Below are 65,000 nucleotides of genomic sequence, written 5' to 3'. Positions count from 1 at the left end.
TGGGAAACCTACCAACATCAACACCTGGGATAAGACCAGCCTCCTCTGGGACACCTACCAACATCAACACCTGGGATAAGACCAGCCTCCACTGGGACACCTACCAACATCAACACCTGGGATAAGACCAGCCTCCACTGGGACATCTACCAACATCAACACCTGGGATAAGACCAGCCTCCACTGGGACACCTACCAACATCAACACCTGGGATAAGACCAGCCTCCGCTGGGACACCTACCAACATCAACACCTGGGATAAGACCAGCCTCCACTGGGACACCTACCAACATCAACACCTGGGATAAGACCAGCCTGCGCTGGGACACCTACCAACATCAACACATGGGATAAGACCAGCCTCCGCTGGGACACCTACCAATATCAACACCTGGGATAAGACCAGCCTCCGCTGGGACACCTACCAACATCAACACCTGGGATAAGACCAGCGTCCACTGGGACACCTACCAACATCAACACCTGGGATAAGACCAGCCTCCACTGGGACACCTACCAACATCAACACCTGGGATAAGACCAGCCTCCACTGGGAAACCTACCAACATCAACACCTGGGATAAGACCAGCCTCCACTGGGACACCTACCAACATCAACACCTGGGATAAGACCAGCCTCCACTGGGACACCTACCAACATCAACACCTGGGATAAGACCAGCCTCCACTGGGACACCTACCAACATCAACACCTGGGATAAGACCAGCCTCCACTGGGACACCTACCAACATCAACACCTGGGATAAGACCAGCCTCCACTGGGACACCTACCAACATCAACACCTGGGATAAGACCAGCCTCCACTGGGACACCTACCAACATCAACACCTGGGATAAGACCAGCCTCCACTGGGACACCTACCAACATCAACACCTGGGATAAGACCAGCCTCCACCGGGACACCTACCAACATCAACACCTGGGATAAGACCAGCCTCCACTGGGACACCTACCAACATCAACACCTGGGATAAGACCCGCCTCCGCTGGGACACCTACCAACATCAACACCTGGGATAAGACCAGCCTCCGCTGGGACACCTACCAACATCAACACCTGGGATAAGACCAGCCTCCACTGGGACACCTACCAACATCAACACCTGGGATAAGACCAGCCTCCGCTGGGACACCTACCAACATCAATAACCTGGGTGGTCTCTGTGCACAGTGGGATGTGCTGTGTGTATCAATTGATTTCTTTGAAAATGGAAGTAGTCCGGATGTTGATTTGTTGGTATATGATTGCGATTTTGGTCAGTGCGTTGTCGTTCGCTGGGTGTGCGTCAATATGCGTTACTCGTTCGTCGAGCGCTCTAGACCAATGCAACGCATTCGTTGTCATTCGCTGTGTGCGTTGGGACTTTTTGAGCATGCACAAAAATGTGCTTCTACAAAACCGCGGTCACATAACGACGCACTGATCTTTATTTTCCATTTTTTACATTTAGTCAAGTTTTGACTAAATGTTTTAACGTAGAGGGGGGAATCGAGACGAGGGTCGTGGTGTATGTGCGTGCGTGTGTGTGTGTGTGTGTGTGTGTCTGTCTGTGTGTGTGTGTAGAGCGATTCAGACTAAACTACTGGACCGATCTTTATGAAATTTGACATGAGAGTTCCTGGGTATGAAATCCCCGAACGTTTTTTTCATTTTTTGATAAATGTCTTTGATGACGTCATATCCGGCTTTTCGTGAAAGTTGAGGCGGCACTGTCACGCCCTCATTTTTCAACCAAATTGGTTGAAATTTTGGTCAAGTAATCTTCGACAAAGCCCGGACTTCGGTATTGCATTTCAGCTTGGTGGCTTACAAATTAATTAATGACTTTGGTCATTAAAAATCTAAAAATTGTAAAAAAAAACATTTATAAAACGATCCAAATTTACGTTCATCTTATTCTCCATCATTTTCTGATTCCAAAAACATATAAATATGTTATATTTGGATTAAAAACAAGCTCTCAAAATTAAATATATATATAAAAATTATTATCAAAATTAAATTGTCGAAATCAATTTAAAAACACTTTCATCTTATTCCTTGTCGGTTCCTGATTCCAAAAACATATAGATATGATATGTTTGGATTAAAAACACGCTCAGAAAGTTAAAACAAAGAGATGTACAGAAAAGCGTACTATCCTTCTTAGCGCAACTACTACCCCGCTCTTCTTGTCAATTTCACTGCCTTTACCATGAGCGGTGGACTGACGATGCTACGAGTATACGGTCTTGCTGAAAAATGGCATTGCGTTCAGTTTCATTCTGTGAGTTCGACAGCTACTTGACTAAATGTTGTATTTTCGCCTTACGCGACTTGTGATTCATTTTCAGTGCGCTGGCCGTGCGTTGTCTTGGTGTGACTCCGCCATAAGAGAAAGCCTGTTTTCAAGATTACACTATACATTCGTTTATTTTTCAGTTAATGGCTATCCTTCTGTCACATGGCCATACTAAATCATGTACTTAAGCGGTACTTTGAGCCGACGTCTGTCGCAGTATATTCAAAACGGGGAAAGTTCTAATGGAAATGGAACAGTAGTCACAATAAAGGTGAATGAACAGTTCTAAGACGTGTTCAGCGACTTGATTTATTGCATTTTCTATTTTGTCGTCTTTTGTTTTTATATTTTACTGATTAAATCTCTTTTGATTGTTTATGCTCTTCTTCTTCTTTCGAGTCATTTTCATATTACCTTTCTATTGTTGTGCATCCGTTTTTCCTGTTTTAACCCTTTATCAATGTCCGAAACTGAAATCTAACATTTTCATTTTGTCATATGTTTTGAGCTAGTTGTTCAGCTACCTTTTGAAAAGTGATAATCAAACACGATTACAGTTGGCTACACGTGATCAGGAATCTTATTTGAAGGACACATTATACCATTGGTTGTTACAATTGAGTAAGAAATCAAGAAAAGATAAATTCAAGTGGAAACGTCATCTGAATCTTTAACACGTGTCACTGAAGAATGTTACTTTCTGTCTTAACACATCACACAACATAGATGGACTCCTTAGAATACAAAACACTGGCATGGTAAGATGGGAGTCTTGCCTACATCACGATCGGTCACTTTCTGAAGTCTACATTTAAAACTCATTTTTACTTTTCACCTTAGCGTTGTCTCTTTTCAAAATTCTCCCTCTGTCATGTTTTTTTGTATATTGCTAGATATGGTATAGGCTACATTGTGATTATTACCTCAAACCTCCAGTAGAGCTTAGAGGATATAAACAGTCTTAACTGAAACCTTGAAGACACAAGTGAGCAGTCTGATATTTCATAGTTAACACATCCAAACATCCGAACAAAGGTGTTTTGCAAACATTCATTTGTAAACGCACGTTTTTATTGAGGGGTTTTGTCTAATCCATTTGTTTCAATTTATCCATTCCAAGCATTCATGCCTGCTTATTTGAGATATCAATCCAAATCATTTAGCAACAATGAAGTAAAGTTTGGAAACCTGTTCCCTCATACATTAGAAGCTGCACGTTCTCTTCCTGTGGATAGTATAGTAATCAACGAATTTATGATAATGGGTTGTATCGTACCCTGAACGTTGTACGATCGGCAGAACATCGTTCGTGTTTCGTCAGATGGGAATGTACTATGCAGAGGTTTAAACGGAAAACAAGAGGCGAAGCCATCAAGGCTCACGTAAGAAATCGACAAACAGAAACACAAACTCAATCACTCCGTCACACACACACACACACACACACACACACACACACACACACACACACACACACACACACACACACACACACACACACAGAAAGAGCATAGGTGAAACTGTGCAAGAAAGCGAGACACTAGATCTAGATCTGTCTGTCTGCATGTAGCCTACTTACAAGGACACGACTGCCAACTAGTCTCGGCGCGCTCAAAACTATTAATGACCGAGACTTTCCTTCGCGTGACCCTCTTGCGTCATAATGTGACGTCAATGTAATGTGACGTCTTCAAATGTTAGAGTTTCTACCACAGACATACACACGCACAGACGCACGCACGCACGCACGCACAGACAGACAAAGTTACGATCGCATAGGCTACACTTACGTGAGCCAACCAGTGAAGGTCATGAAACCGGACTCATTCCAGGAGAGCGGTTACGATGAATTTGCTTTTGTACTCCTGTTCTTTTTGTGTCTTAATGATTGTATTTTGGTTTTGTACATGTGTATAATAATGTCATTGTAAAGCGCTTGGAGCTTTTAGGTAAGCGCTCTATAAATTTCCATTATTATTATTATTATCATTATTATTATTATTATTATTATTATTATTATTATGCAAGCGCCGATCGATTGAAGTATCCTACTCCTTTCTTCTTCCTGAAGTATTACTACTATTACTCACTACAAGGAATATAACCATGGAAGCTCCATTTCCACACTTCGTGTTGTCTCAGCTTGATGTAATGTTGACACAGCGCCCGTTCTTGAGCGGTGAGTTGGTGAGCGGTGGATTCGAGTTTGTTACTTGAAGTGAAAACTTCATGATGTGTGTTTGTGCCTGATCTTCATACTTTCGGGATTGGGGTGCAAAAAACGATGTAGATAGCTTGAAACGGAGCGAGTCGACAGTGCGAGCCTACATGGTTAGATTCCCTGTATAGTGAATAATTATTAGTCGTAATACTACAGTCAGGATAAAGGAGTAGGATACTTCAGTCGACCGGCGCTTTGATACAAGCTCCTGTGGTTTATGTTTGAAACATTGTTTTGCACTTGGCTAAGTCCCGTGTGTTTGTTGGCAACAAATAAACAAGAGCACGTGGAAGCGTTAACCTTCTGCTGTTTTACTTTGTTTGTTTTTTGTAAGCTTAACAAATTACGCATGTAACTTGTTTGATCACCCTTGCTTCCACTTCACTTAAAGCGTGGCTTACATAAAATTTTTAAAAAAAGCAACAACAACAAAACTTAAATACATAATATATTGCTCATGACGCCAATTTGGAGACGTTTTCTCACGAATTTGACCTTAAGAAGTCGAAAGGACATTCGCTGTACTAAAACTGATGTACATGTGCAATGGTTTATCCCCAAAATGCTCCGCAGCTGTGCTAGTTAATTAATTGAATGGGAACGTAAGCTCAGTTATCATGTTCACCACCACAATTCTGTCCAATGTTGTTGTTGTTGTTGTTGTTGTTGTTGTTGTTGCTGTTGCTGTTGTTGTTGGTGGTGGTGGTGATGGTGGTGGTGGTTTTTTTTTTTTTTTTTTACCTGGGATAAGATCGACCTTTCTCTTTGCCACACACCAAAAGCCGGGCTGTTTACAGTGGATAGTAGGAATGTTTTGCTGAATGAATATTGTAAATGACACCTCTGTCTATCTGCAAAATTAGTTTCTCAAAAAGGCCCTAACTCTGAATAGGAAGCGGCCAGACTGTTAATACTTAGTATGCGTGCAAGTGCAGGGGAGACTTTATCCTATGTAAAAAGCCTGGCTAGATCAGTGGTAGTGCACCGAATAGTTCACACGGGAAGGAATATAGCTTTAAAAGTAGTTCATATTATTTTAGAAAAAACAGTTGTTCAAAATGCTGAAGTATTTCTATCCCGTAATAAAGACTGCAAATGACTATCCGCGACTCCACAAACACCCATTAGAGCTTGAGCACGATGGGAAAACAATGCAGAATCCTACTTAGCGCAGCTTTGTGCCGATCCCTGGTACTAAAAGTAATAAGAAGTCATCTGTTGTTAAACTAAATACAGCTGCTATTTGCAGTCGTTTTGCTCTCGCTAGTCTGAAGACAATACAGAGTCCTTGAGAGCAGGTTAGTATTTGAGTACACTGTGCTTTGCTCTTTTTCTTTAACAATAGTGTATGGCTTTGAATTCAGTACTGCGAACACAAAATGTGTTTAAATCTCTTTCAGTTCGCCGGCAGCCATTAAACTGTCACAGAATACAATTTCCATTTCTGTACTCGTTCTTTAGTCTCCGGTGAGTACATTTGTATTGTTATCTTATTCTCAAAGGATGGTGCGCTGACGTGAAAAAAAGACTGATTCATGTAGATTTTAAATCCCCGTAGAATCGTTTTGTTTAGTACATACTTGCATCGCTCGGCTCGGATTTATACTCACGTGTCGATGTGTACACGTGTTGTTCGTCGATATTTGTCAGTACTTCACACTGAAGAAATAAGGGACGTAACCAAATAGCCATTTTACAGAACGAAATTTGAAGCGGGCGAACTTGACACAGTGGCTTGAAAGGTAAGAAAAACTTGACTAAATGTAAAAAACCAAAGTTTGGTCCCTAAATAACACCGAACTGGTCGCAATAATGCAGATTTGAATTTGTCAGATCTGCATTTCCCAACACTGGTACACAAGGGACTTCTCTCTGGAAATGGTTTGAATGCCACTAAAGAATGGTAACTTCCTGTTTATAAGGATAGCAGAAAAAAATTCAAGGCACTCGGTCCCTTGAATTTAGGCAGACTGTGTCAAATTCGCCCACTTCAAATTTCGTTTTATAAAATATCATTACCTTTTTGTGTACGTCGTGTATTCTTTCAGTATCAAGCTGAAAGCCAGCTTGCTGCTACTGCTGCTGCTGAAGATGATGAAGATGATGAGGATGACGAAGATGATGATGATGATGAGGAGGAGGAGGAGGAGGGGGAGGTTGAATTTGATTTCTTCATCAAGATGGTCATTATTTGAATGTCCGTCATACACAATGACCATTAGCGCAACATACTCGTGAATGTTCCGGTTTTTCTATTATTAAACGTTTTACAAACTAAAGTTGTATTTGTGTTTTTTGATTTGGAATGTTTGCAGACTATCTGTTTCCGAATTCAGCCTGTCAACTTTTTCTGGAAATGTCATTATTTATCTGTGGGATATCTTGTTCTTCCCCTTTAAAGTTCGATCGGTGGAGGTTCTGGTGAATGTTTCGATTATCTATTACTAGACGCTCCATGAAGTAGCCTTTCTTCTGTGTGTATTTTATTTGTTTACTCTTCACTTTAAATTGTGTTTCGTATCGCATACAACATGTGTTTAATGATTCAGCGTTCGATACACTAACTAACCTTTCTTGTCTTTTTGATTCTAAACTCTTATACTAATTGTGTGGGTTTTTTTGTCAAAAGATCTAAAGGTTTCTGCCTCTAAAATAAAACGGCACTCTGGGGAGAAGCGAATCTGAGCGTCTTGGCTGTTCTTTTGTCGTGTTTTGGAGAAGACTCTGAAAACCTTGCGAGCAAGTTGTTACGACTTTTGCTTCCCCGACCCCCCCCCCCCCACACACACACACACACACACACACCTCCACCCCCCCACCCCCCTCCCCGTCTCTCGCTGATTTGCTCCACGGAGAATTGAGGGATCGATTGATTGTGGGGAAGTGGCTGTGACGAGGGAAACTGTGTGAGTTTGGTGTTTTTATGTTGCGTGTCCGAAAGTACGATTGTGGTCAGGGAGGCAGCGAGGGAGCGGACTGTCCACTTTGGAGCGTGTTTAAAAAGCTGTCTGTTTCTTTATAAAAAAAAAATATAAAAAAATTCAGAATCAAAAAACAAGAAAGGTAGGTTGTTGGAACGTTTATTATTGACAAAACAATACATTCACAGATATTTCGACCCAACGGTCTTTTGTGTGAATATTTGTTTGTCTGTTCACTTACAAGACCGTTGAGTCGAAATATCTGTGAATGTACTGTTTTGTCAATAACAAACGTTCCAACAACCTACCTTTCTTGTTTTTTGATTCTGAATTTTGGAACGTTGGCAGTCTCTTTGTTTTTGGATTTTCTCTGTTTCTTTGTTTTTGTCTATCTGTCTGACGCATGCTGGCTGAGAGAGAGAGAGAGAGAGAGAGAGTTTGTGTGTGTGTGCGTGTGTGTGTCTGTGTGTCTGTATGTCTGTGTGTCTGTGTGTATTTGTTTGTGTGTGTGCGTGGGGGGGGGGGGGGAAGGGGGAGTCAGAGAGAGAGAGAGAGAGAGAGAGAGAGAGCGACAGAGAGAGAAAACCAGACAGACTGACAGACATACAGACATAGGCATAGACAGAGATTTGATAGGCGTGCAACGGTACCTTCGCCTACAATGGCACTCATTTCTCCTATCAGATTTATGAGAAGGTTGTCATTCGCACGCAATATCTAACAAGGATCCGCAAAAACAAGCAACAAAGCAAAATAGAAACAATAACATTGTCTCAATTTGCCCAAGCTCACATATCACTTTTGCACTTTTCTTGTACGAAAACAAAAAAAACATAATCAAACTATCGACATCTCAGTTCTAAGCAGTTTATTTCTTTCGTATATCGATGTCTGTCTGTCTGTCTGTCTGTCTGTCTGTCTGTCTGTCTGTCTCTCTCTCTCTCTCTATATATATATATATATACTAGAGGAATACCCGGCTTCGCCGGGGTGAATCGCGAGACAGAGACAGACAGCGTGGCGGTTCATCACAATCACCTCTGCAGGCGAAGTCCTGTCAAACGGAATTGAGAATTTTAGAGCTTATTTCTTAGCCCTATATTATCTGTTGTGGCTTCTCAAATGCCAGAACATACAGACAAACAAAAGCCGCTAGACCCCATCACAAACAGAACTCTACAATCCACAGGTTTTTGCCCACACACACACACACAAACACACACACAGAGAAGCCGTATATATAAATATGTATATCTATATCTATAAATATATAGAGATAGGTGAGAGTGTATTTTTCGCGTGGCTATAAATTGATTCGACCTTTTCACTTTGACAGTAAGAACACTTACGGGTGCAAGGGAAGCGTTCTGGACAGCGCAGTGACATTCTAAAAATAGAACCTCAGAAACGGGAATTTGGGGTGAACAGCGCGAGACAGAGACAGACAGCGTGGCGGTTCACCACAATCACCTTTGAAGGCGAAGTCCTGTCAAACGGGATTGAGAATTTTAGAGCTTATTTCTTAGCCCTATATTATCTGCTGTGGCTTCTCACATGCCAGAACATACAGACAGACAAAAGCCGCTAGACCACATCACAAACAGAACTCTACAATACACAGGTTTTTGCCCACACACACACACAAACACACACACACACAGAGAAGCCGTATATATATATGCATATCTGTATCTATAAATATATAGAGATAGGTGAGAGTGTATTTTTCGCGTGGCTATAAATTGATTCGACCTTTTCACTTTGACAGTAAGAACAACTTACGGGTGCAAGGGAAGCGTTGTGGACAGCGCAGTGGACAGCGCAGTGACATTCTAAAAATAGTAATAGTAACTTACAACTGAACGGGAAAGCCACACGAAGGAAGGGAGATAAACGCCAAACACTGGAGAAGATAAGGAAGAGTTACTTATAATGGTGAAATGAACACAAAAACCAAAATCAGTTCAGCGCTGCGCGCTGAGAGCACGTGTTGAAATATCTCATCGATGATATTGTGTCCGGGGTGTAGCTGAATACGGTGTCCAAATTTGAAAAAGATCCACCGAGAACTTTGGCGTTGTGATGTGGTGTAGCGGCTATGGTGTGTCGGTATGGGGGCCCGGGTAGCTGAGGTGGAACCAAAATAGCTGAGGTGGAACCAAAATCGGTTCAGCGCTGCGCGCTGAGAGCACGTGTTGAAATATCTCATCGATGAGGTTGTGTCCGGGGTCTCTCTGAATAAGCCCACCAAATTTGAAGCAGATCCATCGAGAACTTTGGCCGTGCATGGCGAATACACAAATACACAGATACACAGACACACAGACACACACACAGACAGACACAAGTCGTATATATATATAATATAGATAAAAATAAAGTTCCATCATCATCATCTCTCTCTCTCTCTCTCTCTCTCTCTCTCTCTCTCTCTCTCTCTCTCTCTCTCTCTCTCTCTCTCTCTCTCCCTCTCTCTCTCTCTCTCTCTCAGTTTTGTGTTTTAAAAAATATTACACATAATTTAGACATCCGGGCCCTCTGTTATCTGTAAGTAAGTGAAGTCTTCCATTATCTGGTGTGCTTAAAACAATCTGGTACTCGTGGTCTAGGTAATCTTGATGGGAACATTTTGAAGTTGTCTTCCTCTTTTATTGCAGAATCTCTGACAGAATATTATGTTTACAATTTGTGCCTGGACAAATCTTACTTTCCCGCCAAATTAAAGGAGGCAAAAGTAATTCCGCTATTTATTAAATCAGGTAATCCTTCTGACCCCGCAAATTACAGACCAATCTCGATTCTTCCACACACACACACACACACACACACACACAAGACAAATCACACACAGCTTCAAGGTCAGGTGGATGTGTGTGTGTCTGGGTCACTGTGTGTAGTTAGCCCCTCATTGTCCCCTGCCAGGCCGAGTGACAATGGGAATCATTTGCAAGCTGTCTTTGTGTACGATGTATATAGCTACACGCACCATACACTTTTATATTGCCCGGCCTTGTGTTCGAGATAATTATTATAGTGAAGACGCCACTTATGGATCAGTATCTGGTGAATCTGACCTGTGATGCGTTTTATTGTTTTCAAGGGTGAAAAAGTAGTAAGAAGCGTAAACACAGACGGAGTCCATGGAAACTTCCAAAAGACTACTCAATATTGTATTAAAGGTTCGACTATTTGAACATTCAAACTCAGTTTTTTGTTTGTACGATGACATTATTCGAAACCCCAAACCAAACTGTGCAGCGCGTGGGCGGTTCAGGAAAGTTTCTTTTTTTCTTTTTTTCTTTTTTCTTCTTTTTTTCTTCTTTTGAGTGGAGTTGGGGTATCTCTTTAACGACACAAGTTATCTTGAGATTGAAGAAGCAATAGTCTTTTGCTATTTTTAGATTGAAGAAAAACGCGTGACTGAGAACTCAAAGTCCTCATTTTCTGTTAATGTTCTCATAATTATGTGTCTGTCCGTCCTCTCAAAATACCACTAGGTCGACTATTCTGTGAATGGTTCGTTTTGTCGATAACCATCCTTCTGTTTTCATTCTTAGTTTTGTCAATGATTAAATGTTCAATACAGTAACCATCCTTGTATTTTCATTCGTGGTTTTGTTCAACAGTAACAATCCAGTGGTAGAGCACTGGACTTGTGATCCTAAGGTCGCAGGTTCGAATCCGCGCCGGGACGGCCACCGGTCAACTTGACTTTATGTGCAGACCCAGAGACGGTAACCATGTCACCACAGTGGCACGTAAAAGACCTCGGTCATTCTGCCATCAGTGCAGATGGCTGATACCACCTAAACACGCATACACTTGTGTATCTCATCAAAAGCCGTGAGGGCGTAAAAGTCGAATGATCATAGAACCCATATCTAGTCATAGAGAGGCGCACTGTTTAGCCTGTTGGACATGAAGCATTCTTTTTTTCCATCCTTGTTTTTATAGTCGTGGTTTTCTTCATGATTAGATGTTCCATACATAAACTATCCTTGTGGTTTTATTCTTGGTTTTGTCAATGATGAAATGTTCCATACGTTAACCATCGTTGAGTTTTCATTCGTGGTTTTAAAACGCCAGCAGTCTATCTGTTTACGATTTCTTTAAGATCTGAAGTGCTGTTCACATGTTCGATTTTCAACCGACTTTCCCGAGAATACTGGCTTTTATTGTCAGTACAAAATGGTCACTGTGTGAATATTATCACGGATTATTAAGAGAATCCATCTGTGCAACGCCAGATAGATTCGTTAATATGTTCCAGAAAGAATAGGAATAAATAACATACGATCGCCATGGTCTTTTGCTTTAAAGGCACTCTACTTCCCGTGGGAACCGCTCGGCTCACCGTCTCTACTTCCCGTGGAAACCGCTCGGCTCACCGTCTCAGATCTTGCCAGTTGTTTTACATGGAATAAGACCCATCCTTCCACTTTATCATATTGTACGTATACAAAACAAAAAGCACCCTGACTAAACATGCTGTGGTCAGTTGAAGTGTTTTGATGAATTAATTTTGTTTTAAACTCTCGTGGCTTTTACGAAATTAATTAAAGCACAAATGTCTAATGTGAACTGGGAGTTCCCAGACTGTTTATTGTTGGTATGTGACCAAATGGAGGGATGGTCTTATTCCATGTAAAAGCCGATCGATATCTTAGACGGTGAGCCGAACTGTTTAAAGATGAAGGGGTGTACCTTTAAAAGATCTCCGGCAGTGACATGTATCTCAGTGGGCGCACGGTGCAATAGCTGAATTAGGTCAACAGTCACGTCACCCGCAGCATAAATACTGCATTAGCAGAACAGCAAGTACTGTTTGAGTTTTTTCAATTAATCATGGAAGTGGTGACAAAAAGTTGTCATGCAGTAGAAACACAGTTCACCCTTGGGGCTCGCCCACTTTTTGAAGGCCTTGCAACCCCCAAGAGAATCACCTGGATATAACTACTGAAAGGACGCAAGTCATGTCTCACGCTTGCCTGCTTTTACTATCTCCCGCTTACATCACTTACGCTATAAGCACTTGTGTCTGTTTCATGGAAGAGATACAAGCAACTGCTTACGAAATAAAAAGGAGAAAAGATTTTGCGAACTAGAATAAAGCGGTCACAGAAACTGTCACGAAATCTGCACGTGTGTGTTTGTGTGTGCGTGCGTGCGTGCGTGCGTGCGTGCGTGCGTGAGTGCGTGCGTGCGTGTGTGCGTGCGTGTGTGAGTGTGTGTGTGTGTAAATGAGTGCGTGTTTGTGTGTTTGCGCGTGCGCACGCATGTGTATGTTTTACATAATCTCTAAAAAGAAATAAAAAGGAAAAAATTTAATAGGTTCGTCGCCATCACTGAGTGCATGCATGCATTATCTCCCGATCTTAATTTGTTGTGGAAGATTAGACAGCCTGCACTTAGAGAATGGTGTATGTCAAAGAACAGGACCTTCGGCGCGACCGCTTTGCGTGTTTGTCCTTTTGATGTCGTTCTCCAACAAATGAAGTTGCCGTGTCACTTTGATTGTTTGCTCTATGCTCAGTTGTTCGTTAACCAGGTGAAAATGGACCACATGCGTTCGGTATCATTATGGGATCTCTTTGAAAGGAAGTTGCCAAAAATAGTCTTAAACGAGGTGGGGGTGGGGGTAGAACTAGGGTAATCTACAGGTAACACTAGGGTTGTTGTTTTTTTATTAATTTTTTTTTATATAAAACACGACTTGGTTCTTTAAAGGCTATAATGGGTGCGCTTGCGCAGTCGCGAAAGTAACCCTGTGGCAATCTTGTCTGGCGTGGGTTTTTGTTACCCCGATTAACTAACTTTTGTGTGAGTGCGTGTCTGTGTCTGTGTTCGTGCGTGCGTGCGTGCGTGCGTGCGTGCGTGCGTGCGTGTGCGTGTGTCTGTGTTTGTGTGTATTTGATTTTTCATTTTTATGTTTGGATGTTTCTTTCGCCTGTTGCCAGTATTGCGAAGTCTGACTTGCTTGGTTGCCACTGAGAAAAAAAGTGCTTTGTTAGGGAAAACTGGAATCAATGTCACTGAAAAATCAGGTACGAGCTGCGTAGGTCTGACCATGTCAAGGATGAACAAACAACAAAGGGTAGTTAATGGAACATTTAATCTTTGACAAAATGAAACATTCCCGACATTCTACACAACAAAATCAGTCTCCGAGCTGAGAAAGTTGTACGTTAGCGGTTTGTCAAGTCTGTGAGACGAGCGCGTGTGTGTTTACCTCACTTGAAAAAGGACTTCCTGTCAGTCATATTGAAGACAAAAAAGAAACCACAAAAAGATGAACTTTTTCGCTCTTCCGCGTTGTTAGTTGTTGTAGTTTTGTTTTTTTATCGACAAGCGAAAAACCTCAAACTTGACGTTGTACTATGTGTTGAGCACGAATGCCGCTGTGTTGGGCGGCCGCGAGAGGACGGAAGTGTGCAGGCGCAATAAACCTGTCCCAAGAAATATCGTCTCCTCTCGTCAGAGACAAATGCCAACCGCATCAAAGCAAAAACTTAAATTTTTCGAGTTATTAACCCCATATCTAGGTCACAATAGTAATATAAACGCTATCGTATTTTCAGCGTGCCATGTGCGTCTAGATTCAAGGTACAGTAGATTCCCCAGATTCTTCGGATTCGTCAAATTCGCCTGAAACTCCGTGTGTTGAAATGGTGAATTTTGGTATTTAAGTTACTGGAACCGTCTACGTTGTGTTTGTATGTGATTTTTTTATTAGTGTTGGTGGGTTGTTGTTGTTTTTTCTTTTTTCCCCCTTTCTTTCTTTCTTTCTTTCTTTCTTTCTGTTTATCTTTTCTGGGTGTGTGATTTTTTTTTCCTTTTCGAGAAACAGAGGCGGAGTGAGGGAGTGGGACTATTCTTGCATATCTCTGCAATCGTTTCAGAGGGTCAGCAGGTACGCATATCAATTGTGTTTAGCTGATCTAATTGATTCAAAATAACTAGTATTTTTCTTTTGTATCATCCTCAATTAAATCCTGAAAGCAAAGAATGTTTTTTGCTATTCCTGGCATAGGAGGGAAACCGGATGCTTTGTTTGCGAGGGGGGAGTTGGTGTTTTGCGTGTTGGTGGTGGTGGTGGGGGGGGGGGCTGTGTTTGTCTGTATAATTATGTGTATGCATGTGAGTGTAACTTCTGTGTGGATGATTGTGTCTGTGTGCTATCGGGTGCATGCGTGCGTACGTGTGGGCGTGTGTGTGAGCGCGTGCTTGCTTACTTGCGACCGTTAAGGATTGCGGAAAACAACAACAGCAAACCTTTATTGGACACGTCCCACCTCTGTGGCATGACGCAAGTGCGAGTTACCCAATAAAATCCCACACACCCCAAGGGAACAGCCCACCCACCTACTGTCCCGGCATCTTTGTTGAGGAGCTTTAGCTGATTGCAGCTTTCTTTCTCTGACGCCGATTGTTGGTCGATTTTTATTTCTTACACCTGCCAGTCTCAGGGCGACAAACCCAGATAAACAGCTCGTCCGACAATCACTGAAACACATTATTTGGAAAGGTTAGTTGCTTGTTGCAAGTCACTTTGTGGAGAAGTAGTTTGCATGCCCTAGCGTGGTCAATATCAACAAATGCTGATGGAATTGAGCAAGGCTAGTTTTGCATCCTTTTCGATCCCTTCATCCCCTTTGTTACCTTAGCATATTGGAATATTTGAACTGTTCAAACAATAAACTAAAATGTCTGAACAATTTCTGCTGTTAAAATGTTGGGCCACGTTTCATATTACACCCGGGAATTCAGCCTTCCTTGTCCTTGAATCACTTCCGGACATTTCGTTTATTGTTGTTTGTTTTCATGTCCTTTCAGTAATGTAAAAAAGTAACATTACCCAAATGCATAATTTCACAGATGGCATTATGAATATCGTTTTGATCTGTTATTCATCCTACGAAAGGTAACTGTTGAGAATACTACCATAGATCAGACACTTGTCATTGGCTTGCACCCATTGTTCTCTTCTAATACATCAATGAGTGTGTGTGTGTCTGTGTGTGAGTGTGTGTGTGTGTGTGTGTGTGTATGTGTGTGTGTGTGTGTGCGTGCGTGCGTGCGTGCGTGTGTGCGTGCATGCGTGCGTGCATGCGTACGTGCGTGCGTGTGTGTGTGTGTGTGTGACACAAATTCGATTAGTCTCTGTGTGAAGAAATTCCCCACAATCTGACGTTCGAACAAACAAGCTTACATGAAAGAACATATTTAGACTTCTTTAATTAAAACAGGAAACGATTCTATTTCGGTTCTTACGGCTGAACAGCTGGATGTGGCTGAATAAAACCAGAGAACCCGAATAAAAACATTCAGTTTTTACACACATGATTTCAAAACTGAATCTCTGTTTACGACAATCACAATCAATGTGTGTGTGTGTGTGTGTGTGTGTGTGTGTGTGTGTGTGTGTGTGTGTGTGTGTGTGTGTGTGTGTGTGTGTGTGTGCGTGCGTGCGTGCGTGCGTGCGTGCGTGCGTGCGTGTGTGTGTGTGTGTGTGTAAATCTGCGTGAGTGCGTGCGTGTGTCCTAGTATATGCCCACCAGATCGTCTAACAGCATTTCATTACAGCTCAAAAGTTTGAGAAAAAAAAAGAAAAACTTGTTCTTGCACAACAAATGCTTGACGTGGAAAGCGCAAAGTGTTTCTTTCCCCTAAGGTTATTACTATGAATTTAAAAGAACATCGCGTTACAGCGCTAATGGCTTTGTCGTGAAGGCGTACGCGTTATACTCGGTTTTCACACTTTTCGCCCTCTCACAAATGGCAGATCATATAAGCGCGACCACGTCAGTCGCAGCAGATCTCCTCAAGCTTTGACTTTAATACACTCATCGACTTGAACACATAGGAAAAGTGAACAGTCTTGCTGATTCCACTGATTCCACCGGCAGAGAGGGAATTTGTGCTCAAAATGAGTGTGACAGGTTGCCACTGGTGGAACTGTCCCCGCTCTGCACACAAAGCAGCCTGCTGGTGATTGTTGGTGTGTGTTTAAGTTGAAGGTTGCTCCTACCTTGTGTTCACACCTAGAACAATCTGTGCTGGTAAATATGATCGTGAAAACGAGCAGGAATAAACTTTTTATTTACTTTGTAAACGTTAAAAAAACGCATTTTAAGACAACGCTGCTCATAGTGTGAGTGACTACGCACCTGACTAGGGCATCAAGCCAGCCAGGACTCGGTCGTCGGGCATCAAGCCAGCCAAGACTCGGTCGTCGGGCATCAAGCCAGCCAAGACTCGGTCGTCGGGCATCAAGCCAGCCAAGACTCGGTCGTCGGGCATCAAGCCAGCCAAGACTCGGTCGTCGGGCATCAAGCCAGCCAAGACTCGGTCGTCGGGCATCAAGCCAGCCAAGACTCGGTCGTCGGGCATTAAGCCAGCCAAGACTCGGTCGTCGGGCATTAAGCCAGCCAAGACTCGGTCGTCGGGCATCAAGCCAGCCAAGACTCGGTCGTCGGGCATCAAGCCAGCCAAGACTCGGTCTCTGCGAACTGTTTATGTCGTTTTAGACTGATTGAATCACTGAATGTTTTAATCACGCTTTCGCCGACATGATTAGTATTTCCCCCAAAAAAGATGTTTTATACTTCTATCTTTGACTAAACCAACAAACCAACAAAGTCTTCGACTTTTTTCCCCCTGATTAAGTTTATATTTTTGGATGAAACTCGTTACTTTGAAATAGGGTCTTGCCCTCAAGTTCGTTCCTGGGAGATAAAAACAGCTTCAGTGAAAAGTGTCCACGGTGGTTTTGAATGGACAGTGAAAAGAAGAGAGGCGTAAAGATAGGATGGACTAATACGTTTGTACTTAGGAGATCAATGGTTTAGTGACGGCTTTGTTCGCCCTTGTGATGTCTGTTGCGTAGTTAGCAAACTGTTACCCTGTGTGAGGTGGGGAGGGGGAGATGGTAGAGGGCATTGGGGAGGGAACAGAAGGTCGAGTGGTGGTGGTGGTGGGGGCTATAAATGGGCTGGTGATGGTGGTGGTCGTGGTGGTCGTGGTGATAGTGTGCGCGCGTTTGTGCGTAAGTGTGTGTGTGTGTGTGTGTGTGTGTGTGTGTGTGTGTGTGTGTGTGTGTGTGTGTGTGTGTGCGTGCGCGCGCGTGTGTATATGTTTGTGTGTGTGGGGGGAGAGGACCTGGTAAACTGTTGTAGTCAGAATGTGTGAATGTGCTGCTGGGTGTGGCTGGTTAAACGTATGGGTCTGAGTATGCGAAGAAAGAGACAGACAGACAGACAGACAGACAGACAGACAAGACTGATAGAACAAGCATTGACCTTAACGGAGGTCAAGATAGCCGATTTGTGGCCGTGGTGACACGGGGGTGGAACATCGATACCGTCTCTGGGACTGCACAAACAGTTGACCCGTGACCTACCCGGGCCGGATTCTAATCCGCGACCTTAAGTCACGCAAAACTGTTTCAAACCATACTGAGAGAGAGAGAGAGAGAGAGAGAGAGAGAGAGAGAGAGAGAGAGAGAGAGGGAGAGAGAAAAAAAGAGAGAGAGAGAGCGTGGTGACACGGGGGTGGGACATGGATACCGTTTCTGGGTCTGCACAAACAGTTGACCCGTGTCCAACCCGGGCCGGCTTCCAATCACGCAAAACTGTTTTAAACCATACTGAGAGAGAGAGAGAGAGAGAGAGAGAGAGAGAGAGAGAGAGAGAGAGAGAGAGAGAGAGAGAGAGAGAGGTAGGTCAGCAACAGAGAGAGGAAGATAACAGAAATAAAAATAAAGTTCTGTTTCAGTCTGTTTTGCGTATGCGTATGTGTGTCTGTGTGTGTGTGTGTGTGTGTGTGTGTGTGTGTGTGTGTGTGTGTGTGTGTGTGTGTGTGTGTTCAGACTTGTGCAACAGGAACACCAACACAAGGAAATCAGTGATGCAAATCAAACATTTAGTTAGCAAAAGATCACTTGTATGAACCATGCATCACTTTATCAAAGTAGTGGTACTAATACACATTTGCCTTAGAAGAACAAATTTTACAGAAAGGAATGCACATTTAACTTTATATATTTTCTATTTATACAGCAGAATAAAAAATAACTCTCCACGATCACTTTGATCTCAATGTCAAGTCTTTCTGAAACAAAAACAAAAACACACAAGTTATTAAAAACAACAATTAAAAAAAACCAAAAAAACAATTAAATTAAAAAAATATATAAAAAAAATTATTAAAAAAATTAACAGAATTTTAAACAAAAGTAAAAAAGAAAATGTAAATGTAAACATTTTTTTTTAAACAAATTAAATTAAAATAAAATGAAAGAGAGAGCGAGAACGGAGTGCAGAAGAAAAAAGTGAAAGCTGCATGCTCGGATGAAAATAATAAACTAAAAAATGTTCGAGCCATGCGTAGTTTTAAACTCGGCACCTACGCCTTCCCACATGAGCGCCCTAAGCAATTGAGCTATCGTGAGCTCGTCGAAATCTAGCCTCTCTTAGAGTATATAAAAAGGGCTTAAAATTAATTTACCAACAGAATAGATGAATCTGGCAACAGAGAGGCTTACCTCATCAACAGATTTTCCACCACGAAAAAGGATTCTTTGAGCACGAAAAAAGATGATTTCAGCCACAGATAAGATGATTCAAGCACGTAAAGAGATAAAACTAGCAACAAACTACTCACCAACAAATCGGATGATACTAGCAATGAAACGGATACTTCCTACAACATTAACTAAAAATAATCTACTAAACTGATACATTCTGTTTGTTAGATTTTATATTTTGTTGTTGAATTAGCCTTTTCATTTTCAAGAACATAACACGATAGAGAAAGACAGAAATTGTACCCAGAGCTTTAGAAAGATCATTCTGATAGTGACAGATTTAATCGAAATAGCTTAACTTGTACATATTCTTGTTCACTGACACATACACTGTGCATGTACAGTACTAAGATTAAAGGTTTAAAAGTTCATCAAATTAAACCTGGAAAGTCACTGACGGACAAGCGCTGCTTTTGCCAACTTTGGACGCCCGCGTTTCCGCTTTTGGCCGATGGGTATCATCTTCGCTTGAGATGGAGCTTCAGATACTTTGAGTCTGATTTCACATCTCAAAGAGTGCTTGCAAATGTTGCCCTTGAGAAATCCTGGGCAGTTGCACCTGAACTGGTCAGAGTCTGGGTCAATTGTGACCTTCCAGATGGCATGTCTACAGGCAGCAAAGTCATCGAAATCTGCCCATGAGGCAGATTGGTTCTTTTCTTCAACATCCCTGATGGCTGTAGCTAACTCCTTGTCTAAGGTTGAGGATGCGACGTAGATCAAATTGCCTGCCTTCAGCGACTCCCTAGGCGATGAGGCCCACTGATAAGCCTCCGTCCACAATTTGAGATCACGCTTGGGGACATCCTGCACAGGGATTTTGGGCTCATCTCCATCTCTACCTGGGGTTCTCTCGGCAGACCAGTTCTTCACAATGTCTTGCTCAACAACAGCGAGGAATCTGGACAACTCCAATATTTCACGAATGGTATTCTGCCTCTTGATTTGCATGTTGGTGGATCCCAGGGCATTGTTGGTTGAGGGGTGATCAATGGCATATCCCTCGTACCAGGTGATGTTCTGATCGAGCCATGAGCTCTCAAAATATCCGATGAAGGAAGCCACTCCTTCTTCCTCTGATGCCTTCCACTTCCTAAGGAACAGAGCTGCGGCTTGGAAGAACGAATCATCATCAGGACACGTTTGGAGAATGCATATGTCTGCCCTGACCTGAGCTCGCAGCTCCTTGTTTTTTATTTTGACAAGCTGCTTGTCGGTATTCATTATTACATGAGCCCAGCACATAACTACTTTCTCAGCATCTTGCCCAAAAGCCAGTGTGAAGCCGTTCCTGACAGCTCCCGCAGCATCAGCAATGAGGGTAGAGGGTTGGAAATGGAATACACTGTTTGTTGCCAGACTGACACCTGAAATCACTCCATTCTTTGTAGCTATTTTTTGTTGAAAACATCTAATTTGTTGCTCAAAGTGGCTAATCAATTGCTGAGCGTATTTTTTGTTGCTGAAGTGTATTAATTGTTGGTGAATCATCCATTCAGTTGCTGGTTTATTTGTATTGTTGCAGATTCAGCTTTTCTGTTGGTAATTAAAATTTCTGTTGCTGGAAGCATCCTATTTATGTGGTGAAAGCGGCTAATTATGTGATTTGTCTGTCTAATTTGAAGGACCATTATAAATACAAGCCATATAAAAACCCTTGCACACATGCAGACGCCGCGGAACGATGTTTCAACCCCAGACCTGCGCGTTGACGTACACATTCACTTTCAGTTGAAAACGTCTTTGTCAACAACTGAAACGAATTAAAAAATATGTTATCTGGCTAGTGTACACGCCCATGCTTTGTAAAAGCTTCCATGCTTCGTGTATAAAGGTTTTAGGTCTCACTTAGCACATTTCTTCGACATCAAGTGTTAGGTTGAAACGCGCGTCCTCATGCGAGATCTTTAATCAGCCGCTTTACAGGTTGTTGTTTTCCTGGCCAGGTGCCAAAAGCGTGTAAAGCTTATATCTTCCGTTTGCCTATCGTTAGGAACGTAATTGTTTGCACACACCCTTGGGCCCACAATTCCAAGCTACTCGCCATATTTGAGCTCAATTGACCCCAGAGTACCAGAGATACAGTCGAAACTCTTGAAGATACAAATAAACAAACAACCAGAGCGAATCCTAAATAGCCTATTTATGCTTTGCATAAAGGCGGCTATAAAAACACAAACATCTAGACAAAAACTGTAATTGTCTTTGGCCACAGCTCCGTACAATATTGTTACGATTACCAAATAATGTGCACAATGACAGAGACAAAGACAGAAAGATGCAGAGCCAGGCATACAAACAGACAGACAAACAGACGGACCGACAAAATAACAGAGGCATACAGATCTGTTTTCTAAACCCACTCTTCGGCTTAACTATATCTTTCAGATAGAAGTAGAACAGAAGACTCAGTAGCAGAGTTAATTACTTGCTCTTTATTGCAGGAAAACAAAGCCGGCCATGAGATGTGAACCTCTTTATCTTCCAGTGTTTTGTGTCTGTCATTCGAGGTGAAAGTGTAAACAGACGTGTTGGATTCGTTTTTTTATTATCAGAAACCGTACGCTAACCAAATCAATAACGCTAGAAATGGAGTAATAAGGTTTCTTTTTCCTCCTTTCAGATGTTTGTTGAAACACAAAAACGAATTTGAATTTTGAAACATGATTATGAACACTCCCACGGGAATTCAGAAACAAAGTTGATTACCTCATGTCAAAGACCCAAGGCAGTCTCGGGTATTCTCCCAAATTGCCGAAATTACGTCGCACTGCCAGATTTTCAAGTTGATTTGCTTTAAACAAAATCAAAACAGGTGGACTGTTAAGGCTCCAATATCAAGAATTAAGAATAAACATTCTTGATTTGCATAAGCTGCTATGATAATGCTTTAATATATACATCTGCGACAGAGTGAGAGCTATGCAGCCGATTAATACCATCTGGGATGTCCCCCACCCCACTACTCTGAAATCGTTCGCCACCGTTTGTACACCCTTTTCCTCCCCTCGCTTCTCCCTGTGAAAGTGTCAATATTAATTATGTGCGTGCCTGTGTTAATAAAAGTGGGGTGTTTTGTGTCTAGGTGGTTGGGAAAGGATAGGAACCATATTCCTACGCCTTTCCACTAACCCTCCCCTTAGCCCCATCTCCTATCTCCATCCCCTTAGCCCCCCTCTCCTATCTCCATCCCTGAGCCCCCCTCTCCTATCTCCATCCCCTTAGCCCCCTCTCCTATCTCCATCCCCTTAGCCCCCCTCTCCTATCTCCATCCCCTTAGCCCCCCTCTCCTATCTACATCCCCTTAGGCTCCCTCTCCCCTCCCTCTCCCATCTCCATCTCCTTAGCCCCCCTCTCCCATCTCCATCCCCTTAGCCGCCCTCTCCCCTCCTTCTCCCATCTCCATCTCCTTTGCCTCCATCTCCCATCTCCATCCCCTTAGCCGCCCTCTCCCCTCCTTCTCCCATCTCCATCTCCTTTGCCTCCATCTCCCATCTTCATCCCCTTAACCCCCCTCTCCATCGCCTCCCTCTCCCATCTCCATCTCCGTAGCCCCCCGCTCCCATCTCCACCCCCTTAGCCTCCCTCTCACCTCCTTCTCCCATCTCCATCTCCTTAGCCTCCCTCTCCCATCTCCATCCCCTTGGCCGCCCTCTCCCCTCCCTCTCCCATCTCCATCTCCTTAGCCCCCCTCTCCTATCTCCATCCGCTTAGCCTCCCTCTCCCCTCCTTCTCCCATCTCCATCTCCTTAGCCTCCCTCTCCCATCTCCATCCCCTTAGCCTCCCTCTCCCATCTCCATCCCCTTAGCATCCCTCTCCCATATCCATCCCCTTAGCCTCCCTCTCCCACCTCCATCCCCTTAGCCTCCCTCTCCCATCTCCATCCCCTTAGCATCCCTCTCCCATCTCCATCCCCTTAGCATCCCTCTCCCATATCCATCCCCTTAGCATCCCTATCCCATCTCCATCCCCTTAGCATCCCTCTCCCATCTCCATCCCCTTAGCATCCCTCTCCCATCTCCATCCCCTTAGCATCCCTCTCCCATCTCCATCCCCTTAGCATCCCTCTCCCATCTCCATCCTCTTAGCCCCCCTCTCCCATCTCCTTAGCCTCCCTCTCCCATCTCTATCCCCTTAGCCTCCCTCTCCTATCTCCATCCTATTAGCCTCCCTCTCCCCTCCTTCTCCTATCTCCATCCTCTTAGCCCCCCTCTCCCATATCCATCTCCTTAGCCTCCCTCTCCCATCTCTTTCCCCTTAGCCTCCCTCTCCCCTCCTTCTTCCATCTCCATCCTCTTAGCCCCCCTCTCCCATCTCCATCTCCTTAGCCTCCCTCTCCCATCTCCATCCCCTTAGCCGCCCTCTCCAATCTCCATCCTCTTAGCCCCCCTCTCCCATCTCCATCCCCTTAGCCCCCCTCTCCCATCTCCATCCCATTAGCCCCCCTCTCCCCTCCTTCTCCCATCTCCATCTCCTTAGCCCTCTCTCCCCTCCTTCTCCCATTTCCATCTCCTTAGCCTCCTTCTCCCATCTCCATCCCCTTATCCCCCTCTCCCCTTCTTTTCCCATCTCCATATCCTTAGCCCCCCTCTCCCATCTCCATCTCCTTAGTCCCCCTCTCCCATCTCCATCCCCTTAGCCTCCCTCTCCCATCTCCATCCCCTTAGCCCCCTCTCCCCTCCTTCTCCCATCTTTATCTCCTTAGCCCCCCTCTCCCCTCCTTCTCCCATCTCCATCTCCTCAGCCCCCCCCTCTCCCATCTCCATCCCCTTAGCCCCCTCTCCCTTCCTTCTCCTATCTCCATCTCCTTAGCCCCCCTCTCCCATCTCCATCCCGTTAGCCTCCCTCTCCCATCTCCATCCCCTTAGCCCCCTCTTCCCTCCTTCTCCTATCTTTATCTCCTTAGCCCCCTCTCCCCTCCTTCTCCCATCTCCATCTCTGTTGCAGTTCCACTTTTTACCTTGTGTTTTAGATACAATATCTAAGAACACACCAAAGTTATATTCAATACTTTACAACAGTCATGCTTCAAATCAATCTCGTAAAACACTGATGATTTAGATTAATGAATAAATTTATTGGTTGGTAATATTTCCGGATTCTTTAACAAACTATTTCTATTTTAGATCTAACGAATTTGCGTTCATAGTTAATTGTTCTTGCATTGACAGCTAGTTTAATGTCGAACTGGACTTATCTTAAATGGGCTGGTTAGTTACAAAGTCCGAATGTCCTGATGGAAGCCTGGATTCACATGATGACCGTAGCAGTGACGAACTTGATGAAGATCACTGGATGATGATGATAATTAGTAGACAAACTCCTTTTGCTCCTCGCTGGTGGATCACACTGGTGGCGTAGCTTGATTAGTTCACCCTTATCCCAGCGGATCCTAGACGCTCGAACCCCTGGATCAAAGGTAATACTTGTTATTAACAACGGTATCCTAGGATCAAGGTTAATTTTGATTTCTTGCCCTATCTTCATGTCGGGCAGTTCGCAGACAAACCAAGCATGGTTACTGAATAAAATACTAGATCTATATGCCGAACTAACTTGCAGCATGTACGTTTATGATTAACTTCATTAAACATTCTAAAACAAATATCATATGCGAATAGATGTGAGTGTATAATAGCTGTTCCTTGATGGACGCTCGATATTACAACGACACCTTACCTCTTGATGCTCCTTTCCGGACACTACTATACGAGTCTGTGCGGCTGCGGGTTACATCTCAGGCCTTGGGATGGTAGGTTAGGTGCCGGCGGCTTTTCATCGGTGGTTACACAGGATTCTTGTTCCCCACTTGTAGCCTCTCAGTACCCGGCAAATAGAGTGACCGTAATGGTTAGCGGTTCACGTTTCCTTCCTCCAAATAACTGTTTTCATCCCACGATGCAACTCCATGAGTTACGTAAATTCGCATATTAATGACGCAGTAATGACGTTGATCCAACATGTAGATTCTCATACTAGTGACGTCATTACTTCGTCTCCAAGGTCTCGTAGACTCTTACCCTAATGGTGCAACAAAATATTTCAGTCTCGGCTAAACAAGAGTTGTTTGGAGTTGAGTCGTAACATAACCCCGGGGGGTGGACAAGCGAAATCTTATTTCGTTTCCGTTTATACGACTCAATATACAATACAATACCATACAATATACAATATGCATATACAATTGTTTCCACTTTTTGGAGTAGATCTGCATGAGCCTGTCGCGGCCAGTTTGGCCTCACTACTCCAACGGGGTGGACAAATTTTCCTTCTGGACTCTGAAACTCAGTTGATGCGACTCAAATAGTCGGCACCTAGGTTGTCCTTTCCTGGGATGTAGTTGATTGTGAAGGAGTATGGTTGCAATTGTAGCGACCATCGTAACAGACGAGGGTTTGTTGGATTCCTCTGTAGGCATTTCAAGGGTTGGTGGTCTGTCTCCAACACAAAGTGTCGTCCGTACAGGTATCTTTCAAACTTCTGTACTCCCCAGACTGTTGCTAGACATTCCTTTTCCACAGTCGCGTATCGGGACTCAGCCCCGAGTAGCTTCTTCGACTGGTACGCTACGGGGTGTAGCTTCTCTCCATGTAGTTGCATCAGTACCGCACCGATTCCTCGGTCTGATGCGTCAGTGCGGAGAACGAAGTCCTTGCCGAAATCAGGCATTTTCAGGACTGGTTTCTCACTGACCATTCGTTTGAGTCTTGCGAAGCTCTTCTTTGCCTCGTCACTCCATTTGAGTTTGTCTGGCAAGCTCTTCTTTGTCATGTCGGTGAGCGGCACGACCACAGTCGAGTAGTTTTCCAGGTATTCTCGGTAAAACCCCGTGAGACCCAAAAATGCGCGTAGCTGTTTCTTTGTAGCTGGCTCTTTGGCGTTCACGATCTTCACGATTTTATCGTCTTCTGGCCACCTCTCTCCATGCCCGATTTCATGGCCAAGATACGGCAATTGGTCGAATCCGATGTAGCATTTCGACGGTTTTGCTGCAAGGTTGGCTTCTTTGAGCCGCTGAAGGACTGCCTTCAGGGCTTCCATGTGTTGCTCCCACGTCTCAGTGGCTATCAAGATGTCATCCATAAAATGGTACACATCGTCTCGGTTGAGGGGACCTAGCAACTTCCTCATCATCCTGTTGAAGATGCCAGTGGCGGTCTTCAACCCGAAGGGCATGTTCACCCATCGGAACTGGCCTCGTGACGTCACAAACGCGGTTTTGTCTCTGTCTTCCTCGACAATGGGTATTCCCCAGTAGCCACGCGTGAGATCTAGCTTGGAGAAGTACTTGGCTTTTCCTAAGCTTTGGAATAAATGTTGAACGTCGGTGATGGGTTCCCCATCGAACACCGTGACATCATTCAACCCACGGAGGTCCGCGCAAAAGCGGTACTTCCCTTCTTCTTTCTTTTTGACGAGAACAATGGGTGAATTGTAAGCTGAGTTGGCGGGTTCGATGACTCCTAGCTTCAACATCTCTTCGACTTCATTCTCCACCATCTTCACATACGCATGTGGAATGGGGCGTGGTCTTATATAGACCGGTTTCTTGTCTGTGACCTCGATTCGACACGTAGTCAGATTCGTGGTGAGTGGTACGTCGGTCAGATTATCTAGTCTGTCCGCGCAGATCTGTCTCGCTTCAGTTCGCTGTGTCTGAGTGAGTTTCTCTGAAAAGTGCACGTGGTCTAAACCTTCTGTGCGCTTTGTCTCAAATGTTGGGATAGTCCTCTGACTGTCCAACCTGAAGATGTCGTCGTTAGTGGTTTCGTCCTCCTCTACCACTACTGAGACGATCACTTCTTCCTCTTCTTCTTCTACTACTGCAACCGGAATTGTTCCATCGGTGACAGGTTGCTCACGTTCGACGTAAGACTTGAGGAGGTTGACATGGAATACTTTTTCCTTCCTCCTTACTTGGACTTTGTAGTCGAAATCATTCAACTTCTCTAACACTTCAAATGGACCTTGCCAAGTGAGTTCCAGTTTGTTTGTTTTCAATGGCTTGAGAATCAGGACTTTCTCTCCTGGTTTTAGCGACCTTGGTTTGGCTTTACGATCGTAATATTGAGCAGATCGCACTGATGCTTTTTTCAGGTTCTCTCGAGCAAGCAAACAGGTCTCTTCGATCCTCTCACGAAGGTTCACTACATATTCTGCAGTGGTTTTGACCTCATCTGAGACGCTCTCATCTGTCCAAATCTGTCTCAAGAGTTGCATTGGTCCTCTGACAGTACGCCCGAACAACAGTTCGAATGGCGAGAAACCTAAACTCTCTTGAGGAGTCTCGCGGTATGCGAACAGTAATGCAGAGATGAACGTGTCCCATGCTTTGGGCTGTTCTATGCACATCTTTTTGAGCATGTTCTTTAACGTGCCATTCATTCTCTCGCACAAACCATTCCCAGCTGGATGAAATACCGCAGATGTTTTCCTTTTGATGCGGAGGAGTTCAGTGACTTCCTGCATCAGAGTGCCTGTGAACTGGCTCCCGTTATCAGTCAATATTTCACTTGGGATACCGAGTCTAGTCCAAAAATCCCACAAAGCATCGGCTACTGTCTCGGCGTGAATGTCCTTCAACGCGACAGCTTCAGGGTAGCGGGTGGCAAAGTCAACCATGACGAGGATGTACCGTTTTTTGTTCTCGGACATAGGAAGAATAGGCCCGATGATATCGACTGCTACTCTTCTGAAAGCAGTCTCAAACACTGGCATCTTGCCCAATGGGACCTTCTTCGTAAGGTGTTTTGGCGCGGATCGCTGGCAAGCGTCACATGACAAGCAGTAGCGGCGGATCTCAACACCACAGCATGGCCACCAAAATTCGCGTCTAATCCTTTCGGCGGTACGACGCTGACCTTGGTGTCCTGCCATTGGATGATCATGGCCGAATGCGAGCACCTTACTACGGAACGATTTGGGAAGAATAACCTTCAAAGACTCCTCTCCTTTCCGATTGAACGTCGACTGGTACAAGATACCATTCTTTTCCACGACCCTCATGTGGCCTCTCTCTTCTCCGGTAGCAGCTTGTTTCCTGATGCTGTCTAACGAAGGATCTGTCTTCTGAGCCTCGCGTAAGTCCTTTGGAGTAAACATATCCGATGTTGGCTCCCGGCTACTTGGCTTACTCGCAGATTTGTCTCTATCATTGTCCAATTTGGACTGTGCTCTGGTATCTACGGCCCCAGCGACTGTCTCAGTGCTGTCGTGATACCAGGTAGGTTCTCTGACAGGGAAAATCGGTGTTTTCCTCCTGTCGTTCTGAGTTCCATGGAACTCTCCTATGAGCACCGGCATTATGGGATCCGCCATGACCACGACTTCTGTCTCTCCGCAGAAGAAGGGCGAATCTACATGAATGATCGCGGTCTCACAGTACCGGACTTTACTTTTGTCCGCTAACGTGGTCCTCTTTCTCTGACCAGTCATTTTGTCGGCCGGCACAAGATGTGCGGCCACCACAATCGAGCTACAGCCCGAGTCTCTCAGGGCGGTCACTCGTTTGCCGTTGACTTTGACGTCAACTAGATCCGAAAACTTTTTTGTGGTGCAGTCTCGACACAATTTATCTAACGGGGATTTTCTTCCCTGTGTTTCGCGTCGGACATCTTCAACCGTCACAGCTCCGGCGGTGTTGCCTTTTTTCCGTAAGGGACAATCGCTCGAACGGTGTAGACCTACGCGACAATAGAAGCATAGTCCTGCTTCTCGGAGTTTTTCGCGTTCCGCCGGTGTCAAAGAAGATCTTTTACCTTGTTGAGGTGATGGTTTATGATCCTTCTCAAAACGTTTCGTTCCGTCCTGAGGAGTTCGCGTTGGTGTCGGTCTCAATCTATTTTGGCTTCTGTTCAGCTCATAATCGGACGCGAGTTTTCCCATCTCCTTGGCATTGATCGGGTTCCGGTCTTTGACATGCACGGCGAGATCAGAAGGCATTGACTGCAAGGACTGCTCTCGCAGGATCAAATCGGTTAATCCTTTGACAGTTTTCTCGCACGGATCAAGCTCGATCCACTTGGTTAGGTACCGATCGAGTCTAGTGATGTGTTCTTTGTAAGTTTCCGCGGGATTACGTCTAGTATTGCGGAATTTCATGCGATATTGCTCAGCGGTGAGCTGGAATCCTTCAAATAACGCGCTCTTCACCTTTTCATAGTCGTCAACATCCTCATCGTCCATTTTGGACACGATGGTACGGGCCTTACCTTTCAAGAAGTATATCAGCCGGGAGGCTTTCTTTGATTCGTCCAAATTCATATCTCTGGCATAGTGTTCAAACTGTTTGAGCCAGGATTCAACGTCATCCTTGTCATCAAGGTAAGGGATTTTGGGAATGAAACGGGGATCATGGTCATGTGAGGGTTGGGAAGGATGAGCTGCGTTTCCATTCGTGTTCATCTGAACCTCGCTCTGAATGCGCAGCTCTTCTATCCTAAAGAGTCTGTTTCTCTCATTCTCTTGGCGCTCATCTTTACGCTCTTCTAGTGCTAGCCTACTGGCTTCTCGCTCATGTTCACGCTCTTTATCCCTCTCCCCTTGGACGAATGACTGTAGTTCCTTTCCCTCCAAACCCAACTCTTTCCCCATGGTGATCAATTCCTTGATCGAACTGACGCTGGGACTTGATGGAACGGTCTGCTCGACCTGTCCGTTCACAGGCTGAGCGGCGTGGCCGTCATCACCTAGATCGGTGATATCAATCAGATTTGCTCCTTCTGTATATTCTGGGTCTATGCCCACGGTTGACGAGAATCTGGTGTAGTGCTGATGATGTCTGGTATCAGCCATTTTAGGTAATCCCTCAAAATGCAAAACTTTGGTACATCCACTCTTGGTGGTACTCTAATATGGAAGACTCTTACCCGCAGGTATTGTTCAACCTTTCAACACTGGTACAAACAATGTTACACGCGCACGTGATTTTTCCTACACCTGTCCTTCGTCTCTATCTTGAACCGAAACGACTAACTAGGACTTAGTGGTGTGTCGCTGAGTAAGTTGCCTTACAAAGCCTTATGTGATGACGACCTTCAGTCTGTCAACACACCCACAGAAGTTTTCCCCACTATTAACTATCAACCCGCGGGTTATAGATAACTAATAATGTGAAGCACAACTTAAATAAGCAACACGTTTTAAATGTTACTCCGACTAGAGTTATAATTTAATCTGAACTTAAACTAAGGTCCTAGTACTATCGAGCGTCCATCCTGGTTGGAATTATAACACACTCACCGTTTTGATCAGAACTTGAGAGTATAATTCGAACCGACAGTTCGTTAGTAAACTGCCAATTTCCCGTGAAGTTGTCGAACATCAATTCTATGTCTTACCTTATGACTATGATACTGTTCGACGAACTAGATGGAAATCCTTCCACGAATTAATTTAGCAAAAACGCTGTTCGTGAACAACAGCGATCGCGAAGATTCTTTGGGCAGAATGTACCCAAATCAAACACGGAGTTATTTAAAATTTCTTCTTACAGAAATGATTTAAATATTCTACTTACCACCGTCTGGTCTGTATATGAGTGAATCCGACATGAAGCAGGAAATGATTTTGAATTTTGAAGAAAGAAAAAATGAAGAAAGATTTTTCCAGAAAATATTCTAATTTCCGTCGCTTCACGGATAATTTGACTAACTAATTTATGGGGTAAACCAGTTGTCAATGCAAGTTTTTCTTTGGTACGAACACGAGTTCAGTATAGATCTCCGGACAGAGCCCCCATTGTTGCAGTTCCACTTTTTACCTTGTGTTTTAGATACAATATCTAAGAACACACCAAAGTTATATTCAATACTTTACAACAGTCATGCTTCAAATCAATCTCGTAAAACACTGATGATTTAGATTAATGAATAAATTTATTGGTTGGTAATATTTCCGGATTCTTTAACAAACTATTTCTATTTTAGATCTAACGAATTTGCGTTCATAGTTAATTGTTCTTGCATTGACAGCTAGTTTAATGTCGAACTGGACTTATCTTAAATGGGCTGGTTAGTTACAAAGTCCGAATGTCCTGATGGAAGCCTGGATTCACATGATGACCGTAGCAGTGACGAACTTGATGAAGATCACTGGATGATGATGATAATTAGTAGACAAACTCCTTTTGCTCCTCGCTGGTGGATCACACTGGTGGCGTAGCTTGATTAGTTCACCCTTATCCCAGCGGATCCTAGACGCTCGAACCCCTGGATCAAAGGTAATACTTGTTATTAACAACGGTATCCTAGGATCAAGGTTAATTTTGATTTCTTGCCCTATCTTCATGTCGGGCAGTTCGCAGACAAACCAAGCATGGTTACTGAATAAAATACTAGATCTATATGCCGAACTAACTTGCAGCATGTACGTTTATGATTAACTTCATTAAACACTCTAAAACAAATATCATATGCGAATAGATGTGAGTGTATAATAGCTGTTCCTTGATGGACGCTCGATATTACAACGACACCTTACCTCTTGATGCTCCTTTCCGGACACTACTATACGAGTCTGTGCGGCTGCGGGTTACATCTCAGGCCTTGGGATGGTAGGTTAGGTGCCGGCGGCTTTTCATCGGTGGTTACACAGGATTCTTGTTCCCCACTTGTAGCCTCTCAGTACCCGGCAAATAGAGTGACCGTAATGGTTAGCGGTTCACGTTTCCTTCCTCCAAATAACTGTTTTCATCCCACGATGCAACTCCATGAGTTACGTAAATTCGCATATTAATGACGCAGTAATGACGTTGATCCAACATGTAGATTCTCATACTAGTGACGTCATTACTTCGTCTCCAAGGTCTCGTAGACTCTTACCCTAATGGTGCAACAAAATATTTCAGTCTCGGCTAAACAAGAGTTGTTTGGAGTTGAGTCGTAACAATCTCCTCAGCCCCCCTCTCCCATCTCCAACTCCTTAGCCTCCCTCTCCCATCTCCATCCCCTTAGCCGCCCTCTCCCATCTCCATCTCCTTAGCCTCCCTCTCCCATCTCTATCTCCTTAGCCCCCCTCTCCCATCTCCATCTCCTTAGCCTCCCTCTCCCATCTCCATCTCCTTAGCCCCCCTCTCCCATCTCCATCCCCTTAGCCCCCCTCTCCCATCTCCATCCCCTTAGCCCCCCTCTCCCATCTCCATCTACTTAGCCTCCCTCTCCCATCTCCATCTCCTTAGCCCCCCTCGCCTATCTCCATCCTATTAGCCTCCCTCTCCCCTCCTTCTGCCATCTCCATCTCCTTAGTCTCCCTCTCCCATCTCCAGCCCCTTAGCCGCCCTCTCCCCTCCTTCTCCCATCTCCATCTCCTTAGCCTCCTCTCCCATCTCCATCCCCTTGGCCGCCCTCTCCCCTCCTTCTCCCATCTCCATCTCCTTTGCCTCCATCTCCCATCTCCATCCCCTTGGCCGCCCTCTCCCCTCCTTCTCCCATCTCCATCCCCTTGGCCGCCTTCTCCCATCTCCATCCCCTTAGCCTCCCTCTCCCATCTCCATCCCCTTAGCCTCTCTCTCCCCTTCTTCTCCCATCTCCATCTCCTTAGCCTCCCTCTCCCATCTCCATCCCCTTAGCCCCCTCTCCCCTCTTTCTCCCATCTCCATCTCCTTAGCCCCCCTCGCCCATCTCCATCGCTTTAGTCTCCCTCTCCCATCTCCATCCCCTTAGCCGCCCTCTCCCATCTCCATCTCCTTAGCCTCCCTCTCCCATCTCCATCTCCTTAGCCCCCCTCTCTCATCTCCATCCGCTTAGCCTCCCTCTCCCCTCCTTCTCCCATCTCCATCTCCTTAGCCTCCCTCTCCCATCTCCATCCCCTTAGCCGTCCTTTCCCATCTCCATCCCCTTTGCCTCCCTATCCCATCTCCATCCCCTTAGCCGTCCTTTCCCATCTCCATCTCCTTTGCCTCCCTATCCCATCTCCATCCCCTTAGCCTCCCTCTCCCATCTCCATCCCCTTAGCCGTCCTTTCCCATCTCCATCCCCTTTGCCTCCCTATCCCATCTCCATCCCCTTAGCCGTCCTTTCCCATCTCCATCCCCTTTGCCTCCCTATCCCATCTCCATCCCCTTAGCCGTCCTTTCCCATCTCCATCTCCTTAGCCTCCCTCTCCCATCTCCATCCCCTTAGCCGTCCTTTCCCATCTCCATCCCCTTTGCCTCCCTATCCCATCTCCATCTCCTTTGCCTCCCTATCCCATCTCCATCCCCTTAGCCTCCCTCTCCCATCTCCATCCCCTTAGCCTCCCTCTCCCCTCCTTCTGCCATCTCCATCTCCTTAGTCTCTCTCTCCCATCTCCATCCCCTTAGCCGCCCTCTCCCGTTTCCATCTCCTTAGCCCCCCCTCCCCCATCTCCATCCCCTTAGCCTGGTTACAGCGAACTCTTGAAGGGGTACTATGTAAGAAAAAAAATGCCCTCAGATTGCTCCAAAGTTATACCAGAAGATTCTGCTGTGCAAATAATACTACCCAGGAGGACTGCCTTTTCTTTGCAAAAGTAAGTATATTGAAAGCTTCATCAAATTTCGTAAAATAGACTTAGAAAGGGCACTCTTTGTGAGGGTTGGCGTTGGTGTACGAGTTGCTGATACTGGTACTGCCATGCCCTCGGGGGCGCCACCCGTCTAGTCGGCAGGGGTGGCCCCTGGAATCTGTTTCTGGCACCGTAGAGAAGCAGCGCCTATGAGCTCATTGACTCACTTTGATTTAATTAACTACCATAGTTTTGGTGCGTTTGCAAGCAAATCGAGCCGTGTGCGTTGAGATTACGATACAGTGGATTCCCCAGATTCTTCAAAATAGTCTAAATTCGCCAGAAACTTCTCCAAAACGGTCAGATCAATAGTATCCCTTTAATAATTGATGGAAATTGGCACAATTCGGCGCACTCTTTCCCATTACACAAGTTTACGTCAGAGATGACATTGCATTAAGACGATCCACAGAAAAGCATAAACTCACACACATTAATGCTTCATCTCGACATCGTGCAGTTTTATTTCGCACGAGCATAAAGTTAGTCTGGCGGTTTTCCGGCCACACGTCAAGTTATTGAGTGGATCTGAGTGTAATCAGCTTCATCTGCACAAGTTTATCTTTATGGCCGTGTAGGGTGGCCCATTAGCACCAAAAGTGATATTTGACAATTAACACTATGATATCGGATGCGCGCCAAACGGGATAATTGACAAATAACGTTTATATTAACGCTACGATATCACAGTAAATGTTAATACACATTGTGAACCTACTCGCGTCTTGCGAAATCATAATACTAAGAAGTCTTCATGATAACATCGTGTCGAAAGAGTAAACCGATTTTTGCGTGTGAGTTCCTGTTATAATATACGATCAGTGAAAGCGCTATACCCCCTCTCTTAAACTCGCTGTTTCATGCTATTATCGCGCGTGTTCTATACACATTTATTACAGAATAAAAGCCCCCAAAGCCGAACTGGCTTTGATCGGCGCGCTTTCACTAAGACCAGTAAAACCACAGGCTGGGCGAAACGCCACGGCCGAGAAAGCACTCACACACAGACACACACGCAAACACACACACACACACACACACACACACACACACACACATATTCACACACACACACACATACTCACACACACTCACACACACACAAACACACACACACAAACACACACACACTCACGCACACACACACGCACGCACGCACACACACGCACACGCACACACAAATGTAATCTAGTCTCGTAAGTAAACTCCTTCCTATATATACCGAGCAACAAAAGAAACGCGAATTTTCTCCAGAAAAAAACCCGTTTAATAATCACAATTTTAAAATGTCATTTCTCATAAACGTAACATCGTAACGAATCAAAATCACGGTGGTATGTTCCTCGCACACTGTTCTTGGCTATGGCATAGTCTTTTGCTGCCACGGGCAAAGGGAGCCTCTGCAGATGGTCAGTACGGTGTGTGACCCCCATGGACGTTGATGACGGCCTGGCAGCGGCGCCTCATGGAGTGAATAAGTCGGTTGATGGTGTCTCTCGGGATGTTGCACCAGGCATGGACAAGGGCCTGACGCAGTTCTGCGGCAGTTCTTGGTCCTGGGCGTAACTGGTTGACTTTTCTTTGAAGTTTGTCCCAGAAATGTTCAATAGGATTCAGATCTGGGCTGAGGGCGGGCCAGGCCATGATGTCGATGTTATTGTGCTGCAGGAAGGCCTGGGTGACCCTGGCTGTGTGCGGGCGAGCGTTGTCCTGCTGCAGAACACAGTTTCTGCGCGCCTGGAAAAAGGGCACAACATGAGGCTGTAGGATCTGGTCAATATAACGCTGTGCTGTGATGCCGTTTCCCCGACCAGGACCAAGATTGTTGAACAACACAGGTCCCAGGGATTGGTTGAGGCCGATTCCACCCCAGACCATGACGTTTGGTCCACCCTGGGCATTGTGTTCCATGACGCAGTCACCAGCATAGCGTTCACCTCTTCTTCGCCACACTCTGACACGCCCATCAACATGACTAATGCAGAAATGGCTCTCATCGGTGAACAGAATGTGTCGCCATTGTCTCCAGTTCCAGTTGATGTGATCCTGGGCCCACTGCTGGCGCGCCATGCGATGTTTCTGAGTGAGGACTGGTCCTCTAGCGGGACGGCAGTTTTGGAGGTCTCGCTCAGCAAGTCTTCGGCGTATTGTCTGGCCACTGATAGGTCTCTGGTGGTTACCGACGGTGTTCCTGGCTGTTTTATTGGCTGTATGGAATCGGTTTCTCAAATGATGACGCAGGATCTGGCGATCTTGTCTCTGTGTGGTAACGCGAGGTCTTCCACTCCGTTGTGTATCAGCAGTGCTTCCAGTGTTGACAAAACGTTGCTGAAGGCGATATACTGTTGACAGATGCACATTGAAAGCAACTGCTACCGCTTCTGGGTCATCACCAGCCAATAATCGACCCATTGCCCTCTCGCGTTGTTCTGGTGTCAATCTTGGCATCTTGACTCTGTCAAAAGTTAGACTGGCAGTAAGCGTGCCATGGTCTCTTTTTACATTTAGTCAAGTTTTGACTAAATGTTTTAACATAGAGGGGGAATCGAGACGAGGGTCGTGGTGTATGTGTGTGTGTGTGTGTGTGTGTGTGTGTGTGTGTGTGTCTGTCTGTGCGTGTGTGTGTGTAGAGCGATTCAGAGTAAACAGGGCCGGACTACCGGGGGAGTTATGGGGGTTGCGCAACCCCCCCCCCCCCCCTAGCCTAAACATGTACCTTACTTATTTAATTTTTTTTATTATTGCTTATTTTATGCCGTTTCATGCAAGGAGCGACCATTTTCCTATCTCAGAATATGACCTACCCGTTAGCTTCAGGAGGCTTCGCCCCCTGACCCCCACAACGAGGGGGGGGGGGTGGGTTCTAGGGTTTCCGGACCCCCTCCCCCCCCCCAGCCAAAAAATAAAAATATTGAATGAGGTATGCATTTCTTTATTTTACATTGAGTTTCAATTTTTGGGGTATTAATCAGTGACAAAATCTGCTGCCTGAAACTGGTAATGATCATCCTCAGAATGCACCAGATTGCACCATTTTGCATCCTTTTTTTCAAAATTTTCCGGGGGGGCATGCCCCCGGACCCCCCTAGCAAGCTAGGCGCTTCGCGCCGTCGGCTCGGCGCTTCGCGCCTTCACACCCATATCTTCACAATATACTTTTGAAAAAAAACAGTCATAAAATGAACTGATCCGCCCCTGCCGCCAGGGGGGACATCCCCCTGGGCCACCACTGGCAACCCCCCCCCCCCCCCCCCCCTCCTCTTCGCCTAGTCCGGCCCTGGTAAACTACTGGACCGATCTTTATGAAATTTCACATGAGAGTTCCTGGGTATCCCCAGACGTTTTTTCTTTTTTCGATAAATGTCTTTTATGACGTCATATCCGGCTTTTTGTAAAAGTTGAGGCGGCACTGTCACACCTTTATTTTTCAATCAAATTGATTGAAATTTTGGCAAAGCAATCTTCGACGAAGGCCGGACTTCGGCATTGCATTTCAGCATGGATGCTTAAAAATTAATTAATGACTTTGGTCATTAAAAATCTGAAAATTGTAATTAAAATTATTTGTTTATAAAATGATCCAAAATTACTTTTATTTTATTCTTTATCTTGTTCTGATTCAAAAACCATATAAATATGTTATATTTGGATTAAAAACAAGCTCTGAAAATTAAAAATATAAAAATTATGATTAGAATTAAATTTCCGAAATCGTTTTAAAAACAATTTCATCTTATTCCTTGTCGGTTCCTGATTCCAAAATCATATAGATATGATATGTTTGGATTACAAACACGCTCAGAAAGTTAAAACGAAGAGAGGTACAGTAAAGCATGCTATGCAGCACAGTGCAACCGCTACCGCGCTAAACAGGCTCGTCACTTTCACTGCCTTTTGCACTAGCGGCGGACTACGGTCATTGTGAAAAAACATTCAGTCAAGTTTTGACTAAATGTTTTAACGTAGAGGGGGAATCGAGACGAGGGTCGTGGTGTATGTGTGTGTGTGTGTGTGTGTGTGTGTCTGTCTGTCTGTCTGTCTGTCTGTCTGTCTGTGTGTGTGTGTAGAGCGATTCAGACCAAACTACTGGACCGATCTTTATGAAATTTGACATGAGAGTTCCTCGAAATGATATCCCCGGACATTTTCTTTTTATCGATAAATGTCTTTTATGACGTCATATCCGGCTTTTTGTAAAAGTTGAGGCGGCACTGTCACACCCTCATTTTTCAATCAAATTGATTGAAATTTTGGCCAAGCAATCTTCGACGAAGGCCGGACTTCGGTATTGCATTTCAGCTTGGTGGCTTAAAAATTAATTAATGACTTTGGTCATTGAAAATCTGAAAATTGTAAAAAGAAATATTTGTTTTTAAAACGATCCAAATTTACGTTCATCTTATTCTTCATCATTTTCTGATTCCAAAAACATATAAATATATTATATTCGGATTAAAAACAAGCTCTGAAAATTAAAAATATAAAAATTATTATTAAAATAAAATTTTTGAAATCGATTTAAAAACAATTTCATCTTATTCATTGTGGGTTCCTGATTCCAAAAACATATAGATGTGATATGTTTGGATTAAAAACACGCTCAGAAAGTTAAAAAGAATAGAGATAAAGAAAAGCGTGCTATCCTTCTCAGCGCAACTACTACCCCGCTCTTCTTGTCAATTTCACTGCCTTTGCATCGAGCGGTGGACTGACGATGCTACGAGTATACGCTCTTACTGTAAAAATGCAGTGAGTTCAGTTTCATTCTGTTAGTTCGACAGCTTGACTAAATGTTGTAATTTCGCCTTACGCGACTTGTATTACTAATGCATCAGTGAACACATCTCATACATGAGGTTTCCCCTACTCCGCTTGCACGTGCTGTAAGCGCGCATCATGTGTTTCACGTGGAAACTGCTTGTCCCGTGCGTTGAGACAAAATATTCACACAACAGCTTTCTTACACATGACTGCATAGTGCATCTATATCCCGAAAATTGTCACTCTCAGATTAACTGCGTTTTTTAAAATCAAAATATCGAAAAATAATTCGCGTTTCTTTTGTTGCTCGGTATAGTTGGGCCCGGTACTTTTCAGTTGACCCTCTTACTGTAGTGACCGTATGAAACTCATGCTGTATTAAAGTTCCAAGAAAAATTGTTAATGTTTCAACTGGTTTAATCACATTATACATGTTGAGCACACACACACACACACACACACACACACACACACACACACACACACACAAACACACACACACACACACACACACAAACACACACACACACACACACACACACACTCACCACCACCACCCTCGTATCGATTCCTGTTCTATCTGAAATCGTTTAGTCAAAACTTGACCAATAGTAAAAACCAAATACTCGTATTTCAGAGCAAATGTATTGGTTGTGTGAAGGTCGATCAAAACCTGAAACTTGATAGGCCTACTGGTGTACAAAGGCTGAAAGGGAAGTTGTTCATCTGTCAAAGTGCATTTTGAGAAGAAATCACGAAGTTGTACTGTATTACGATCTTGCCGAGTGGGCGGAATAATCCTACTTTGGTTCTGGAAATCGTAGGCCTACAGTTTATGTATATTGAATTTTACGCCTCTTCTTTCGAGAAGGCGTGCAAAAAAAAAAGGACTCGCAATTAGAAAACTCCACGACGGATAAGCGGGCGTCATTGCAACACTATAGTATAGAACGATCCTGCTGAATAAGATTGATCATCAGGGGCGGATCAGTTCATTTTATGGGGGGGGGGGGGGGGTTACAAAAGTATATTGTGAATATATGGGTGTGAAGGCGCGAAGCGCCGAGCCGACGGCGCGAAGCGCCTAGCTTGCTAGGGGGGTCCGGGGGCATGACCCCCCGGAACATTTTGAAAAAAAGGATGCAAAATGGTGCAATCTGGTGCATTCTGAGGATGATCATTACCAGTTTCAGGCAGCAGATTTTGTCACTGATTAATACCCCAAAATTGAAACTCAACCCCATCGTCGAACGCTGAAGAAGAAGAAGAAACTCAACCCAAAAAAACACAAACTTTTTTTTTTTTTTTTGGCTGTGGGGGGGGGGGGGGGGGGGGTCCGGAAACCCCAGAACCCCCCCCCCCCCCCCCCCTCGTCCGCCCCTGATCATGATGGAAGTATAATTACATTTAGCCAATGAACCGAGACGAGGGGAATGATGTATGTGCGTGCGTGCGTGCGTGCGTGCGTGTGTGCTTGCTTGCGTGCGTGCGTGCGTGGGTGTGTGCACAGCTATTCCCAGGAAAATACTGAAGTCTTCATTAAACTTTTCATGTGAATTCTTCCAGATGGTATCTCCGATGTTTTGCTCTTTTTTTTTCATAAATGTCTGAGATGACGTCATATCTGGTTTTGAAAAAGAATGAGGCTTTGCTTTACGCGGCTTGTATTTATTGTGTGTGTGTGTGTGTGGTTGTGTGTGTGTGTGTGTGTGCATGTGTGTGTGTGTGTGTGTGTGTGTGTGTGTGTGTATGTGTGTGTGCGTGCGTTCGTGCGTGCGTGCGTGCGAGCGAGCGTGCAAGTGTGCGTGCGCGTGCGCGTGCGCGTGCGTGTGTGTGTGTTTGTTAGAATTGATCCTCTTGGGTTTTCCCCCTTTTTTTTGAACTTTCACTAGTTAGACAAAGAAGATTAGATTAGAAAGTTATGTGCAAAGAAGTTCTTATAAATCTGTATTCTTCAAATTTCAATTTTCTTTTTCTTTTTACAAAACTTATTATTGAACAACGTGTCTGAATCTCAAAATGAAAACCTCGTTTCTGCTTGCCGTGAATGCTCTCGTGGACAACACTGCTTTCATGAGAAACACGGAGAATTGAACCAATGGAACTTAATGGCGGCTCTGATGTCAGCAGAAAAAAGGGATTTACGCGATGTCGCAAGGTTTACCGATTGATTTTTAGTTTTGTATTGTAAACTAAAGACATACTGTCAAATATCAATTACTTTAGTTTGACTTCTGAGAAAAGAACCAGGAAGTCTATTGGAAAATCGAAGTTGACCTTGGTAATTAATCGAGTAATATCAACAGTGGAAAGGTCACTTTGAATGTTATCGCCTGGCTTTGCGTGTGATGGCGTTCTATGCTGTAAATGACTACATAATGTCAAACATTAATCAAATACGTCTGAGAAAAGAACAAGGAAGTCTGTTCGAAGTTGACCTCAGTCATCGAGTCATATCAACAGAGGTAAGGTCACCTTTAAGGTTTCCGCTTGTATGCTTTTAAAGGTACACGTTTCCCATGTAAACAAGCACGTTGACCACCATGTATCTCTTCGCAGTTTTACATTGGCACCCGTCCACTTGGACAGCTATCAAACATCTACAGCCTGTACTGAAAACTGTAACTCAAGCAATTTTGCAGTAGGTTTCAGTGACGAAATGAATTCATCTTAAAAACAATACTGCTCTGAACAGAAAGAAGCCCGGTTGTTGATTTTCGGTATGTGCACAAATGGACGAAGGCTCTAACATCGGGTTCTCCGGAACGTGGGGGTCAAACTCAAGCCTGTAGCGACAAACTGGTTTCAAGCCAGCGCCCCAAGCTGTGCCTTCAGTACTGTTCTATGCTGTTTTACCTGACAAGAAACTATAACACTTGTACATTTTAAAAGTCTAGTCCAAGGAAGCGAATTGAAGTGAATTCCTCCTGCCAGCACCTCCCACACATCCCACTCCGCTTTACTCTCCTTCCCCCTTTTGGTCGCAACTCTGTAGCGATCAGCACAAAAATCCACGTCGAAGAGAAAAAATAATGAATGAACCGGAAGGAAGAAGGGAACGCCGGGAAAGACCTTAAACACAAATATGGTGTACTTTCATATGCAAATGTATGCATGTTTGCCTTTCCACCAAGACGATATGCGGAAGGTGGTGAGACCAACCCGTGGTGTGTTTGGCAGGGTGCATGGGGATTGCTTGATTGGACTGCGCGTTGTGCGTCAAAACACCTTCGTTTCTTCGTAAACCATCGTGCAAACCACGACTGATTCATCCAGTATGTAACGTACGTGTGAATCAAACATCTTTCCACTTGATCACATGCAAAGAGTCCATTGTCTGCTTTTAATATAGAACGTGAATTTATTTAGAGAGAGACAGAGATAGAGAGATCAAATCAAATCAAATCAAATCAAATTTTATTTTACGAGGGTTGTGGCATAAGCAATATAAACGAGCTTCTTTTCAACCAGCCCTCGCCCAGAGAGGGACTATTCTAATCTTAAATACATATATATATCCACGAACGATCCACGAACATCAGTGTACACATTGGTTTCAGTCTGTTACACAAAAACAATGCATCGTGATTCGGTCCGAAGCATCCAACTTGTAATCCAAGTCGGGAAATAACTTTTCCGTTTCGAACACGGTATTGTTCCATATCGATCGCGGTTTGTCACAAACACACATGAAATATGTGTGCCCTGTAGTTTAGCGACAATAGTCAGTCTGGCATGGCACGGAGGTAGCACTGTACCAGTGTAGACACGACATGAAGGTCAGTAGTGAGATGGTCGATTTCTTCTCCAAAGACGTTGCGGTCGACTTGGGGCAGACGCCGGACACACGGGGGCGTTTCCTCCTCTTCTCGGAATGACATTGTCTGTGCTGTTTCGCAGTCGTATGTCAGGACGTAGTCGTCTGGGGACTCAGCGTCTTCTTTCCACCTTTTCTTTCGCACACTAGGCTACTTTTGTGAGAGTGCGGTTCCTCTTTCTGTTTAACAGTTTCTCTTTAAGTCGCACGTTCTTTGAGCAGTGTGAGGCTAAGTCGTAAACATCATCTGGTTCAAACTCTCGGTCCGTTGCTGCCAGTTCAGCTATAGTGGTTTCGTCGTCTGCTGTCTGTGACGTCACAGCACGACACACCCCAGGGTTGACATTCTCGCACGTGGTTGAGCTTGCAGTGTCACCGTGATAGTGTGCAGGTGCGGGAGTGACACTGGTTTGCACATCTTGCACGTGCTGGGTAGAAGAAGCACGGCTATTGTTGACAGGGGCCTCTACCGATGACGTTGTGTTCTGTTCCGCTTCAGTTGCTTTGTGTTGCACGAAGCTCTTTCTTCTTGTTTCATCACGCTTTACTTGTGACCTGCTTTTCTTCCTGTAGTGAGAGCCTATGTTGGCTTGGTCTGATGGCGGCCCAGCAAACCTCAACACAACTGTTGTACTGTCACCTTCCCCCTGGATTTTCCAAGAAGATAGCCCAACTTCGTCAACTAAGTTGATCAGGAACTGTTCCAGGCGATGTGGCAGTCCCGTTTGTGACATTTTCGGTCGGCAATAGTAGCTTAGGAGAAGATACTTATCAAATTTTGCGGAGCTCCGAAATTTGCGTCCTTCTCCGGTGGTAAGGGCAGACCGAGAGAGAGAGAGAGAGAAAGAAAGAGAGAGAGAGTATGTGTGTGCGTGTGTGCGTGTGTGTGTGTGTGTGTATTGTGTATTCATTTTTATTTTTGTTTTTTTCCACTTGTAGAAAACGATATTTCCTTGTCTACTGGCGCCCCGCACGTGCCAGCTGAGCGTCAAACTAAGCGGACGCCAATTTACTTGGTATCACAGGTCCGCAATAATAGCCTACTACTTTCTCGTGTACAATTATTTTGAGCAGGAAAGCTGGCATTGAGGCGATTGTTGTGCATACCTGTATGGTCCTATGTAGCCTAAGTGTAACCAAAAGTACAGTAAATCAGCCCGAATACTTTATACACTATCAGCATCAAGATGTTTGTCAAATCCTCTCTCTCTCTCTCTCTCTCTCTCTCTCTCTCTCTCTCTCTCTCTCTCTCTCTCTCTCTCTCTCTCTCTCTCTCTCTCACTGACACACACACACACACAAACATTCACCCACACACACACACACACACCCACACACACACACACCCACACATACACACTTACACACATACACACTTACACATACACACACACTCTCTCTCTCTCTTCTCCCCCCCCCCCCCCCCCCATCTCCCCGTATATGGGTCAGAGAAGAATCTCCGTAATCGCAGAATGCTCAAGTTTCAATACACCGCTTTGATTTCGATCTGTTTTTACTTCCAATTTCAAATTATTCAATGTAAGCAAGCCTAATATGAGAAACGCATCGTTGGTAATCTGATGAGAGGCAAATTTGAAAAACAACAGTTTTCTTCGGGGAAAATGATTACAAGTTGAAAACAACAATCTCAGCAAAATTGACAACGGCGGATCCTATGAAGAATCCTGACACCCACAAAATACAATATTTTGACATTTTTAAACAGAAGAAAATGAAGTAGAAAACAAGAAAGACCGACTCTTAGTGACTCCCTTAGTGAATTTAAGCACTTTTTGTCAAAAAACGATTTAAGTCCGCCGTGTTATTTTTATTCTGGAGATCGCATGTCACAAATAATTCACTGTAAGCTCAGGTTATATATAAGTGATCTTAATAACGATCTAGTGAGACGTCACGTTGCTACAGATGCATCTTGTGACTGCGGATTCCCGTCCGAATCCGTAAAACACTTCATATTTCATTGTCCAAATTATCGCGAAGCACGTCAACAAACTATACATACCCTCCCTAATCACGTAATTCACCTCCCCCACCTTTAAAACGGAGACAGACAGTATTCTTTAGATTTGAACAGGAACATTTTTTCCACCGTACATTCGTTCATTGAACGTTCAGGCCGCTTTGGGCAAACCAGAATAAATGCTCTACAAGCCGGACAACAACTTTAACTTCTGCACATCTCCTACCCATCCCTTTTCTTTTATTCATCTTCTTTCCCTCCTTCCTTCTTTTTACTGTCTTTCTTTATAATCATTATGCAACGTTTATTACGTTATTAATAGATTTGGTTTATTGAGACAAATTGTTCAGCCGTTACCGCCTTATATGTTGTACTGTCATGCAAGAACACCACTATAAGCTTCTAGCTTGTTGCTGTTTCTGTGAACTTTGTATACATGTCATGATTGTAACCTTTGTTAAAATAAACTTATGTTTAAACCAAGAAAGACCAACAAAGACAAGGTGTTAGTAATCTCTGAAGGGTGGTGTTTGTTTTAAATCTTGGAAGGATGGCAGTGACATGTCTATTCCGTTAACTCTAAATCTTACTCAGACCTCCACCGTCAGCAGACCCAGAACAAAAAGAGCAGACGAGTACAGACCGCGAAAGGCACAGTCCTCCCCGTGCAAACCATTCCACTCACAATCACAGATGAAGATCAGACCATCCCTCCACTTGGATACATACATGTACCAAGCATCAACCTCTTCCATATTTTTTGTGTGCAGAATGGTATTTTGTGTGAATTCATTTCTTAACGGACTCTAGTGACAATTTCTGAAATTAATTCATTAAAACAAGATCTCCCTCGGCGCAAGAATCAGTCACGATGTTGAATGTTGATATGTCTAAGTAGAGGGATAGTCTTATCCCATGTCAAGCCTGGCCGGGTCTGAGATGGTCAAGCCCAACTATTTTCGCGGTAATTGTGTCTTTGAATGAATGTGGTCCATGGAGGAACATCAGAGCGATCTCAATTACTGAGTCAATTTGTTCCAACGATTTAGATTGACATTTGTGTAACATTCTCTTCCTCTTCTTCTGTAATCATGGTTGAAACTCCCACGATCTTTTACGTCACACACTGACTGAGAATGCATGTCACAAGATGGTACCCAGCTCTGGAGAATAACCCATGTTCTACCACCTGCCGGTCATGTCGGCAAAGAAATTACTTCAGTGTCATGTTAAAAAGGTGAAACAGAATTCAGCAACGTACGACAGTGTCGCAAAGGATACGAGATGGTGTATTATGTTTTATCTCTCTTTCGGAACAAGAGTACTCACCTCCAAGAAATGCAACCCCCAGGAAATGCAACCCCTTTACTTCGCATTAGACCCATCCTGTACTTTAATACATGTAACTTATCGACATGAGCAAAAGCACAGAGGCCTGGAGGCGGACGGTATCGTATACACAATAGACCCCTCCCATCTGTCAGTCAAGGACACTCGTGACCGCTCTGCAGCCAATCACTGACGTTATGAATATTAAGTTATAATGTTCTTACAAACATTAACAGCTATTGTGTTTTCAGCGTAGCAATAGGGCCCGATATTTAGACAAGACAAGTATAATGCCGACGAGTCGAAGACGAGTCGCATTATACTTGTTCGAGTCTAAATATCGGACCCTATTGCTACGATGAAAACACAATAGCGTTTATATAGCTATTCTGACATTATATTCTGTGTTAAAATCATGTTTTTGTCAGCAACAACTACCAGAATGGTCCATGTCGTTGATTCCAGACGACGGTTATAGTGCGCATATTCCTTTGCGCATGAAGCCACGGAAATAACCGAACATTAAAAAACCCACGGACATGTATTACGGGGAAGACTCGAGATAACCGGATGTTTAGCATTACGTCAATATGCTAGGAATCATATGACGTCATGACGTATCATGCTTGCCTACGTATATTCTATGTTCGAAAGTCTAACTTCTGTTGGGGATTCGCGTGGTGAAGACTGCAGTAAATCTGTAGATGATATTAACACAGGCACTCGTCACGGGCGGGTCGGGATCAAAGTGGGCGGGGCCTGTGCGCTCTCTAGACTACTACTATTACAAGTATAAACCATAAGAAAAGAACCCCCGTCCATCACAAGTGACATCCAAGACAGAGAATATTATAAGATGTTTGGTGGCTTGTTGACAGACCAGCTTTTTTGTTGGTCCAAGGGGACCATATCGTCTTTTGTTTCATCTTTATCGACCAAGGCCGAAGGCCGCGGTTCATAAATATGAGACAAAAGGCGATATGCTCCCCGAGGACCAACAACAAAGTGCTGGTCTGACAACAAGCTACCAAACATCGTTTTTGTCATCATTTTGGTTGTGCAACGAAATGCACAATAATCCACAGGGAGACGAATTTTTAGAATCCAACTCCGGGCCACAAAGCATCGTCACAGTAGCACGAGATAACACGTCAAACTTGTATGTGACGTCAAACGTAGCTTGTTGACGCTTTTTTTCCAGTCTGAAAATGTACAGAGTTGCGATCATACCTGTGAATTCAGTAAGTGTTGAGCATATTTCTTTTCTTTTAAGTGTTTATGACTTTTCGTTGTGGATTTTGCGATTACAGAGATAAGTTGCAAATTGACCATGAGTCGCCGCGGTAATTATCAACATTGATTGGGTCTTTGAGAGTGAATGCTTACAATCGTTGTCCTCGGAAACACAAATCCAAAGCCACGATGGTTTCATACATCAAACAATCAGCCTGATTGGCTTTTACTTTGACAATCCACGTTTCACCTGAAAGCTCAAACCCATTCACCACCTCGAGTTATTGCATGGGGAACATGAGATTTATTTACCAGGTGTTTGTGAATGAAAACTCGTGAAAATGATGACAAAAGAGATTTATCATAATATAGGTCTATGGTAGCACTGACCAGACACTGGCGGTATGGGGAATTTTGGCAAGCGTGGGATGTTTTGATGTACCCCCACCAGGCGTGCGTGCGTGCGTGCGTGCGTGTGTGTCACGGTGAGTCTGTGTCTCTGTCTGTTTGTCTGTTTGTTTGTACATGTGTGTGTGACGCAAATCTGATTAGTGTGTGTGTGAGGAAATACCCCCTGAGATGACGTTCGAACAAACAAGCTCACATTTAGAGATCTTCAGAATAGGAAACAATTCTATTTCGGTTCTTAGAACTGGACAGCTGGATGCGGCTGATTAAAACCAGAGAAAACGATATAACCGACATAAAAACATTCTATTTTTACACACTCATCTCTGTTTACGACAATCACAGAACTTGTCAACATTGCAGAAATGTTCTCGAGAAAAAAAAACTTCATAGAAACTCGAATAAAGTGACAAGAGAAGAAACCCGCATCTTGAACCTGTTTCAGTTGGATGAGAAACTGTGTGGAGTATACTATGTTGTCTGGTGGAATCGTTAGATTGAGATTAAAGTGATCCTGTGCGGTGGGTGAAGCGCGCCACAAACAAGCAATGAATCAAGCACCATGTGCGATGACCCTCCCCGAGCCCCTCCCCGAGCACTCTATCCCCGAGCACTCTAATTGTTCTACTTTTGACATTTGCAACGGGGTTTCAAGTATTATACGTTCTTCGCCTTCTTTTTCTTCTGCCTTTAACACCGGATTTCAGTACATTCTTCTTCTTTTTCTTTCGAAACCGGATTTCATTACATTTTGTTTTTCTGTCACTGCTTTGTATTGACAAGACTGCAATGCATGTGATGCTCGATGTAGCAATAGTCTTGGCCTTGGCCATTCAATTCTGCACTCTTTCGCAATGAGCGGTTTCGGTTTCAATACATCTGGCACTGATCATCACAGTGGAGGAGTACCATTCTGCCAGTCATTATTATTTTGCACCTTTTTTGGAATTCGAGGGGGTCCTTTTTGCGGAAGTTTTTTTTTTCATTATCGCATTGTCGCTTTATTTGAGTTTATTTTGAAAGTGATTTTTTTTCCTCCTGTAAACTTGTGCAATGTTGACAAGTTTTGTGTGTGTGTGTGTGTGTGTGTGTGTGTGTGTGTGTGTGTGTGTGTGTGTGTGTGTGTGTGTGTGTGTGTGTGTGTTCGTGATGCGTTCTACGATGTAATGTGTATATTACAAGTGAGCCATCTGGGATATATACGTCTATGTGAGTTGCGTTCCCTGGACTACAATGCCCACTGTGGTCGCCAGTAGAACTGACGCGCTGCAGGAGTTGCCAGCAAACAGGATCATCAATTTATTTTTCTCTTCCAGCATAGTGTCAAAGTGTACGGCATAGCTCGTACCATAGCACAGTCATGCTGATGCTTATACGTATACATAACTAATAGTCAGAGTTTAAATCCCATACTCTTTTTACATTTAGTCAAGTTTTGACTAAATGTTTTAACGTAGAGGGGGGAATCGAGACGAGGGTGTGGTGTATGTGTGTGTGTGTGTGTGTGTGTGTCTGTCTGTGCGTGTGTGTGTGTAGAGCGATTCAGACTAAACTACTGAACCAATCTTTATGAAATTTTACATGAGAGTTCCTGGGAATGATATCCCCGGACGTTTTTTTTAATTTTTTTCGATAAATGTCTTTGTTGACGTCATATCCGGCTTTTTGTAAAAGTTGATGCGGCACTGTCACACCCTCATTTTTCAATCAAATTGATTGACATTTTGGCCAAGCAATCTTCCACAAAGGCCGGACTTCGGTATTGCATTTCAGCTTGGTGGCTTAAAAATTAATTAATGACTTTGGTCATTAAAAATCTGAAAATTGTTTTTAAAAAAAAATATTATAAAACGATCCAAATTTACGTTCATCTTATTCTTTATCATGTTCTGGTTCCAAAAACATATAAATATGTTATATTTGGATTAAAAACAAGCTCTAAAAATTAAAAATATAAACATTATGGTCAAAATTAAATTTCCGAAATCGATTTAAAAACAATTTCATCTTATTCCTTGTCGGTTCCTGATTCCAAAAACATATAGACATGATATGTTTGGATTAAAAACACGCTCAGAAAGTTAAAACGAAGAGAGGTACAGTAAAGCGTGCTATGATCAGCACAGCGCAACCGCTACCGCGCCAAACAGGCTCGTCACTTGCACTGCCTTTTGCACCAGCGGCGGACTACGTTCAGTTTCATTCTGTGAGTTCCACAGCTTGACTAAATGTTGTAATTTCGCCTTACGCGACTGGTTTTTTTATGTTAAACTGTTATTTTGATGCCGACAGCTTGACTGAATGTTTTAATATCGCTTCACGCGACTTGTTTAAAACTTCTAACTCTGGGCAAGGATTCCATAGAAACTCGTAGTTCTGAGTCTGAAAATTACTCTGTATGTCGGCTGCTGATGCCACCTCTATTCCCTCTAGTTGCGACATGCCAGCAGACGTATTTTCTAACCAGCCCACGAAAATGTCCACGATAGATGGAATATTAATATGCAGCCCTTCAGTTGAAAGTAAATATTTCTATTTCCTCTGATGCGAAGGCGTAGAGACTTGAAATGTCTCGCAACGTGTGTTTGTCTGTTTGATTTGTCGTACACTCCAGTTCATCTGTGCATGTTTAAAGACTGAAGAATATCGACCACGATTTAAATATACCGTACGTTATTCCCGCGTACACGATCGTGTTTACCGCCACAAATCTGTCCACGCTATGGAAAAGAATAAAAGTATGCTTTCCCTTGTACACATAGAAAACAAATTTGCTTGCTGTGGTGAGTTGAAAGTTTTTATGAATTGATTTCCCAAAAAAGTGACCAGTGCCTTTTACGAAACCAATTTGTTTTTACATTCCAATGTGCTCTAAAAACACCAAGGCTGTTCATTTTTGGCAGAAGAAGGTATGTGACCAAGTGGATTGATTGTCTCATCCCATGTCAAAGCCTGGCCAGGTCTGAGATGGCGAGCAGAACTGTTTTCAGGGAAGGAAGGACTGTGCCGTTAAGTAGAGATTGATATAAGTGTCACTTTCGAAATCAATTCACCCAAAAAATCCCACTCTGAACAGAAATTTAAGCAGCCAGATTGTTGATCTTTGGCATGAGTTTAAAGCCGAACATCCGTCTCCAGAAGACCAAGCCTTGATGTAGAAGAGAGCTAAGAGCTAAAAGATTATTTAGCGTTTTCAGTACACGTAACTAGAGTTACATCTGCCGCGCATCGATGTTGACCTTTGACTTGGAGGATATGGTGTTATCCCGGTAAACGTCTGGACATAATAATTATCTGTGGTGATGAACATGATCGCTTACACGGGAAAGACAATCTCGTTCACGTTGCAAATACCTGTGGCCCACGCTGTGCTTGGCGTCAATCTCCACGCATTTTGTGAGCCGAGTGCAAGACATCATGATCAATTATCTCCCATCCCCTCGCTTTGCTCTTATTGCGTGGCTGTCGTCATGTAAGAGAGGTTGCATAATTAACAACGAAGGATACCTAGGACGGACTGCGAATGATAACATCATGATCAATTCTCTCGCACCCCCTCACTTTGCTTTCGTTGTGTGATTTCCGTCATGTGGAGAGTTTGCGTTCACAACAAAGAAGGGACTGTGACGGTCCATTCGTGCTTACGCAGCATGCTTGCTGCTGCATTCGCTTACCTCTGACGTTTGGTCCAGACCTTTGAGTAGGTAGGGGAAAGGCTCCTAATATGGACCGGCTCCTAATATGGACCACCTCCTGTTCTGACAAACTAACGGCGCTAGAGCGCTCAAAACAATTTCATTCGCTGTATTCACCCTCTCTGGATAACTTGCACATGTCAAAACAAAGTTGCAGAAACACAAACCTCAAAACCGTTAGGTTTTTTCCTCTTTTTTCACTTTTGGCAGCGTTCCCTCTAAATTTGCCGCCTAAAACGGACTCGTTTCTATCCACAGCCAAAGCTTTTATCACACAAAAATTGATATATATGACAGCTAAGACGGTATTTGTTACATTTTAGCAGTGTTGACCCCGAGTTTCTCCTGCAAATAAAAAATAATAGCAAAATCTCAAAGTATGTGCGAGTCCCCTAATATGGACCACCTTCAGCAAATCGAAGAAAATAAAAGCTAAAGGCTATTTTCATTAATTCATTAAGAAGCTTGCTGGAAATAACCAATAACTAGCCCTCGAGATTTAAAAAAACAATATAACAAAAAGTCTTCTTTTCGTGGAAGTTGATAATTTCACTCCCCCGAAATCGGCGTATGCTGCCTAAATGGCGGGGTAAAAACGGTCATACACGTAAAAATCCACTCGTGCTAAAAACATGAGTGAACGTGGGAGTCTAAGCCCATGAACGAAGAAAGAAAGAAAGAAAGATAATTTCACTTATTTTCACTCTGTTTTTGATAAGCTTCTTTAGTTTCCTGGTGTGCTTCAAATAATGCTCTCATCGACCCGAAACAGATAAATCTAAAGCATATTTTAATTAGTCTGACGTGTACACTAAGTTGTATCATGTTATTTTGAAGTATAGGGGGCTTTTTACAGTGATTCGTGAAGGCCGCTTGACTGGTCCATATTAGGCGCCCAGGCTCCTAATATGGACCATTTGTGATTTTTTCTGTATTTATTTTTTGCTGAATGTCTATCAAAGCTATTTCACTCTAATTAGTCCTAATGGTTAACCCAAGAGAGAAGGACTACCAAACACAAAATGAAACTTCTTCGCAAGAAAACAAGCTAGTTATCAGCATGAAACAAAAAGTGGTCCATATTAGGAGCCCTTCCCCAACTACGTTTGCGAAGGAACGAAATGTGTGCAGCAGGTAGAATTCTTGAAACAGGGCACCTTAAAACGTTGATTCCACTGCATACGAATACAACGAATTTGTTCGAACTTGAACTTCGAATCGTCGAATAGCTCTTCTACCTTTTCGCTGAAACCACCACAGAACACCCCCCCCCCCCCCCCCCCCCCCCCAGTCTGTATACGTGGTTGGCGCCGGAAAGCAATCAAGAAAAACACAGCTGAATTACTCAATATCCATGCTCAGCCAAGCAGAAGATGAATTGTTCAGTGACATTTGCAACCATGTCCAGCCCCTGGGAGAGGAAGTCGGGGGGGGGGGGGGGGGGGGGGGGGGGGAGGGGGGGGGGGGGGGCGGGGGTGACGTTCCATTTATGGGTGTAATGATGTGGACACGATGTAGTTTCGGACTGGTTTCCGGCTCCAAAATTAATGACATTGTTCTTTTACGTATATGCAGGCCTACGCGATTGCTGTTACTTTAGTTATTAGTCACTGTTGCACTTACATGATTGGCGTGCAAATTGTCTGTGACTATTTGGTATGCGGATTTGTCCATGGAATTGTATTGTTGCTAGTTTGTTCCTTGATGTAAAATACATAAGATAAGACATCTGATCAATCCATGAACATTTACGTTCAAAATTGTTCGTGAATGTTTAGCAAGCCGATTTTTTTCTGTGAACGTTTGTTTTTATCATGTCACAGAAATAAAAATGAAACTTCATTATATCATGTCTTCCATAGCATAGTGAGTGTGTAGTGAATAGCCGTGTGTCCATTCCAAGAGAAACACAAGTCATTGAATGTGAAGTCTTTTAAATAAAAGTAAACATCCAAATACCAGAGGGTCCAAATGAGCTTTGCAATGCTGAGCCGAGTAACTGTAAAACAGGTGAATGAAATGAGACGAACAGGTTTACGCAAGTCGAAACAAATAAACTGCTAACCTTCCAAAATCAAGAAGTAAGAAAGTGCAGTAATATTATAGACAGAACGAAACACACATTAGCACGTCGACTAAGCGCTCTCTGAAGTGGACAAAAAAATAAATGAACAATAAAAATAAGATAATAAACCGAAACTGGACCGCTCAGTGAAGTGTCGTTTTTTACATTTAGTCAAGTTTTGACTAAATGTTTTAACATAGAGGGGGAATCGAGACGAGGGTCGTGGTGTGTGTGTGTGTGTGTGTGTGTCTGTGTGTGTCTGTGTCTGTGTCTGTGTCTGTGCGTGTGTGTGTGTGTGTGTGTGTGTGTGTCTGTGTGTGTAGAGCGATTCAGACCAAACTACTGGACCGATCTTTATGAAATTTGACATGAGAGTTCCTGGGAATGATATCCCCGGACGTTTTTTTCTTTTTTTCGATAAATACTTTTGATGACATCATATCCGGCTTTTTGTAAAAGTTGAGGCGGCACTGTCACACCCTCATTTTTCAATCAAATTGATTGAAATTTTTGTAAAGCAATCTTCGACGAAGGCCATTTCAGCTTGGTGGCTTAAAAATTACTTTATGACTTTGGTCATTAAAAATCTGAAAATTGTAATAATTTTTTTTTTTATATAAAACGATCCAAATTTACGTTCATCTTATTTTACATCATTTTCTGATTCCAAAAACATATAAATATGTTATATTTGGATTAAAAACAAGCTCTCAAAATTAAAAATATAAAAATTATGATCAAAATTAAATTTCCGAAATCGATTTAAAAACAATTTCATCTTATTCCTTGTCGGTTCCTGATTCCAAAAACATATAGATATGATATGTTTGGATTAAAAACACGCTCAGAAAGTTAAAAACGAAGAGAGGTACAGAAAAGCGTGCTATGCAGCACAGCGAAACCACTACCGCGCTGAACAGGCTCGTCAGTTTCACTCCGTTATGCACAAGCGGCGGACTACGGTCATTGTGAAAAAATGCAGTGCGTTCAGTTTCATTCTGTGAGTTCCACAGCTTGACTAAATGTAGTAATTTCGCCTTACGCGACTTGTTTTTATTTAGTCAAGTTTTGACTTAATGTTTTAACATAGACGGGGAATCGAGACGAGGGTGGTGGTGTATGATTGTGTATGTGTGTGTGTGTGTGTGTGTGTGTGTGTGTGTGTGTGTGTGTGTGTGTGTGTGTACACGTATACGTATGTATGTGTGTGTGTGTGTGTGTGTGTGTGTGTGTGTGTGTGTGTGTGTGTGTGTGTGTGTGTGTGTGTGTGTGTGCGTGTGTGTGCGATTCCGAGGAAAGTGTAGAGCGATTCCGAGGAAAGTGCTGAACCGATGTTCATGAAACTTTACATGTGAGTTCCTGAGAATGAAACCCACAGATGTTTTTTTTTTCGATAAAAATATCTTCGATGACGTCATATTCGCCGTAACTTTCAACCAAATTGATTGACATTTTGGTTATTAAGCAATCTTCGACGAAGCCCGGACTGTGGGATATCATTTCAGCTTGACAGCTTGAAATTTATTTATTAAGTTTGGTCATTCAAATTCTCAAAATTCTAATTAGAATTAAACTTTTAGTTATCAACCCAAATTTTGCTTTATCTTATGCTTTATTATTTCATCTGATTCTTTATCATTTCCTGATTCCGAAAACCTACATTTATGTAAAACAAGCTCAGAAAGTAAAAATTAAAGAAATAGAGAACAGCGCGCTTTCCTTTGCAGCGTTTTACTCTGGTGCGCTATACTGGTTTGTCACTTCAAGGGATATGCGAGCAAGCCATACACTTTTGCGCCGAGGCTACACTGGCTTGTCATTTTCCGCACGCTTTTTTTTCGTGAAAGTAGCACGAGATGGAAATGGAGTGCTTTAATTTCATTCTGTGAGTTCGACGGGTTGACTAAATGTAGTAATTTCGCTTAACGTGACTTGTTTGATCTTTCGATAACGAGAATCCATCTGCTAAGTGGAGTGTCTGAACTCATTTTTTGAAAATTTTAAGATAAAGATTGTTGCTTTTTTGTTAACCCAAGCCAGCATATCTTACCTAAAAATATGTGTGATCAACCAGGGCACACAAGGACAGCGTTTGATCAGCTGATTTAATCTACCATTTAAATTTGATTTGCTTGTGTTGTCTCTCGTACCATGGTTCTCACAGACCTATGGAAACGATAGTGTATTTGTCCCCTTTCCAACCAATCAGTGTATAATTGTCGGCATTTGGGACAGGCGGAAATACCACTAATTGATGATTAATGGCTTGTGCTGAAAACATCATTACAGTGTATCATATAGCTGATATATAATGTGTTGACAAATACCATCTATACTACCTTTTCTTGTTGGCCTGACGCTGTCTGTATAGATTCTCTCTCTGTGAGGGGAATAAGTGTGTGTGTGTGTGTGTGTGTGTGTGTGTGTGTGTGTGTGTGTGTGTGTGTGTGTGTGTTTCTCTGTCTGTCTGCCTGCCTGTCTGCCTGTCTGTCTGTCCTTGCGTGCTATTGTGTGCGTACTTCCATGCGTCCTGTTTTTATACACTCACAATTTCTGTCCAGTCTTAGAATCCCATGATGTGTACCGCGACACACATGGGAGAGAAAAGGGGGCGATGCTGGTGGGAGGAGGGTGAGAAATGGGGGAGGGAGAGGCGTGGGCACAGAGTGAGCACGTCAGAAGCCACAAACAACGAGATGCAATGTAGCATCAACCAGATGCGACAAAAAGAGAAGTTTTGAAACCCTTAAGATTCGCACACATTGCAATCTTCCTGCAGCTTGTATCTGATCGTCAGGGAAAATATTGCTAGTAAACGCTTTTAAGAGTTCTGTTTATGACAATTCCTGTGCGAGAGAGAGGCGGGATGGGGAGGGCGGAGGGACAGGGGGACGGAAAGTGTGTGCGCGTGTGTGAGTGTGAGTCACTCTCTCTCTCTCTCTCTCTCTCTCTCTCTCTCTCTCTCTCTCTCTCTCTCTCTCCCTCTCTCTCTCTCTCTCTCTCTCTCTCTCTCTCTCTCTCTCTCTCTCTCTCTCTCTCTCTCTCTCTCTCGCTTTCAAATTGTTGTCTGTTCGTGTTTTAGTTTTGCCTTCTTTAGCGTTTCTCGGTCAATTATTACGTCCTATTTCACGATTTTTGTTGTTTTGTTGGTTTGTCTGTTTGCTTGTTCCAAGGATAGACCGTAAAATTGTCTGATTGCCTGTCCGGGTCCCTCTGTGTCCGTGCCTGTATGTCAGGGCCTACTCTCCTTCCTTCTTCCCTGGACACTAGTGCATAATTATGCTGGAAACCTTGCCATGGCACCACACCAACAACCAACTCTGCGAGGGCTGCGCGTGATCCCGGCCTCTCGGGCCTGTCAGGAAGAAAAGACATTGACATTAATGCTGAAAATGACGGAGTACTAATGCGTCCGCTGTGTCTGGAAAGTGGAAAAGCAGCTAGTCTCTCAGCCTCACGTGCTTAGTTTCACATGATTAGATGAAAAATGAAAAATACATGAACAAGTTACACAAAAATGAAAAAAAGGCATTCCTGATTCTACGACAAAGTGTTCCGTGTCGGTTTCATATTAGAGAGGTCCAGAAATAGTGTGTGTGTTTGTCCAGAAGGTGTAGGGGAAGGGCTCCTAATATGGACCGGCTCCTAATATGGACCACCACCAACTAACGGCGCTAGAGCGCTCAAAAAAGTTTTATTCGCTGTATTCACCCTCTTTGGATAACTTGCACATGTCAAAACATTAGGCGTTCACTCTAAATTTGCCGCCTAAAACGGACTCGTTTCTGTCTGCAGCCAAAGCTTTTATCAAACAGAAATGGCTATATAGACAGCTAAAACCGTATTTGTTACATTTTAGCAGTGTTGACCCCGAGTTTCTACTGCAAACAAAAAATAATAGCAAAATCTCCAAGTATGTGCGAGTCCCCTAATATGGACCACCTTCAACAAATCGAAGAAAATAAAAGCTGAAGGCTATTTTCATTAATTCATTAAGAAGCTTGCTGGTAATAACCTATAACTAGCCCTCGAAATTTAAAAAAATGCAACGAAAAGTCTTCTTTTCGTGGAAGTTGATAATTTCACTTATTTTCACTCTGTTTTTGATAAGCTTCTTTAGTTTCCTGGTGTGCTTCAAATAATGCTCTCATCAACCCGAAACAGATAAATCTAGAGCATATTTTAATTAGGCTGACTTGTACACTAAGTTGTATCATGTTATTTTGAAATATAGGGGGCTTTTTACAGTGATTCGTGAAGGCCGCTTCACTGGTCCATATTAGGCGCCCAGGCTCCTAATATGGACCCTTTGTGATTTTTTCTGTATTTAATTTTTGCTGAATGTGTATCAAAGCTATTTTACTCTAATTAGGCCTAACGGTTAACCTAAGAAAGAAGGACTACCAAGCACAAAATGAAACTTCTTTGCACGAAAATAAGCTAGTTATCAGCAATAAACAAAAAGTGGTCCATATTAGGGGCCCTTCCCCTATGTGTTCGGGTAACGTCATCAAATGTATCTTTCACGTCACGCCGCAATTCCCAACTAGTCCATCCCACAGGCACTCGTCACGAGCGGGTCGGGATCAAAGTGGGCGGGGCCTGTGCGCTCTCAAGACTACTACTATACTGTTCAAAAAAAGAAACGCATAGTTGCTACTTGCCAAATTTGTTTTATTTTTCGAAAAAATTAACAGAAAATCCAATATTTAGATTATTTGTTTGAAATTTGGTATGGACACAGTTGAATGCACACACAGTTCATTTGCATCTTCAAATCAATCATTCAATCAATACGATTGGGTGCCGAGGCTGTCAAGTCAGTAGGGGGTGTGACTGCCTTGAGCAGCAACAACTGCCCGGCACCTTCTGGGCATGGACTGGATCAGATGCCGGATATCTTGCTGTGGGATGGTGTCCCACTCCTCCTGAAGTGCCTGCAATAGATCGCGGTGATTTGCCGGCGCTTCTTCTCGCCTGCGCACACGTCTGTCCAATTCATCCCAGAGGTGTTCTATCGGGTTCATGTCTGGCGACATGGATGGCCAGGGAAGCACCTGGACATGGTGGTCGGTGAGGAACTGGGTGGTGAGTCGTGCTGTGTGCGGGCGAGCGTTGTCCTGCTGGAATATGGCATCCTGGTCAGCCAGAAGAGGAAGGGCGTGTGGGCGCAGAATTTCCTCCACGTATCGCTGGGCAGTTATGCGCCCTTGGACGTGCACCAGGGTGCTCCTTCCAGCGGTATTGATCGCCCCCCACACCATGACGCCTCCACCACCATGAACGGGTGCCTCATCCACACAGTTGGGCGCGTAACGTTCGTTTACTCTCCGGTAGACCCTCCTCCGACCATCATGTCGCTGGAGCAGGAAGTAGGACTCGTCGCTGAACCACACGTGTCTCCAGTGATTCCGGACGGTCCAGCGAAGGTGCTGGTTGCCCCACTGCACTCGGTTCTGGCGATGGCGGCGGGTGAGGACAGCTCCTCTGTGAGGTCTGCGAGCTCTCAAACCAGCTTCATGCAGGCGGTTCCGCACGGTCTGGTCCGATAATCGGTGTGGCCCGGGGAGAGCCTGGACAGAAGATGAGGCCGACAGGAAACGATTCCGGAGGTGGCGGAGCCGTATGAAGCGGTCGTGAGCAGCAGTTGTCGCCCTTGGTCTTCCCGCTCGTGGCAAGTCAGCAACGGAGCCAGTGGCTTGAAACCTGACCCACAGTCTACTGATGGTGCTCTGGGACACGTGGAAGTGCCTGGCGATTGCACTTTGACTTTGGCCTGCTTGTAAACGACCCAATGCAATTTGGCGGTCTTCTCTGCTCAATCGGGCCATCTTTCGTCGCTGAATTGTCGTCTGATTTCTTTGTGGCGAACAATCCGCTTTTATGGGTTTTGGAAGACATGGTGAGAGCTCAATATTCCCCGAGTTTCACGAGATTACACTGAAGCATGACGAGTGGTCATGCCAAATGAGCAATTTTGACATTGTAGCCACTGATAACGCATGCGTCACGTGCAGAGCTCACTTGTGGCAATGGACGAAAGGTCGACGACCAGATAAACATTTTCTGCAGTTTGGTGGATATCCTTGTAGCCATATAACTAAATTAACCAAATATTACAAGCTATGCGTTTCTTTTTTTGAACAGTATATTACAGTATAAACCATAAGAAAAGACCCCCCGTCCATCACAAGTGACAGCCAAGACATAGGCCACGCCCACCTCGTGACGAGTGCCTGTGGTCCATCCTAGGAGCCTGGGCGCCTAATATGGACCAATGAAGAGGCCTTCACGAATCACCGTAAAAAGCCCCCTATACTTCAAAACGATAACATGATACAACGTAGTGTTCTTGTCAGACTAATTCAAATATGCTTTAGATTTATCTGTTTCGGTTTGACGAGAACGTTATTTAAAGCACAACAGGAAATTAAAGAAACTTATTGAAAAAAAAAGAGAAAATAATGAAATTATCAACTTCCACGAAAAAAAGACTATTTGTTATATCAGATTTTTTGGAAAGCTCGAGGGCTAGTTATTGGTCATTTTCAGCAAGGTTCTTAATTAATTTTTTTTAATTTTTTTGAAAGGGAGCGTAGAAGCAGTTCACGCAAGGTCGTGTTTGCTTGCACAAGCAGACGATTTTTCTGCATAGCGCTTACTTCTTTGAAGCCAACCGCCACCGATAAGTTCGTGTGACTCGCAGCCGTTTGTTGTGTTTTAGATTCAGAGGTACCAGATGTCTATCATACTAGAAGTTCTCATCCCTGTTCATTGGCTCTATCGACGCCCGTTTTTATCCGCTTGCTTCCCTTTATATAATAAACCGTCCATAGATCGTCGTTCTCCCGAACTAACTCTTTAGTATGTCATCGAGAATAGAGGATTTTGGGAAATACTTTCATGCGCCTTTCGGCGATTGGTCAATGCATTTCGTATCAATAATGTCGGTCTCGCTTGAAATTATCGCTACTTGATATTGCTTTCCAAACTTATACGAAGTGACCGGGAGCATAGGGTCAGTTACTGAACTAGCCCCGAACAGTGAGATATGGAGAACAGTATACAAGTACGAACGGAGAGACTCGGAAACTCGAGTCAGTGGGTCGTCGCCACGTTCGAGAACTCAAGTGTAATATTTGAAGTTAAAATCTCCCTCGTCTAATGTGCGACAAAATAGCTCAGTTGGTAGAGTGCCCGATTGACGATGCGCTGGTCCTTACTTTTGTGGTCCCGATTCGCTTCGACGGCAATTTTTTTTCTGAACTCGTAATTCTTGTATTTTATTTCTTTGCTTCATTCCAAACGTTTTGGATGATGTAATGAATCGAAATAATCAAAAAGTTCCAAAATTATTGAGTACTTCCAGCGGGACAATTTCCCAAGACTGAATTTCTAATTATATTCTGTTTAGTAACCTCGGCTTTGGTGAAAATGTAATGCCTTATAGGTAACACCGCGACTACATTTAATGATGAGACTGACAAGAAAACGTATAAATCACAAATACGAACGGGGAACCGACTAGTCGACAAATGCAAGTACGATAACCCCGGCAGCCACGTGGAAGATATGGCGGTTGCAGTTCAAGTATTTGATTTCACAAGTTTAGGTCAAGAGCGTTCGTGGCGGGTTGGTACACCACGTTGCTTGTAGATCCTGTCACGATTTCATCTTTCGCCTGTGTACATATTTCCCCCTCGACATATATACTCAAGACTGAAATGTTTCCTGGTAAAATTAAGAAGTGAAATTATTTATGGACGAAAGGCATGTCAGTTTCTTGCATGTGAAGAAAATTGGTGGTAAAATTTAATAGATTTCACCCCCAAAATCGAATTCTTCGAAAACGTGTACTGAGTGGTTACGTCCCTTGAGTAAGAAGGAAAACATTTTAGGATGAATCAAATTTCTAAGTTAAATAAAACAAATTGGTTGGACAAATTTGGCCCCATGAATGTAAGGCACACAAGGTCGCTCATCAGTACTATCGAAGGGTGTTTTTTTGTTCAGTGTAGAGTTTATACTTCTTCTTCTTCTTCTTGTCGATCACTCAGAGTTTATACTAGATCAACGAGGCCAAGAAGCGAAATATCAACACGGCGAAAGATGAAAACGTCACACCGGCGGTCTCGATTTCGAGTCCTATAATTATTTGGCAAATTTTTTGCATAACATTTTTTCTCATTTTTTTCAACTTTTTCTTGTTTTCTTTAACTCTATATACTTGTATTTTTTTCATTTTGATTTATCCCAAAGATGTTGACTGTCGTGTATTGAAAATCGAATATAGTGCATGAGTGCCACCGAGCAGCTTTCCCACAATCCCGTATTCTATTTTTAGTAAAGGAGATTCCCAAGGAAAGGTCAAAGGGCAAATGTATCATCGCGTGTCGACTGCTGGTAGCTGCTTCTATTATGATAGGCTATTGCAGATCCAGCGAGTCGCATTGATATCACAAACTGACGACTAAATTGTGAAAAAAAAGGAAAGTGGATCACACGGGTCCACGATGGCTAAGGGGTTAGATAAACCACACACAAACTGATGTGTGGTTTACGCGAGCTAAATAGCCATTCAAACGAACTGTGTCATTTAATGCTATTAAACGCTATTGCAAGTGTGTTCCATAAGGTTAGAAATGCTTTTTCATGAGAAGATTTAAATCGTTCTGTAAACCATTTTTAGGCAGACTGGGGCTTTAAGGTACGTCGGATTCCCCAGATTCATCATGATTCGTCAAATTCGCACGAAACTCCCCACTCTCAATAGATCAATAGTATCCCTTCAAGCAAAACGATTTGCTGTCACACCTGTCTTCGCTACAACACATCCTTCTACTGAAGTTACCCCTTCTTGTCAAAAGTTCACGCAAGCAAAAGATTAATTTCGCTCAGATCTTTTGAGCCGAAACGTCACAGGGTTGGACTGACGAGAATTCACAGATTATGCTGCTTAATCTGTCAATGTCTGACTTTATTCCCTTAGGCTTGGTTTGCTGACAATGTTGTCCACAACAATCCTTCTAAGCCTCCGTGTATTTTACATGTCAAAAAGTTTCTTGTTGATTTCTAAGCCGCGTTAGTAAGTAGTGAGTTGTCATCTAATGGCAGAAAGAAAATACTTAGAATCCTTTGCAGACAGCTGTTGTCAAGGTACTAATGTTTGTTTTAATGTGCAAATGAGTTAAGCAACACACGCTGTAGTGGCCTTGCACGTGCGGTAGGTGAGATAGTAAGAGGGCAGTGACTTTGTCTCCGATCCTGGTTACTTACTTACTGACTGTCTGACTGACTTACTTACTTACTTACTGACTGACTGACTGACTGACTGACTGCTTGACTGACTGACTGCTTGGCTGAATGACTGCTTGACTGACTGACTGACTGACTTACTGACTAACTGATTGCTTTACTTACTGACTTACTGACTTACTTACTTAAAGATTCTCATGCACTTGAGGCGTTATACTAAGACCGCGTTTCAAAATTTCAAATTGCTAGTTGGTCGAACTGAGCACAGGGCCTTTTAAATATTATTATTTTTTTATCGTTGACTTGCGGGAGATTAAAGGCACAGTAAGCCTCCCGTAAACCATCACAGATACTGTCAGGCTTTTACACACAGTACAAACACCCTTTCATTTAAACACTCACCGCTTGCGAACATCCTAGGTGCCCTCCGTAAAGAGCGAGAAATTTTCAAAGAATTTATTTTTGCGTGGTTTATCTTATCCCTGAGCCATCGTGAACCCGTGTGATCCAGTTTCCCTTTTTCACAACGTCAGTTAGTAATTTGTACACGACTCGCTGTGTGCTAATCTGCAATAGCACGTTATTATGTACCTCTGACTATGCACGAAACAAACGGCTGTGGTTCACAAGAACTCTCGCGATGGCTTTTGACTGTTCAGAGGGAACTGGCAATAGGCATAAACCGTCGTCTGCTACGAGAACCACGACCTTGCGTGACCCTGCTTCCGGGCGTTTCTTTTTTCAAACTTTCAAAACTGATCTTGTCTTGATGAAAAAAGAATTCTTTGATGATTTAAGAATATTTGTCAATTTATTATTTGGATTTTAAAAGTTAGGTCTAGCGCCAAAACGCACCACGGTCCGATTGTCTGAGAGACAATCCGCAAAATTAATTCTTTGAAAATTGCGTGCTCTTTACGTAGGGCACCTAGGATGTTCCCGTTTGCTGAGCGTTCAAATGAAAGGGTGTTAAAGCCTGACAGTATCTGTGATGGTTTACGCCGGGGAGGCGCACTGTGCCTTTAAGATACAAAACAAGTCGCGTAAGGCGAAATTACTACATTTAGTCAAGCTGTGGAACTCACAGAATGAAACTGAACGTAGTCCGCCGCTAGTGCAAAGGGCAGTGAAAGTGACGAGCCTGTTTGGCGCTGTAGCGGTTGCGCTGTGCTTCATAGCACGCTTTACTGTACCTCTCTTCGTTTTAACTTTCTGAGCGTGTTTTTAATCCAAACATATCATATCTATATGTTTTTGGAATCAGGAACCGACAAGGAATAAGATGAAATAGTTTTTGAATCGATTTCGGAAATTTAATTTTGATCATAGTTTTTATATTTTTAATTTTCAGAGATTGTTTTTAATCCAAATATAACATATGTATATGTTTTTGGAATCAGAAAATGACGAAGAATAAGATGAAATTATTTTTGGATCGTTTAATAAAAACATAATTTTAATTACAAGTTTCCGATTTTTAATGACCAAACTCACTCATTAGTTTTTAAGCCACCAAGCTGAAATGCAATACCAAACCCCGGCCTTCGTCGAAGATTGATTTGCCAATCAATTTAATTGAAAAATGAGGGTGTGACAGTGCCGCCTCAACTTTTACAAAAAGCCGGATATGACGTCATCAAAGGTATTTATCGAAAAAAAGAAAAAACATCCGGGGATATCATACCCAGGAACTCTCATGTCAAATTTCATAAAGATCGACCCAGTAGTTTAGTCTGAATCGCTCTACACACACACACACACACACACACACACACACACACACACACACACACACACATACACCACGACCCTCGTCTCGATTCCCCCCTCTATGTTAAAACATTTAGTCAAAACTTGACTAAATGTAAAAAGGGCTAGTTGTTTCCCAGTCCGTACACGCAGATTGAAAATGTCAAATGAAACATAATGTTCAACACTTCCGCAAGTCGTATATTGGTCCGTAAGTGTCACAAAGATGTGGGTATGATATTTGTGATGTGAAACCACGTCGTGGTTTTAACCTCCCTAATTATTGAAGTGCGATGCGTAGGGGACAGGAGAAGCGTTATCACGAGTTTCGTGCGTTGCACGAGAAAACCCTGGTTTGACATGAGTTGTGTTTATGAGAAATGTAGCTGGTCTGGGTTTAATAACGTCACAACGTTGTTGATGCTCGACAGAGAAGGGTGTCTGGCGTTTGTCAAGTTTGTCGGGGACAAACACTCTTTCAAGAGACGGGTCTCTTAAGGTAAATGATTTACTATGTTGTATATTACTGAAGCTTGAATATATAGCTGGAATGTAAAGGTTAGTGTATACGAAGTGCACTAAATTCTAGTGTGAAGTTTTCAGAGAATTCTTGTTGTGATTGTATCACGGTTTTTTGTTGGGAAAGTTCTTGAACATAAATGTTGTTACGCATTTATGTTATGATTAAGATGGTGATGCTATGTATGGTAGTGTTATTCATAGATTAAGTATAGCTTGGATATTGACTGTGGACGGAATGTGAATGTAGAATGAACGAGAATGCCTGAGATGATACATGAATGTTTCGGAAGAAGATATGGTTTAAGAGAATGTTGTATTAAGACTTGGGTTAATTCTTTAGGAGTTTCCATGAGGAGTTTTCCATTGCGTGGACAAGAGACGGACCTTACACGGGAGAATGCGGAGTGATGGTGGGGGAAGAGACCACATCGGCGCAGAGATGGCTAGACGGAGGAGTCTTCATCGTTACCGGTCGTAGAGACGACGGTTACTTTCGCTAATGGCGGAAGTGTTTCTCGAGAGTTTCTGGGAATTCATCATCTACGGGATTCAGCGACACAAGTGATGTGTAAATGTCGACATGCAGTGAGCCGTGTTACGAACTCGTGAGTGTCTGTCAGCACCTTAT

At 43.6% G+C, this 65,000-nt stretch overlaps 2 protein-coding genes and 3 long non-coding RNA genes across 6 annotated transcripts in view; 1 reads left to right on the top strand and 4 right to left on the bottom strand.

The window, feature by feature from the left end:
- Window positions 1-18,348: 18,348 nt before the first annotated feature.
- On the bottom strand, window positions 18,349-22,166 carry LOC138952897 (uncharacterized). Of its 2 annotated transcripts, XR_011451453.1 has the most exons (3): window positions 21,743-22,166; window positions 20,699-20,786; window positions 18,349-18,558 (listed from the first exon to the last, which is right to left on the bottom strand). XR_011451453.1 is itself a non-coding variant. In XM_070324647.1 (2 exons), exon 2 carries the CDS (start codon window positions 20,522-20,524, stop codon window positions 19,424-19,426), a length of 1,101 nt encoding a protein of 366 aa, XP_070180748.1. In that variant the 5' UTR covers window positions 20,525-20,786; window positions 21,743-22,166; the 3' UTR covers window positions 18,938-19,423. The 2 variants fall into 2 exon arrangements, 1 of the variants encoding a protein (XP_070180748.1); XM_070324647.1 differs by lacking the exon at window positions 18,349-18,558 and having other exon boundaries at window positions 18,938-20,786.
- Window positions 22,167-24,090: 1,924 nt separating this feature from the next.
- On the bottom strand, window positions 24,091-25,171 carry LOC138951845 (uncharacterized). The gene is made up of 2 exons (XR_011451232.1): window positions 24,714-25,171; window positions 24,091-24,442 (listed from the first exon to the last, which is right to left on the bottom strand). It is a non-coding gene; the product is annotated as an uncharacterized lncRNA (long non-coding RNA).
- A 148-nt stretch (window positions 25,172-25,319) lies between these two features.
- LOC138952705 (uncharacterized) lies at window positions 25,320-29,828 on the bottom strand. The gene has a single exon (XM_070324409.1). It carries the CDS (start codon window positions 29,826-29,828, stop codon window positions 25,320-25,322), a length of 4,509 nt encoding a protein of 1,502 aa, XP_070180510.1.
- A 1,063-nt stretch (window positions 29,829-30,891) lies between these two features.
- Window positions 30,892-31,918, bottom strand: LOC138951843 (uncharacterized). The gene is made up of 2 exons (XR_011451231.1): window positions 31,515-31,918; window positions 30,892-31,243 (listed from the first exon to the last, which is right to left on the bottom strand). It is a non-coding gene; the product is annotated as an uncharacterized lncRNA (long non-coding RNA).
- A 32,322-nt stretch (window positions 31,919-64,240) lies between these two features.
- Window positions 64,241-65,000, top strand: part of LOC138952094 (uncharacterized) — a 1,266-nt gene continuing 506 nt past the window's right edge. The window contains exons 1-2 of the long non-coding RNA XR_011451298.1: window positions 64,241-64,349; window positions 64,713-65,000. The exon at window positions 64,713-65,000 is cut by the window's right edge and continues 506 nt beyond it. This is a non-coding gene — a long non-coding RNA (uncharacterized lncRNA). The remainder of the gene's footprint in view (window positions 64,350-64,712) is intronic.

This window comes from Littorina saxatilis, linkage group LG17 (genome assembly GCF_037325665.1).
Source record: "Littorina saxatilis isolate snail1 linkage group LG17, US_GU_Lsax_2.0, whole genome shotgun sequence".
In the NCBI taxonomy this organism is placed as follows: domain Eukaryota; kingdom Metazoa; phylum Mollusca; class Gastropoda; order Littorinimorpha; family Littorinidae; genus Littorina; species Littorina saxatilis.
The sequence above is the reverse complement of the archived record's forward strand: the minus strand, read 5'-3'. Positions and strand labels throughout refer to the sequence as shown.

What these genes read in the sequence shown, in the direction of transcription:
- LOC138952897 (XM_070324647.1), bottom strand. Translation starts at nt 20,524, where the DNA reads ATGATTCACCAACAATTAATACACTTCAGCAACAAAAAATACGCTCAG.
- LOC138952705 (XM_070324409.1), bottom strand. Translation starts at nt 29,828, where the DNA reads ATGGCTGATACCAGACATCATCAGCACTACACCAGATTCTCGTCAACC.